This window comes from Meles meles, chromosome 6 (genome assembly GCF_922984935.1).
Source record: "Meles meles chromosome 6, mMelMel3.1 paternal haplotype, whole genome shotgun sequence".
In the NCBI taxonomy this organism is placed as follows: Eukaryota; Metazoa; Chordata; class Mammalia; order Carnivora; family Mustelidae; genus Meles; species Meles meles.
In genome coordinates this window covers 845,757-914,087 of record NC_060071.1, presented here as the reverse complement: position 1 = coordinate 914,087, position 68,331 = coordinate 845,757, and the positions used below count along the sequence as shown (strand labels likewise).

The window sequence follows — 68,331 nt, the reverse complement described above, 5'->3', positions numbered from 1 at the left end:
TGTAGGTGGATTATACGATTTTTGCAGAAACTGAGCAAAATGTTTGTCCTGTAGCTAACCTCATAAAAGACAAGAAAGAGGCCAAGATTTTGCGGGAGCTGGAGAGGTTTTCCGCGTCCTCACGCTGGCCACATGAGGGTCCGGCCCGTCTCTGACCTCAGCCACAGGCAGGTGTGGCGGACTGGGAAGAACGCAGAGGGCGCTGGGATCCTTCGGACGGGGCTGGGGTCCTGGCAGTGTCCCCATCTTCGCAGTCTGTGACCTGGGGTAAGCCGCGGGTCTGTCTCCTCACTGGGGAAATGAGGGCGATCGTGCCCGCGCTGCTGGGCCGGCGCGAAGCTCCGCGTGGAGGGGCCGGCCACGGGCAAGACGCGGTGCCTTCCCTCCAGCTGGAGAGCCAGGTCTCCTGCGAGGACCAGCCCAAAGCCAACCCCCGATCCTCCTGACGGCATGTTCATGCAAACTGCACAAAGATACGGAGGCCTCCTAGGGCCGACCAAGTGCCTCGAGGGCCTCCCCTTGGCAGTCCACAGCCCTGGGAGGGTCAGAGGATCGGGAGGAGTGTGTGCTGGTGTTCTGGGGCCCTGTCCTCATGGCCCGTGTGGCCCTCCCAGGGCTGTGGGCTTGCCGACCCCAGGCCCAGAGACACCTCACTGGATGGCAGTCCGGCCTCTTTTCCCGTGCTCAGCTCCGGGCCCCGCTCTGGGAGGCAAACAGGACTTCGGGGAGGGTCCGGACGCGGGAGGGACGGCTGCGGAGGCTGCTGGGCTGGACGCCGCGACTCTGAGAACTGCGAGGCGCCCCGCGTCAGCACCCCTGCAAACCCAGCAGCCTTCGGGGTGGACTCTGATGCCGCCCTGGCCCGGTCTCAGAGGATCCAAACCTGTTTTTTTTTAAAGATTTTATTTATTTATTTGACAGACAGAGAGGCAGGCGGAGAGAGAGGGGGAAGCAGGCTCCCTGCGGAGCAGAGAGCCCGATGCTGGGCTCGATCCCAGGACCCTGAGGTCATGACCTGAGCCGAAGGCAGAGGCTTAACCCACTGAGCCACCCAGGCGCCCCTAAACCTGCTTATTTTTAATGACTTTTTCCTAAATGTACTTTATATAAATGCTCATGCAAAAAGAGAGAGAGAGAGAGAGAGACAGAAAAGCAGAGTAAGAAAATAAAAATTACCCAGAATTTCATCATCCAGAAATGGTGGCTGTTGGCATTTTTGTGCACGCTTTCCAGATGTGTCTAGTGCCCAGATAGGTCTTGTCGGTGAGTGTTTTTGGCAGTGGGCACCCGAAACTGGCTCCGGCCAGCTCTGTGAGCCTGGGCTTACTTGGCTGATGCCCTGGGAAAACCCCAGAACTAGGATAGCTCTTCCTGACAGGCGTGGGGCGTGGGGACCCCTCGACCTCACGCAGCTACCCAGACTTGGAGGCGGAAGGCGGCTCTGCCGCACAGCACATGGCTTCCCGGGTCACCTGCCCACACGCAGCCACGGGCAGGGGAGATGGTGCAGGAGGGCTCCCAGGGCCTGGCGTCCGAACCCTCCCCTCACTTTCTGTTAACTGCATTCAGACCCGGGACCACCTACCTGAGGGCAGTGGGAGGACCTGCAGAACCGGCAGGAGGCCGGACACCAGCTTTATGGGCTGCGCCCCTCCAGGTGCTCTGGGGGCCGTGACGCCAGAAGCAAGAAACAGGCCAAGCTCCTGGTAGCCCGGCCGGCCCCCTACGGCTGCCTGGAGTCCTTCCTCTGCCTGGGTCAGTCTCGTGGGACCTGGTCTTAGAAAGGAGCATCTAGAGGCCAAGTCCAGGTCGTGCCCTCATCCCTGGCCCCCAGGAGGGGAGGCGGGCTCTGCCGGGGTCACTCAGCCCCTCCCCAGGGAGAGACTGCTCTCTGGAGGGCTCCTGGCACAGAAGACCGGCGGTGGGCAGTCGCATAACCATGTTCGGTAGGACACACTTTACCGTGCTGGGCCACCGGGCGGGGCCGCTCCTTGGGTCTCTCCCCACTGGCCCAGAGCCCACAGCCCCCCCACGGCTGCCACGGCAGCGGAGGGAAGTCAGAGCCGATCTGGTCCACGGAACTGCCCGGGAGCCTCACGAGGTGGCGCAACGCAGGCCGCGTCTCCCCACGGTTTTGTATTTGGGCCCCAAATACACAAGGTCAGCTTCCCAGTCCTCCCATTGCCAGCCCAGGAGGCTGCAAGAGGGTTTGGGAAAGGAGGACGGCAGGTGTCCATTTCCCTGCCCAGCCCCCGTTGTGGAGCTGAGCTGTCTTTGGGGGACCCCCCATGACATCTGGTCCTGGACACCCCCAGCTGGCATTCGACAGCGGGGAACAGATGCCCAGCAGGCTGGGTTCTCAGGGAAGCCGACGGAAGCCTTCAACTAGGACGACAGTCACGGGAAGTGACAGTCGACCAGGCTGGAGACACCGGTGTTGGCACACTGGGGAGCCGCAGGGACTCGCACACGCTGCCGCGGGAGCGCACGGATGTGACGGCAGCGCGCGGGGGACGCGAACGTCATGGCCGCACGGGGGCCACAGATGGCACAGCCGTCCTGTGGGGCCAGAGCTCAGCATACAGAGAAGACTTTCTGGGGTGAAGGAAATGTCCTCTCTCTGGATCCGGGTGGAGGTCACGCGGGTATTCACTTCTTTACCCAGTCATCTGTCGGACGTCTGCTCCTCCACAGTTCGGCTCCTGCGGACGTTGCTGCTATAAACTTTGGGGTGCATGTGTCCCTTCGGATCACTACATTTGCATCTTTAGGGTAAATACTCAGTAGTGTGATTGCTGGGTCATACGGTAGCTCTATTTTCAACTTTTTTTTTTTAAATTATTAAAAAAAAATTTTTTTTAAAGGTATTTATTTGACAGACAGAAATCACAAGCAGGCAGAGAGGCAGAGAGAGAGGAGGAAGCAGACTCCCTGCGGAGCAGAGAGCCTGATAAAGGGCTCGATCCCAGGACCCTGAGATCATGACCCGAGCCAAAGGCAAAGGCTTTAGCCCACTGAGCCACCCAGGTGCCCCTATTTTCAACTTTTTGAGGAAATTCCATCCTGTTTTCCAGAGTGACTGCACCAGCTTGCATTCCCAAAATGGTACACCTATTTTATTTTTTAAAGATTTTATTCATTAATTTGAGAGAGAGCATGAGAGGAGAGAAGGTCAGAGAGAGAAGCAGACTCCCAGTGGAGCTGGGATCCTGAGGCGGGACTCGATCCCAGACTCCAGGATCATGACCTGAGCCAAAGGCAGTTGCCCAACCAACCGAGCTACCCAGGGGCCCAAAATGGTTCTTGAAACATGGGCAACACGTTGTAGTCAGTGCTACCTCAACAAAGCTGTTAAAAAACCGATAGCAAGTATATGATGAGATGCAAATATTTGCAACTTTTTTTTTTTTAAGATTTTATTTGACAGAGAGACTGCGAGAGAGAGAGAACACAAACATGGGAGAGGGAGAGAAAAAAGCAGACTCCCCGCTGAGCAGGGAGCCCGATGCAGGGGCTCCATCCCAGGACCCCGGGATCATGATCTGAGCTGAAGGCAGACACTTAACTGACTGAGCCGCCCAGGCGTCCCCATTTGCAACGTGTTAACAGTAACTGTTATTTACCTTATGTGAGCCCACTGCAGTGTTCCAACACGGTGCATAGAAAATTCACGATTCGTTTCTGAATCTAAGCATTGAGAATTTGGCGAAGTGTCTGCAGATCAAAGCGGCAGGGGCTCCAGAAACGTTCTGGACTGAGCAAAAATAGAAGACGCGTGCAGAAGGCCTATTTATAACGAGAGCGATTTTCCTGAGATCACGCAGAAATACAAGTATGGACTAGAAACGTGTAGCAGCTCTGGGAAGCCTGGTAGACCCGCGCCCACCCGGAGCCCCGCAGGCTGCAGGTGCCAGTGGGAGGTGCCGTGGCCCCACTCCGGACAGCGCAGCCCATCCGGCCTCACTGCGCGACAGACCCGACACCCGAGCGTGAGGCTCTCCCTGCTGCCCTCGCGCTACACTGTGGCCGACCAGCTGCGCCACAGCCTTAAGCGCAAAGGATACAATGTACATACTCCAAAAAGGCTTTGTCGCTAAAAGAATCACGAACCATCTTCTGATGCTGGAGGAAGGACTTGCCTGGGGCGGAGGGCTGCTGACTGACCTGGGTGGTGGCTGCGGATGGCGGGGGTTGGGGCAAGTTCTTTCTCAAGATTGAATTTATTTCTTTGAGGGGGAGGGGCTGAGGGAGAGGGAGAGAATCTCAAGTCTACTCCCCGCTGACCGCAGAGCCCGATGTGGGGCTGGATTGGGCTCGATCTCACGACCCTGAGCCAAAACCGAGAGTCAGATGCTTAACTGGCTGCACCAACCAGAGGGCCACTGACAGCTTCTTAAAGACGATGATGTCGGACGCATGGAGCGACTCTTCCTTTCATGAAGGATTTCTCTGTAGGGGGTGATGCTGCCTAAACTTCTCTCAAGATGAATCAGGACTCTGAAATCCTTCTGCCTCCCCAACTTAGCTTATGGAATATTCTAGATCCTTCGTGTCCTCCCAACAGTCTTCACAGCATCTCCCCCAGGAGGAGATTCCACCTTCGAGTGAGCAGCAGCCCAAGCCCCTGCACGAGTCCACCTGGCCCTTCGAAGCCGTGAAGCCGGGTGCTGACTCCCCCTCCATCTGCGGGGCGAGCCTGCGGCATCTTCGGTGGAGGGCTGTCTCGGCGGCGCTGACAAGCAGTGCCGCTCAGAGAACCACCTTCCCGAATGATCGCAGTGGGATCTGCTGGGGAACACGCGCACCTTCCCCGGGCACTTCTGCATTCCGGAGGCGGTGTCCCCCTCACACCTCACGGACCATCTCTGCCAGCTCCAGCCCGCCTCCTGCAGCTTCGACCCCTGCCCCCATGGACCTGAAGCGTGCAAGGGCCTGGCTCCGGGCTGGGCTCCGGTGGAAGCGGGTGCTGTGGCTGTCGGACCTTCTGTCCAGACCGCGCGGACTTTCTCTGCATCAGCGATAAGTCGCTTTCCCTTTGTCGTTCCCGCCTTCACAGGCATGGTCCTTTAATTCCCTTTGAGAACTTTTCCCTGAACCCTCCCCCACCTTGGCTAACGAGCGCGAAAGGGCAGTTTTTGACCCATTTTGGCTTTTGATGTATCTTCCTAAGCTTAATCTTTTCAAGATTTGATTTAAAGTGAGACACGGGAGGCGCCTGGGTGGCTCAGTGGGTTAAGCCTCTGCCTTCAGCTCAGGTCATGATCTCGGGGTCCTGGAATCGAGCCCCGCATCGGGCTCTCTGCTCAGCGGGGAGCCTGCTTCCCTCTCTCTCTCTCTCTCTGCCTGCCTCTCTGCCTCCTTGTGATCTCTGTCAAATAAATAAAAAAAACTTAAAAAAAAAAAGAACTAAATAATATGTAAAGTGAGACATGGGTGACTCTTCCCTTTCGTGTGGACACTTCGAGGCCCCTGTCAGGGTATTAAGCATCCTAATTTCGATACTGGTGTGTCTTGGGGCGGGGGAGGACGGGGCAGCGGGCGGTGGGCGGTGGGGGCCAGTAGGAACATACCCAGCTTTTCTCATCAAGTTCACCGTCTCCCACAGGTGCTGTTCCTGGGGCCCCTAGACAGCGACAGTAGTAACATCACAGGTCACTAATCTCCATAACAAATAGGAGGAAACTGCTGGAAATATAGGGAGAATTATCGGACTGTGGCACAGACACACAGAGCAGGGAGTGCTGTTGGAGCAGTGCAGCCTGGAGACGAGCACAACCCGGACGCCGCGGACCTTCCCTTTATAAGAAATGCAGTTGGGGGAGGACGGGGTCTGCCTCTGCTTTTCCTTCCTGGCTCTCTTCACATCGCACAGTTAGAGGTTCACTCCCTTGCTGGCCCCGGGAGCTCCCTGCAGGCAGGGGACCAGCACGCACAGTCTGTTCCCCGTGGGCCCACAGCCTTCCTGGCGGGAAGACCTCAGAACGCAGTGTGTGAAGTACCAGTGTGCACCAGGGAGGCCCCTCCCTCCCTTCCCGAGTCCTTTCTCCTGAAACACCCCCCACCCAATTCTGGGGGCTGCCGCTCTGGGGAGGAAGTGGGCTCTTGGAGACAGTCGCCCACAGAAACAGCATCAGAACCGGGTTGTTGTTTTTTTTTTTAAGATTTTATTTATTTACTTGACAGAGAGAGATCACAAGTAAGCAGAGAGGCAGGCAGAGAGAGAGGAGGAAGCAGGCTCCCTGCGGAGCAGAGAGCCCGATGTGGGACTTGATCCCAGGACCCTGAGATCATGACCTGAGCCGAAGGCAGCAGCGTAATCCACTGAGCCACCCAGGCGCCCCAGAACCGGGGGTTTTGCTGTTCAGGCAACGCGGCGATGCTGACTGTAGTGAGTCCTGGGGACTGGCATGCAGGCCACATGGGCTGCGCGGGGGGGCTACCCAGAGTGGTTAGATTCAGGGGCTCTGGCACGGCCGGTCCACGGGCTCAAGGGCAGGCCGCTGCCCAGGACGGAGCCCGGGAGCTGGCAGGACCCACCGCCCGTTGACGAAAGCCACAAATTCCATCTTGGGGGGCGGGGCCGTATTAAGCCCCTGAAGCAGAGTCTCCACTCATCTTTTTATAACCCCGAGAGGTTGGTGTTCTCGCCCATGTTGTACAGAAGGGGAAACAGGCTCACAGAGAGGCCATCTGCCCAATGTTGCACACATCCACAGAGAGGCGGGAAGCATAAGTCCCTTGAGATATTGACAAAGGCCTGGAGGACAAGCGCTATTTTGGGAGCCAACGAATTAGCATCCTCTCCCTCGAGAACCCCTGTGGCTGCCCAGAGCCCGGGCTCTGTTCTCTCTGACCTTTGCTGCCTGGGCGTCGGCCTGTCTCTCCTTCGCCACTCCGGCCTCCGTGGGTTCAGCTCCTCTCCACAGCCCGGCACCTGTCCTGGCCTCTCAAACAGCCGCTTCTCCTCCACTTTCTGAGGCAGGTTTCCCCACAGCTTCCCCTCGGAGCCCTCTTCCTCCCGCTGTACCCCCCCGGGCCAGCCCGTCAGCCCCCGGCCTCTGCAGTCGGCATGTCCGGCTCAGAGCCCTCCCAGCGGGTCCGGACCCACGGCTGCCGCCGGCTTGTGCCGGCTGTCCTTCCCGGAACGCAGCTCTTGCTCTAAGACGTTCAGTGGCTCCCACGGTCCATCAGGGAAGAAGCAGACTCTTCTCCAGAGTCCGGAGACAGTCACTTTTCTCACAGTTCAGAGCCTCCCTCCGCCCCGGCCCCGTGCTCTCCGCCTTGACGCTGCCGGCACTGTGCACAGCCCCCCTTCCCCTCGGCCAAGATGTGGCGCTTCTGGAGCAGGGCGCGAACCTTCCTCCGCAAGGTTCTTCCTGCCCTCCCCACCCGGTCCGTTCAGCAGAGGACGATGGGTTTGAATACCGCAGCTGAGAAGGGAGTCCGCTTCCAGGTGTCCAGAAGGAACTCGGTGCTCCCGAGAGAGGATGTGGGAGCAGGGGCTGGGGGCGGCTGGGGAGGGGCAGGCCCTGGCAAGGAGCCGGTGTAGACCAGGCACGCCAGCTGGGTCAGCTGGCTGGCGCTGACGGTGGGTTCCACCCTCTCACAGACGCTGGAGATGGAGGCCCGGGCTTCAGGTGTTGGGCGGAACAGACGGTAACAAGTCGTGGCAGCCGTGAGTTACTCACGCGGGCACTTCCGGGGGTGGGGGGGTCATCTCAGGGATGCGGCCATGAGCTGCTGGAAATCACGTCAGTGTCTGTTTCAGCCTTTAGAGACCGAGGCTGGGCCTAGTTAAGAAGAGCCTGGGTGGATTTCACAAAGGAGAGATCTCCGCCAGCTGCTTTAGCTTAGATGAAAGCAGAAAGACAAGAAGTACACCTGCGTCTGGAGCCGGCCAGGGCCTTCTCACAGCCAGGAAGCAGACACTACTATTATCCCCACGAAAATCCCAGGAATTTAAGGCTCAGAAAGGCTGGTCACCTTCCCAAGGTCACACAGCCAGCAGTGACCCTGAGGGGATGTGAACCCACATCTCATGGTTTCCAAGTTCATTGCCCTATTCTGCACCCGGAGGCTGTGGCCACCCTGGACGGCTGTCGTCCTGGTGTCCCTGATCTGGAGCACTGAAGCTGGTGGGCATGGGCGGAGGGCAGCGGCTCTCAGCCCTGGCTGTTCCTGGAATTACCGGAGCAGCTTTGCAAACACTGACGCTTTGGCGACACCCCAGAAGTTCTGAGGGCATGGGTGTGCAGTGCAGCCCAGACCCAGGGACCCCTAGAAGCATCGGGTAGGAGACCCACGGTGCTGCAAGCCTGTGCTTTCACATCTCATCCGATCTCTGAGAGAAGCCGGAGAGGTGAGTGGCAGGTGGCTGTGACCGGGTCCTGCGGACGAGCTCAGGCGAAAGCTCGGCGGCTTCTGATGGCGGCTACGGAAACTTGCTTCCTGACCTGCAGCTAGACCTAGAGCTCTGTTCCAGTGCAGCCTGATGGACAGGGAGAACAGCGTCTCCCCAACCAGAAGAACTTTGCTTGAATTTTGCTTGGATGTTCAAAGTCACTTCACTGTCCCGCAGACCTGGAAGAGGGCATGGAGCCTGCCTCAGCCACGGGACCCCAAACACGACCAGGGATCCTAGAAGAGAGCGGTGGCTTCCCCTCCCTGACGGTATCCAAGGCCGGGCTGGAGCGGGGAGCCTGCAGTTCACTGATAAGACTCCTTCTAGGCCGGTTTCTGCAGTGGGGCAGGGCAGGCGACAGCCAGGTGGGCGGGGACTGTGACAGCCGCGACCCCGCAGCGCCCAGCCTCAGTGCCAACCCCCACCCTCAGCGTGCACGTGGCTGGGCCCCCCAGCCGGGCCCCCCAGCCGGCCGGACTCCGTGGTTCCGAAGGTTTCCCCCTGCACGACAGGAGGGGCCGCTGCCCACTCTTGGGAGACCTGGACACGTGGGCACTCACCCCTGAAGCGTGTCACTGCCCACACGCGCCCCCTCACTGCTGACCTGTGGGGCACTGGGGGGAACCCCAGGGGTGCGCAGCGGGGAGGCCCTGGTCCCCAGGGAACCAGGGTCCCGCCACGGCCGCGGACCCCCGCCCACCCTCAGCCCCTCAAGGGCGCAGCCACGCGCGGCAGGCGTCGGCCGTGACCGCACAGAGGGCGGCCACACCCCGGGGCGCGGAGCGCAGGACGCAGCTCGCCCAGTCCAGTCCTCGGGGCAGGGTTTCCGCCCCCGCGACCCCTGGAGCGGCCGGTCCTCGGGCCAGGAGGACGCGGGGACCCACGGAAGGGCAAGGCGGCGGCCCCTGGACAGCGCACGGTCGTCGGAGGGCGGCACCCGCGCCGCAGCCCCCTTCCCCGCCCCCAGACATGGCCCGGGGCGGCGGCCAGAGCTGGAGTTCCGGGGAGTCTGACGGGCAGCCGGACGAGCGCGCGGCCGGGGAGACCCGGTGAGCCGCGGGGTCGCGTCAGGCCCCGCGTCAGGGGCGGGGGCGGGGACAGAGGGCGAGTCGGCCTCGGGGTCCGGGTCGGGGTCCGGGGTCGCGGGTCGGGGGTTCCGGTGCCCGCCGCGCCCCCGCCGCGCCGCCCGCACCTCCGCGAAGGTTCTGGGCCTTTGTGGCGTCACCGTCTCGTCGCGGAACCTTCCGCCGGCGCCGAATAAAACCCGCGGCGGAGGAGCCGGAGGCCGAGTGCGGCGGCCCCGGGCGGCGGGCGGCGGGAGCCCAGGGCGGCGGGCGCCGGAGCCGGAGCCGGAGCGGACGCGCGGGCGGGCGGCGGGAGGTCCGGGGGCGCTGACCCGCCTCGCCCCGCCCGCCCGCAGGGACAAGATGGTGAAGGAGACCCAGTACTATGACATCCTGGGGGTGAAGCCCAGCGCGTCCCCGGAGGAGATCAAGAAGGCCTACCGCAAGCTGGCGCTCCGGTTCCACCCGGACAAGAACCCGGATGAGGGCGAGAAGGTGCGGGGCGGCGGGGGTCGGGGCCGGGGGTCGGGGGCCTGGCGGCGGGGCTGGGGTCGCGGGGTTGGGGGCAGGCTGTGGGGCTTGGGAGACTCTGGCCCGGCAGTGGAGGGGCAGGGGTGGGGGAAGGGGGTGGGGGCACGGGTGGCCGGGCTGGGGTTGAGGAACTGGGGTGGGGGCAGGCGGCGGGGGTTGGGAGACTAAGGTCCCGCCTGCTGGGAGGGGGCTGGGGTCTGGGGACTGGGGTCGAGGGGCTGGGGTCCTGGGCTGGCCGCAGGGCTGTGGTTGGGGGACTGGGGCTGGACTCAGGTTCAGGACAGGCGGTGGGGGCCAGGGGGCTGGGGTGGGGGCAGGTGACAGGGTCGTGGATGTTGTGGGCGTTGGGGTGAGAGGGCAGATGGGGGGGTGGGGGTTGGGGCTGCAGCAAGCACTGGGAGCCCGAGCCCCCCACTCATCCGGTGCCACGGGGAGCCCACAGGCCACCCAGTGTGTCCAGCCCCCCGGGGGAGTGTGGTTGGCACAGCCTGGGAGAGCAGCCCTGTAGGAGGGGCGCCGGCAACCCCGGGGCACGGAGGCAGCGACACCAGAAGCTGTGCACTTGCCGGAGCCAGTGGCTGGAATGGTTTGTGTTTCTTCCCCGTCGGTGCACCAGCACCGGGAACCCATGGATCTGGCCTGTGTGCCTGTCTCCCACCTGGTCAAGGTCACGAGACGCTGAATAATCACATTTATTAAGCAGGGACAGGAAGATCTTTGCCCTAACACATCATTTTACAGGAATAGTCCAGGTTTTTTGTGACAAATGACCCAGAGTCGATCCTAGGGACCCACAACAGGCTGGAATGCTGTGCATAGTGGCGACCTGAATGAAATTCCCTGTTGGGGAACAGCCGCCTGCCCTGTCCCAGGAGGCCCGTTACCCACTGAGCAGGTGACTGGCAGGGCCGCCTGCTGGTTCTTGGGAAGGCTGCTTAGCTGTCCCCGTCCCTCCTTCCACGGTTTGCCGCTTTCTGAGAAAACTCTGAGTCTCAGATGGCGAGGGGGAGGCGGGTCTCCTGCGGTAGGGACAGCAGTGACCCCCAGGCGGCCGGTGAAGCGCTGATCAGGCGTCTAGAGGTTGGAGCCCCGGGTCGCCGCCCGTGTGTGCCGGCTCCCGTGCCGGCGGCTGGCGACGGTGCCGGGAGGTTATATTTAGCCTCATGTGCCGACTGCGGCTGTCACAAGTTTACCGTGCTTTCCGCAAGACCGTTTGCTGCTCGCTCGCATTCTCTCGTCTATATTTAGAGGTCACTGTGGCTGTTTGAGGGTCTGGCTTCGTCCGTGGTGTTGGGGAGTCACAGACGTCCCCGTGGCCTCACTGGAGCCTGTCAGGGAGAACCTCCCCTCGGGGAGCGGGCGGGGGGCAGCGGATCCAGGCTTCTTGGTGGACAGTTCGGAGGCTGGCTTCGGTCAGGGCTCGGAGCAGCGTCCAGGAGTGTGCTCAAGGCTGTGTGCCTGCCCTTGGAGCGAGTTTGCTCGAAAACTTTCACTTGACCTCCACGACGGTCCTGGGGCTGCTCCCTGTGCGTCCCTGTCTCAGTAGCCCGTCGTTTGCTCCACACTGGTACTCACTCAGAGCCGGGCACCAACCGGTATCCTGTGTGAGGCTTCTGCCGGCGGGCCTGGGGCGTGGAGGTCCTGTCCCTACCGCTCGGGAACCTTCAGTTCTGTGGTCCCAGCAGGCTTAGTCCTGCCCTGAGCCCCTGGCCCCGTCCTCCTCCTGCCCTGGTGATAACCCTTGTCTGATTCCTGCACCCCAGCCCTCCGCCGGCCCCCACACTCGCTCCCCGGCCTGCTGTCCCGTGCAGGGGCTGGAAGGCGGTCGGCCGGTGGAGGGAGTCAGCACACCCCGTGCAGACGCGGTCTGGGCCGGCAGTTGCCCTGGAAGCGGGGTTGGAGGTCAGAGGGGGTGAGGTGACAATTCATGGAAACTCTGCGACGTCAGGGTCCCTGGGGGGAGCTTCCTCACTCATTGACCAGATCCCTGTTTTTGTCCTGCTGTGTGCTGGGCCCTGCGGTGTAGACGTTGTCTTTCTCATGCAAGTCTGTGTGCGGGTCCCGTCCACCTTCTCTGTGTGCGAAGAACGGTAGAACCTTTGTTGTTCCTCCTGAGTTTGTCACTGTATTATTCATGTCTCTTCAAAAATAGATTAAGCTGGTCCTTTCACCCGGTGGGGAGGCAGTGAGCCAGCCGGGGGGGTGGAGGGGGTGGCCTTTGTTTTGTGTCCTGTTGTCCTGTGTTGCTAAGCACCGGGCAGCCGGGGCAGCCGCGCGCTGGCCACTGGCCCCTCCTGGGGTGTGTGTGGCCCGCTGTGGCGGCTTGACCGTGGGGCGCTCGGCCGGCGGCCAGGGGGCCCCCCCGGCGCAGGTCAGGGCTCTCACCTTCCACAGCTGGAGAGGAATTCGGGCTTTGGGCCAATTTCACTGTAGCTTTTCATTGGAATAATAGATTTTCAAGTTAAAAAATCACACAAGAGGGGCACCTGGGTGGCTCAGTGGGTTAAAGCTTCTGCCTTCAGCTCTGGTCATGGTCCCAGGATCCTGGGATCGAGCTCCGCATCGGACTCTGCTCAGCGGGGAGCCTGCTTCCCTCTCTCTCTGCCTGCGTCTCTGCCTGCTTGTGGTCTCTCTCCCTCTCTCTGTCAGATAAGTAGATAAATAAGTGAAATATTAAAAAGAAAATCAGAGCGTAGCCCCACGAGAAGCACGAGCACGTAGAGGAGAACCCACCACACACGGCCCCTGCCGCCGTTCCCGAGCCGCTGCGCACGCGGCCTCCCGCGGGGTGATGGTGGTTCGCTCGCCAGCTCACGTGCCAAACACGCCTCCGACTTGTGACGTCATCCGAGGTCCCGTTTTCCTAGCCGCGCGGTGATCTTGGTCCCGCGACATGGCCAGAGCCGGAGAGGTGAGCTGGTGAGAGCCCTGAGCTCCAGCTGAGGGGGTGGGACGACCGGAACGGGGGGCTGGAGCCACAGGGGTGTGGCGCGCCTGCTCGGGGTTGCCGGTGCCCACGCCTGCCGGAGACGCGGCCCGTTGTTAACTGCCCAAGGAACAGGGCATTGCTTCCGCTTCTTAGGTTGGTCCTTGGGTGACTCTCAGGTGTCGGGAGGACTTGGGGAGTGGTCCCTGTGGAAATTCTTGGGCAGCGTATTCCTCTGGTCCCTGACGTGTGGCCGGGCCAGAAGTTCGGGGCTCCTGCGCCCCACGCTGCAGTCTTCCTGCCGTGGAGGGGGTGGGGGCGAGGGAGGCCTGCTGCTTCGCAGAAACAGAAACAACGGAGCACAAGACGTGGCCGCCTTGAGCGCGAGCCTGACGTCCTCCAGGACTGGGTCTGTTAACTCAGCTGGTTAATTGTTAGCTCGTGCTTACTGTGGGTTAATTAGAGTGGGTCTCGCTCGGCGATCTGAGGAAACCCAGCTTCTCTGGTCACTTCCATGTTCCGTTGCTTCACGTTCTCTTGTCTGGCTATGGAGCCAGCCGTGCTGTAGGCTGCTGACAGGGACCCCGTCCGACAGACTGGAGACTCTGGAGGGCACCTACGTCCCGTACTCATTTCTGAACTCCTGATCTCAAGCCATTCATCAAACACGCAGACGTGCCTCTGGGTCCCGGGTCTGGCCGCGGACGTGGCTGAGCGTGTCCTGTGCTCTTGCGCTGGGGCGGGGGCTGTAGGCAGCGGCTGGCCGGGGGCCCTGGAGCGAGGCCTGGCTTGGACTCCAGGGCCACAGGCCGCCTCGAAGAGCTGGCGCGGCGGGCTGGGTGCCGGCTGGCTCTGGGTGCCGTGGGCTACGCCACGGCCGGCACGCGGGGGACAGCTGCAGGCCACTGAGGAGCTCCGGCGTGGCCCCGGTCGCAAGTGGTGGCCTCTGCGGCGTGGGCGTGCGCTGTGCTGAGGACAGCGCGGATATTTCATATGTTCTAATTTTATTTAAAAACATCCATGTCCCCCCCCCAACCCCTTTGATTAAAAACAAACAAACCCAGGTACCCAGAGAAGAGGAGCGCGGGGCAGTGAGCGCCGGCCCCTCCCGCCCCCCACGAACGAGCAGCGGCACCTCCCGGCCCTGATGCTCCACGCGGCTCCGGACGCACGGCCTGGGCGCGCAGGCCTCGCTGGAGAACTCGGGCCCTGAGGAAAGACGCGCCTTTCTGCAGTGGCTCGGGGGCCTCTTGTAGTCACAACCCCCACCCCCCCGCCCCGATCTGCGGTCACACGTGGCACTTGGTTCCCGGGTCTGTCTCACTGAATGTCTTCCAGTCTGGGTTTTCTGATACTCTGTTTACAGCCCGGTCCCTGTGACGCACTGGCGTCAGGAGGGCGGTGTCTTCGGGACTGGAGCCGAGGCTTTGCTGTCAGACGAGGGGTGGTGGGGGCACGGTTTTGGAGCCGGCCGTGCCTGAGATGGGGGGCTGGGCCGGGCCCGGAGGACGGGTTCACACGGTGTCTGTAGCACACGCCGTCAGGTGCCCCCGACGCGTCTGCCACTGAGTCCTTGTGCGGATGAACTAGCGCACAGGGGGCTGGGGAGGCCGGCGGCCGCAGCCGGGAGCCAGGCCCTTGCTGGGCGCCAGGTTACGCCCCGGCCTGACCTCACTGTCTTTGGCTTCAAGCCGGGTGCAGGCGAGGCCGGGAGGAGCGTCTGGTCCCCGCAGGCCCCGTGACTCCCCGCTCCTGAGCAGCCGGTTCCGGGGCGAGTGTGGCCTGCTGGGGAGCGTGACTGTGTGCAGAACACTCCGTCAGCACCTCAGCATAGAGCATGACCGTGTGCAGAACACTCCGTCAGCGCCTCAGCGTTGTGGTCTGCCTAATGACTCATACCTCCTCTCTGTCTCTCTCTGCTTTAAAGTTCAAGCTCATATCCCAGGCTTATGAAGTGCTTTCAGACCCAAAGAAGAGAGACATCTATGACCAGGGCGGCGAGCAGGCCATCAAGGAAGGAGGCTCGGGCAGCCCCAGCTTCTCTTCGCCCATGGACATCTTCGACATGTTCTTCGGGGGCGGGGGACGGATGGCTCGAGAGAGGAGAGGTGAGTGCCTTTTAAAGACATAACAGTTTCACAGTTTTTAGATGCTACCGGTCATGGGAATCAGGGCACATCATGCTCTAAAAGGCATCATTAGCCGTCAATAGCTCCCCCTACCCCCCAGCGTTCAGACTACCCCGAGCCTCTTGGCACCTGGACACATGCCTGACACCTGCGGACCCTGCCCGACAGGGAGTCCACGGGTGTGAGTGGGGAGGGGAAGGACGTTCCTTTTGCTGTCTGCGTCTCGCTCATGGGGGTCAGGCCGTGGGGTGTCCTACAGGACATCACAGCACCGCCTGTCCCTGCCCCCCAATCCGGTCCGTGAGCTCTATTTCCGGCCGATGCTTTGTGGGCTGTCTCATTTTCTCAGGCTGCTCGGACCACCCCATCCCTGCAGGTGCGCAGGGGTGAACGGGTCGGTAAGAGCCTGCCCGCCTCGCGCTCTGCTGTGCGTCGTGGTTCACGGCTTCATCCCCAGGAGAACGAGGGCCCCTGGCTGCTGCGCTGTGGGCTGTGCTTTTCTACCTCTTCCCTCCTGCCAGGCCACGCGCTGCCACCGCTGGCTGTTAGCCATGGTCCCCAGCTGTCCCTTTCCCTGTCCAGTGGATTGTGGATACTCTGCTTTGAGTCCCGACAGCCTAGCTTACTGAGATCCTGGGTAAAACGAGGAATAAGCTCTGCCCGGGGTTTACGAAGGGCTGTTTGCCGCAGCAAGAGGCCTGGAGGATAAGGCGGTATCTGTTTCACGTTACAGTCGACTTTGAGCTTGAGAAGCTTGGCCACCCGCTCTTGAACACAGGGTGCTGAGAGTCCCCAGTCTGTTGGGAAGAGCCCTGGCGCCATGTCGGGGCTGCTGGTTCGTGTACTTGATGCTGGACACGATGGAAAGTGCGGGCCCCTACTGCCCGGGGCTCTCCCTGTCTCGTGAATAGCTCCTGTGTCCGTGTTGCCGGCCAGCGAACAGGGACAGTGCGTCTCCACGACCGAGGGAGCTCCGAGGGAGCCCCTGGGAGCCGTGGGCCGTCCGACCCTGGCCTGGCCGTGGGCGGAGAGACTCCCACCCTAAAGACGCGGGGCGCACGGATAAGAGTTCAGCAGAGGAGAGTTCCCATTTGGCCACAGATCACAGAAGGGCTCAAAAAGGAAAGAGCAGACGGCTCGGGGAGGAGTTTCAGTTAAAGGGGTGCAGACCGCCCTCCTTGGGGAGGGGAGGAAGGGCTCCTTCCGTGGGGCACTGGCCTCAGGTTTGCTTTTAGAAAATAAAGATGGAAGGTCTTTTGGTCGATGTCTATAAACGATTGAGGGATTGGCTCTTAGCTACAAAGGGTGTTCGTTCTTGTGGCTGGCCCGGGTGGGGGTGGGGCGTGTGGCCGATGCACCCTGTCCCGCGGGAGGGGAGTGAGCGCCCCGCCCGGCTCCAAAGCGGGGGCTCGTGGCGGCTGCATCTCATGCCGCGTTACTCATTGCTCTGTTCCCGCTCTCCCCCTAAGGCAAGAACGTTGTCCATCAGCTGTCTGTAAGTCTCGAAGATTTGTATAATGGAGTCACAAAGAAGCTGGCCCTCCAGAAAAACGTAATTTGTGAGAAATGTGAAGGTAAACGGGAATGTTTGAATGAGTCCCGTGGTTGTGATCCCTTAGATCTGGAGACAGTTCTGATTGTTCCATAATTTGGAGAAAAATCGGGTTTTTTTGGCTTTTCAAAGATAAGGGTCCAACAGACTGCAAATGGGGGGCCTGAGAGCCGGGTCTGTTTCACTGTGCTGTGTATGTTCTTTATGCGGACTGACATGTGTTTAACACGCAGATCAGTATTTTAAACCTGTAAAAGTGCACAGGGCTCACCCCACCTTGGGGTCAGCAAACCAGACCTGTCCTGTGACAGGGCTGGGCAGGAAGTGCTTCAGGTCCCCGGCAGCGTGGGCAGAAACGGGTAGAGCAGCCTGTGACCCAGGGACGCTGGCTGTGGTTTACAGCCTCTTGACTCTCATGTAAATTTAACGAACACGTTTTTTAAAAACTAGGATTTAAAAAAAAATTTATTTATCAGACAGACAGAGATCACAAGTAGGCAGAGAGGCAGAGAGAGAGACAGGGAGGCAGGCTCTCCGCTGAGCAGAGAGCCCGATGCGGGACTTGATCCCAGGACCCTGAGATCATGACCTGAGCCGAAGGCAGCGGCTTAATCCACTGAGCCACCCAGGCGCCCCCAAAACTAGGATTTTTAAAGAAAAATCGTATTGGGGACCTCAGATGCACATGGTCTTGAGTTGGCCGAGTGGGGCTGCTGCCCTCGTCTCTCAGCCCAGCCCCCTTGGCCGCCTGGAGGCCCAGCTGGTGAAGCTCACGTAACGAATGTGGCCGGCATGGCCGAAGCCGCGGATACTCAGTCACGTGTTAACGTCTGGATGTTCCTTGCTGGGTTAGAATCCTCCAGACTGTAGACTGCCAACCCAGACTGCAGACAGAGTTCCAACCCCAGTGTCCCGTGGAGGGGCTGCTGACCGCCCTTGCTGGTGGGGGGACGGGCTGCGTGTGGAGGAGCCCGGCTCTCAGTCCCGCGTCCCCCGCAGGCGTCGGCGGGAAGAAGGGATCTGTGGAGAAGTGCCCCCTGTGCAAGGGCCGCGGCATGCAGATCCACATCCAGCAGATCGGGCCGGGCATGGTGCAGCAGATCCAGACCGTGTGCATCGAATGCAAGGGCCAGGGCGAGCGCATCAGCCCCAAGGACCGCTGCGACAACTGCAGCGGCTCCAAGGTGATCCGCGAGAAGAAGATTATCGAGGTGCACGTGGAGAGAGGTGAGGCCGCACAGCTAGGTGCTCCCCCCGCTCGGTGTGCTGCTGGCGGCTGACCGTGGGGCACACGGGTCAGGCGTCTGGGACCTGGAGCGCAGCGCCGCAGACGCTGGTCCCCCTGCCCCGCCCTCCCGGCTTCGCTGCCGTGCCGGTCACCAGCCGCGGTCTGTATGCTGCAGTTGGCTTCCTCCAGGTCAAAACCAACCCCTTTTGAAGGTTTTCCAGTGCTCTGGAAGGTGCTTGACCTTGAGTTTGATTAACTACCCTCCCCCTTCTCAAACCATTCCCTTGGAATCATTCTTGACCGCCTTGGCCGCTTGCCGGCCAGAGGGCTCCTTCCTGCACCTGGTCGCCTCACTGCCCAGATGCTCCCAGGTACGCCCCCCCCCCCCCCCCCGCCCGCCATCTCCGTGCTGCCTGACACCGTCATTGTAAGGCCTTTCTCATGGTTAGCTATTCTCCAGGTATTTCTACATTATTCTGTAAGTTCCTAAATCCGATGAATATGAACTAATGAGAGACGAGACCAAACTGTACAAATTAAGACCAGGAGGGCGTTTTTCCAGGACCTCGGCTGAAGCATGTGACTGTGCGTGCCCCCAGAGCCAGGCCCCGGGGTGCAGCAGGAAGTGGATGGTGACCCGGGTGCGCAGTGGTGGGTGTGTGGGGGGAGGCGTGGCGATCCCAGCCACTGCTGTGGTGCTCGTGCCCAGGAGCTCAGGAGGTCTGATGAGTCAAAGTCCCCAAAGGGCCGTTTGCCATCTTCAGAGCTTTGTAGGGCGTACGGTTTTTAAGAGAAATGCTAATCAGAAAGGATGATGTCTCACAGGTATGAAAGATGGGCAAAAGATTCTGTTTCATGGAGAAGGAGACCAGGAGCCTGAGCTGGAGCCTGGCGATGTCATAATTGTGCTTGATCAGAAGGATCATAGTGTCTTTCAGAGGCGCGGCCACGACTTGATCATGAAAATGAAAATTCAGCTTTCTGAAGCCCTCTGTGGCTTCAAGAAGACACTAAAAACGCTGGATGATCGCATCCTCATGATCACGTCCAAGTCGGGTAAGGTTTCAGAGGCGCGTCTCTGGGTGCTGGGCCGGGTGGATGCGCCTGGGACACTGCCGGCCGTAGCCCCGCTTCATCCCTGACCTTAGCACCACGTCCTTTGCTCTCAAGTTCAGGGTCACTGCTAATAACTGGAGAATTTTATGAGCTCTTTAAATATGCTCCTAGAAAGTATTCCAAGTCAGGGGGAGGGCCCCCAGCAGGAATCTTGGGGCCAAGCCCCATACCTCAAGCTTTATAAACTTAGTGCGGGAAGCAGATGGCGGCGGTGTGTCCTGCGCGCGCCCCTCCAGCTTCTGTGCTGTGGGCACATGGGAGACACCGTCAGGTTCAGTTTTCCTGAGAAGACCTTGCCCGTCAGCTTGGCCTCGGCTGCTCACACGCACAGGCCAGGGGGCAGCATCGAGGACTGCCAGTGTCCTCCAGGGCCCGTGCGCCCAGCACACACGAAGCTGCCTCTGGCACCATGGAGGCTGCTCGTCTGTGTCAGAGTGCATCTGGGCAGGGGCGGGTGCTGGCTGACACTGGCCATGAGTGATGCTGCTCTGGTCCCCTCACCACGCCCACGTCCTCCCCGCCAGGGTCAAGGAGTAGCTTGCAGCGGGCCTCTGTTAGGTGGGTCGTGACCTGCCTGTCGCTGGGCGGCGGTGGCCGGTACAGGGTGGGTAGACCCTAGAGGGGCCCGGCCTCCGTGTGCTTCCTTCCTTCCCATGGCCTCGTTCTGTTTTTCTGCTGCTTCTCATGGCACTGTTTTCTCCTTTTCTGGACGTAAAAGGATATGAATTCTACACCCAAGCCTCGATCAGAGTTTTTTCTTTTTTAAAAAAGCTTTTTATTTGGAAACGTCAAACTCACAGAAAGCTGTAGAAATAAACACTACCAAGGTCATCCCCTCCTGTCGACACTTAAGCCCATTTGGGCACCATGCTGTAAAGCAATGCCCATGTGAAGCTGCAAGCGCGACCCCTCCCAGGTCCCTAGTTCCTTCCTGCTTGAGGGGAGAAGGTCGCAAGCAGGTGTGGGTTCAGGGTCTGCTCGCGTGGCCCCAGGCCTGACTGGCACCGAGGGCGCGAGCAGGCCAGCGTTCGTAGGGAGTCGTGGGAAGCCTCGTGGTCACGGGGCTCCCGGTGTCCCACTGCGCATGGGCAGTACCCTACTGGTGACCTGGGGCACAGGGGAGACCCTATTCCTAGCGTGGTGACAGGAGGGGCTGGGGCTCAGGAGAACCTTCTGCAGGAGACTTCTCGTCTGTCTTGCTCACTGACGCTGCTCCGTGTCCTGTCCGCCCGCACCATCTTGTAGCTGGGCCTTATTTCTCGTCCCTTAGCTGCTGCTGTCTCCTCTTTCTGCTGGCAAGGCACAGAGACTCCGGATGGGTGGGGAAGGAGCCTTCCGCTGGTGGCTTCTTGGCCCCGTCAGTCAGAGGCAGGAGCGTGAGGGGTAGGAACGGAGACAGAACTTTCCAGCACACAGGACTGCCGAAGGCCCTATGGCTAAAGGCCCCGTGCCCCTGCACGCCCCCAGAGAGGGTCCTCGGTGCCTTCCCCTTGCCAAGTCCACGGGCAGGCTGCCCGGCATCAGTGTTTGGCAGCCCCTCCCCCCTCCTCTGCAGGTTCACTCCCTTCTCTCTGTCGTCACTGCCGGGCTGAACAGCTTATCTCTAGGGAGGCTCTTGGGCCCTTTCTTTCTCTGCCAGTGTCCTCCAGGGCCCGTGCACCCAGCACACGCGAAGCTGCCTCTGGCACCATGGAGGCTGCTCGTCTATGTCAGAGTGCATCTGGGCAGGGGCGGGTGCTGGCGATGGGAGATGGGATTTTTAGATGTGCAGCTCTGCAGTTCTGGGGCCAAACCCTGTGACGCCTTTTGAAAGCTGTCGCGGCAGACCCCAGTGTGGGCTGGACCGCCTCCAGCCCCGACCCCCAGGTTCTGGTTCCTGGTTCGCTTTTCACTCTCGTTCACCTGGCGCTGGAGGGGCCGGGCGCCACCGCCGTGTGTCCCCACCCCCAGCCCGGGCAGGGTCTTTCCGCTCCACGACTGCGCCTTCTCTGCGGCAGGCGAGGTGATCCGGCACGGGGACCTGAGGTGTGTGCGCAACGAAGGGATGCCCGTCTACAAAGCAGCCCTGGAGAAGGGGACTCTGATCATCCAGTTCCTCGTAAGTTCCTGAGTGTGGCCGCCGCGGGCGGGGTCTGGGCGTGCCTCCCCGCCGGCCCGCCGCCACCACCGCTCGCTCCTCGCTCCCGCAGGTCGTCTTTCCCGAGAAACACTGGCTGCCTCAGGACAAGCTCCCGCAGCTGGAGGCCCTGCTGCCCCCGCGGCAGAAGGTGAGGGTCACGGACGACATGGACCAGGTGGAGCTGAAGGAGTTCAGCCCGGGCGAGCAGAACTGGCGGCAGCAGCGGGAGGCCTACGAGGAGGACGACGACGGGCCGCGGGCCGGGGTGCAGTGCCAGACGGCGTGAGCGGCCGCGCGGCGGGGCGAGCGCCCGAGTGTAACGTTGGCACAATGAAAATGGCATCGCCTAACGGCCTCGTGTCTGGGGTGTCCTGTGTATGTGTTCAGATATGTTCAGCCTTCTCGGGTGCTGAGTGTCTTCTTGGTTTTTCTTTTGTTTTTCCTTTGGTTGTCACTTAAGTTATAGCTTACTTTATATTTAAATGTTTCAAGTGTGAATCACTTCCGGTCTGCACATGGAATCTGTCTGTTTACGTTTCCAGGACACTTCTGAGGTGCCAGTGACGGTACTCACACTTGGTCCTGGGGGCTCTGCCGTGTCCTGTCCTGTCTGCCAGGGCACCCCCCTGCAGGGCCCTGGGCAGCGCCCCAGGCGCCGCTTCCCTGCCCTGCCTCCAGGGCTGTGGAGTCTAGATTCTAGACGATCCTTCTCCAGAACAGAAACATGTCTGTGCCCTGCACTTGGCACTGGGGCCTGGTTCACAGGGCCAGGGCTGCAGTGGGAGTGCGATCATCTCTCTCAGAAATGTCTGGAAGCTTCCTGGTCTTGTGAGGACACACCAGGCTGACATAACTGTTTGCTGGGGCCCTGCACCTTGTTTGTGGTCGCGACAACTTCCTACCGGCAGCCTTTGCAACGCGCCCCCACCCCAGTGCTTACCGAGAAGAGAAGGACGGATGCCCCCACACACCCTGCGGCCTCGGCAGTGGCCACGGGAGCAGCAGCCCGGGCTGGGAAGGCAAAGACGTCCGTCGGCACCCCCTCCCAGAGGTCGTTCCTCTGGCTGCGCGGCCGCGGGACATGGCTTCCTGCGCGGGCCGGGCCCGGCTGTGCATGGTGGCGCGGGCCGCCTGCCTCGATACACAGTCCTCTCTGCCTCACTCCCGGCAGGCGGCCTCAGCTCATGCGGAGTTGCGGCAGCCCCAGCCATCACCGGTCCCTTCCCTCCCGTGGCCGTTGGGGGCAGAAAATGCTTTAGATGTGGCTGGGTGAGGGCGGAAGCCGCTCGCTCACCAGACCGCCTGCCCTTGGTTCTGGAGAAGCAGCATCTGATGCCCGGGGCCGCCGCAGGGGGCTGGAGGGGTCTACCCGGCCCACGTAGTTGGGCTGAGCTGGCTCGTGTCGGGGGGACCAGGCTGCAGCGGGACCAGGCGGTGGGCGCCACTTGCTCAGAACGGTCCCTGCTCCGACCATCGATCAGGACAGACCTAAAAGCTACTCTTCCAACAATCTCGTGTGAAAACCCATCCACAAATGACCGCAACTCCCTGGTCTTCCCCACTGCACGACGGCTGGGGGGTGGAACTCCCGATCCCTGGTCGTGGGGACGGGATCTGGAGCGTGTTGCCTAAAACTCACTCCCCCTGTACACCATCTCTGCAAAATTAAACCTGAGCTGGGATGAGAGACAAGCGGCTCTGGCTGTTCACGTTTCTGGGAGCTCCCCCACGGGTGTACGGGCCAGCCTGCCTCACCCCAGCGGACGGGAGCTCGGACCCGAGGTGGGGCGAGTGCCGAGGCTGGGCGGGGGAAGCGTCCATGGCTGTGCTTACAGGAGGGCTGCCAGGGCCAAGGGGCAGGAGAGGAGCATGGGCTTCATCCTGAGGGTGATGGGCCTGGGGGACAAGCACGTGATCTCACAGGCATATAAAGTCATTAATAAAAAGCAATTATCTTCAGAGTGAGCCATTTTCACACAGGCCCTGCTGAAGGGGCACCGGCCTCTGGGGTGCCGGCGGCGGGGGCTGGAGCCCGGGGACACCATGGAGGCAGCAGGGCCCACCACAGCCACAACCCTCTGTGCGGCCATCAGGTGCACAGTGTGGCAGGAGACGTCTTCAGGCTACCAAGTAATGCCCAGACAGGCAGGACTCCAGAACATCCTCAGCGGGGCAAACCCCCCGTTCCCTTTAGGACCCCACTCCGAGACCGGCAGTGTGTGGGGCTCAACCCTCTGGAGAGCAAGCCGGGGCTTCTCGGCCGAGAGGGCGGTGGGCACTGGGTCCCACGGTCTCTGGGGCAGACACCCCTCCCGCTCTCCCACCCACACCAGGCAGCTGAAAATGCGCGTTCACGAACACGGTGTTTGTGTCAGGAACACTTTATGTTCGAGCTGAACAGCATTTCTAATAGAACGTGAACAGGCTGATCTCTGTCTACAAAATTGAAGTTTCTGCTCCAGTAAAGGCTAGAAAGGGAAGGAATGTCGTGATGTACACACCGGTCTGAGAGGCGTTTATACAGGGCAATCGTAGACATGGATTTCCTGATCATCGCCCACGGACACAATTTTTGAGCCATTTCCGTTGTATTTTACTCCCCAGACCTGTAAATCAAAAATAAAAGTTCTAATGCCTGTATCCTTTTTAAAAAAAAATTAAAAAAAAATTTTTATTTATTTGACAGAAATCACAAGCAAGCAGAGAGGCAGGCAGAGAAGGGGGGGAAGCAGGCTCTCTGCTGGGCAGAGAACCCGACGCAGGGGCTCAATCCCAGGACCCTGGGATCATGACCTGAGCCGAAGGCAGAGGCTTAACCCACTGCGCCACTCAGGCGCCCCTCGAATGCCTTTATTCTTTACGAACAAACACCCTTGTGTACTCACTCTACTGAATTGAGACAGACAGACGGGGCTGTTCTGGTGCAGAGCCGGCGGGAATGGGGCCTTTCCCCCAACCCGGTACCTTGCGTTGCTACTGTTTATCACTCCCTCACCTCCCACACTCCATAAACTTTCAGAGTTTCAGATTCTGGGGAGTCGTGACCTCATGCCATGGAGCGGGCATCTGCAAGGACCAGCATGGGCTCTCATTCACGTCTCCAGAAAGAAGGCGGCCCATAACTACCCCGGGGCGTCCCCTCAGTCCTGTGCCCTGCCCCCAGCTGGGGATGCTCTCTAAGGCCCTCGGAGCCGAGCCAGCAACCAGCACGGGGCACTGGTTTGACAACAGTGATGTGGCTGGAGCTGGACCGGGTCAGCCTGTCACTCTGACCCCAAGTGGGGGTTCCAGCCCTGAGTCCAGTGTTGTCCCTGGGTGGGCCAATGACCTCCCTTCTACTCCAACAGCCCTTTTGAGATGACCGCACACTCTGAGCCTCCCGTGCAGGGAAACAAGCCCGCAGGGAGGCTTTACCCTCATGGTGAAATATCAAGACGAACCCCCCAACTTCATCAGCAATGATTTTGGATCAGACGTGAGCGCGTAGGAACAGCAACGTCAGCGTTAAGCTACGTTCCAAAGAGCCCATCAGGGTGCCCGTCTGGCTCAGTCGGCAGAACGTGTGACTCTTGATCTTGGGGTTGTGAGTTCAAGCCCGTTACTTTAAAAAAAAAAAGACAAAATGAAAAATAAAAACCCCAGGATCTTCATTAAAAATATTAAAAGCCAACTTTTTACTGCTATAGGGATTTTCTTCCGTAAAGTGACCAGTTTCCTAAGACTTGCTACTTGGGACCAGCAACACGGGCCTCACTTGGAGCTGCTTAGAAATGTAGGAGCCCAGGCGCCATGCGCACTCCTGCCTCTCCCTGGAGCCCTAGTTCCTTTCACATGCACGCTGGCGAAGACAAAAAGGTTGCGGGAGCCCAGAGCCCCTTCCTCCTCATTTAAAGACTGAAGCAAAAGTTACCAATATTGCTTAAAGCGAAACAACCTATAAGAATTTATGGCTTTGGGTATGTTATAAAAAAGAAAACATCACACCACTTCTGTAGACACCTCTAAAAATAACAAGTTCTGTGTGTTTGAGCAACGGGCACTTTAAAAAAAAATTATTTGAGAGAGAGGGCACGCGCATGAGCAGAGGGAGAGGGACAAACAGATCCCCCGCTGAGCAGGGAGCCCGATGCAGGACTCCATCCCAGGATGCTGGGATCATGACCTAAGCCGAAGGCAAACTCCTCACCGACTGAGCCACCAGGCACCCCAGAGCAACGGGCACTTCTGAGGAAGGCCCTTCCCGAGCCAGCCATGGCAGGCGGCACCAGGAAGAGTGCTCCTGGCATGCTCCAGGCACCAGCACCAGACGGCCATGCGGCTAGCCATGTGTGTTCTGGCCCCCGAAAGGACATCACACCTCACGGCTCTCCAGGCCAACGGCGCGGACAGTGCACGCAGGCCGCTGGCTGTCGGACCACCCACGCAGGAGAGCTGGGAACGGGGATGGGTGTCGGCAGCGGCACTCAGACACGCGAACGTGAACTCTGCCGTACCTGATCCTGGTGGTCGAAGAAGGTGTGCACACACGTTCGCGTTCCAACGTCCCAAACTTTCACACTTTTGTCCGATGAACTATGTGCAGAAGGGAACATTAGTATCAAAACAGCTTGTATTCTGGTTTTAAGCTGGAAGGAATCTGACCAGAAACTCCACCCTCCTTCGCTCACCTACACTCTGCCCACCTGTGTGCCCCTGGCCAGCAGGGCCCCAGGGAGCGCTGGGTGCTGGCCTCTCTGGTGGCTTCTCCTCCGCACGGAGCGGCCACGTCCCTCAAGTTCTCATCTGCCCAGTCTTCATCCCTGGGTTCCCATCAGGAGTCTCAGACACGTGTGCCTGTTTCCAGGTCGGTGGGGGCGGGGCTGGGAAAGCCCTCACTGAAGGCTACTTCTAAAGGAAGAGGCTTCTGTAGCTGTGCGATGCTAGAAGCTGGCCGTCCTTGGCCTGAGCGACACGGGCTCCAGAGGCACGACTTCTGCACACAGAGGTATGCAGTGTATGTGACTACTGGACCGCAGAGATCCCTAAAGTCCCTACATGTGGAAGCCTAGATTTATAAGGAAACACTCAAAGTTGAACTGTTCCAAAGAATCCATCTCTGTTCTGGAGAAGAGAATTAACTACCTGCATAACTTAAAAAAAAACCCCAACCACCGACAAAACCAACGCAGAAAACAAAGTCTACCTGAATGACAAAGGGTCAGACCATCTTCAAATCTTAAGGCAATACATAAAAGATGACCTTCACCTTCTTAGCATGTAAGAAGCTGCTGAGAATCACACGTACCTGGAAACGAAGTGCGTGTCATCGGGACAAAAGGCAACGTTCAGCACCCACGACGCGTGGCCGCTCAGCGTGCCGGCCAGATTGGCGTGTTGTCTGCAACGGGAGAGCGTCAGACAACATGGAGAGGACATTAGTCTTACCGGAACATTAGCACAGAATGTGTGAGCAGCCCCACGGCAGAGAGTAGGGCGCAAGGCAAGACAACTGCCGAGACGGGGAAAGCGAAGCAGCAGGGCAAGCCCGCCACACTGCCGGCTCCCTCTCCCGGCAGGGCCAGTGCTCCTGTCCCTGGAGCCGTCCGCACTCACTCCTTAGAACATATGGGGCTCAGAGAGGCCATTTCTAATCGAATCGAGAACAAGGCAGGTCTAACGACAAAAGGCATTTTTACTTCCATGTAAGTGCAAGCCCGATAGCGGGGACAGGAGGACAACCCTGTGGCCCTACTGAGGTGCAGGCCCTCGGGCAGCACAGAGCTCACTACAGGGGTCAGAGGGGAGGTGGCCTCAGAGGAACCCGCCTCAGGCTGGGCTCGTCCTCTGAACTTCGGGGACGCTCGTCCCCCTTGGTCGGGAGGCCGGAACTATAGTCATGATGGTCTTGTGCGCAAAGTCGGGCACTGAAGCGTCGGCCACAGCGGCCTGGGGCTCTGGGACCCAAGAGCCGGCACAGTTGGGCAGGGGCACCCCTCCCGAGCCCCAGCACCCAGCCAGCTCTTGCTCGCTGCCCTGCTGACCACCTCCTGTCCTCTGTGTCCCTGCTCCCCGCGCAGACCCCAGGAAAGCCCTCACAGGCCCACAGGAGGGTGTGACGTGGACAGTCAGGGCTGGCGCAATCCCGGTGCCCACTCCCCGTGGGGGCGCGGACAAGCGGGCCGTGTGTACCCAGGATACCACATTCGGGAGGACTGAACCGGAAGCATGCCTGGTACTGAGTCGAATGATCAAGGACACAGTCAATCACCTTCCAGGGGAGGTCTGAGCAGGGAAGCCAGGAGGAAGGGCCTCACACAGGCTCACAACCAAAGATGGCTACGACCTGAAGAGAATGACCCCTTGCTCCTCCACCTGCGGCCAAAACCACCCACAGAGCGCCTCCTCCATCTAGACCTGCAGCAGGGTGGTGCGTGAACTGCCAGCCGCCTGGGCAGGGCAGAGGACAGTCTGCGGGAGGGCCACGTTTTTGCCATCACCCTGGGCCAGCGACCACGTGTGGTTCCACCTCCTCATCCGCACACGGCTGACTGCCCCAAGGGAACTCAAAATCCATGAGGCCTACAAGAGATGGAGTGGCTGAAAACAGGCAGGAAGTACTGATCCCAGCGGGCAGCCCGTGACATTCCAAGTTCAAGGACAGGGATGCGGAAGGGGGAGCAATGCCTGGACCCTGCACACAAGTCCCTGCCAGACCCAGGACTGCTCCAAGCAGTGGGAGACAGGAAGGGCACTGGTCCTGGGTGAGAAGCCCGAGTCTGCGTGGTAACTTACACGTCATAGATCTTGATGTAGCCGTCATCTGAAGCAGTGACCAGGAGCTGGGAGTCCGGGGAGAAGGTCAAGGAGCGGATGGGCATAGCGTGGCCTGAAATTCACAGAGCCCTTGTTAATCTGGCAAATCGCGGGCTCCCCACTGACAGTGTCCTTAGTAATGACCACAGTCACTGAGCTGACTGCCCAGGTGCCTCTGTCCTCGGCGCAGGGAATGACTGCATGGACCCCTCCTCCCAGTGTCCTAGAAATATCCTCACAACCTGGGCCCCTCCTCCAGGAGCCATTTCTCCTCGGTTTCCTTCCCTCACGAGCTGGACCTTAGCACACACGGCTTGGGAAAAGCTCCTCTGCTACAGACGCGGACAAACAAGGAAACACACACTCTGATCTGCACGGTGCACAACAGGATGCTGTTTCCCACCAAGTCCTGTGCTGTCGGGTAAGCGCTGAACTGAGGAGGCAAGGTATTCACTGGGTCAGAATTCATACCAGCAGGAGAGCGCAGAGTGGGAGACACTCTCTTACCCATGCCCCGAGGCCGGGCCGTGGCCCCTGGGGTGGGCCTGGCTGTCATCCACCTTGGACTTCTTGACAAAAAGTCATTTCCTAATCACAGAGTTCTGTAGCACCCAACAGGACAGAGAGGAAGCACTCCTCCTCGTCTCCTCTGGCTACGCCACATTAACACATGGAAAGATAAGTTCCTTCACAGGAACTGGCCCTTCGCACTGTCCCAGGACCACCTGCCCAGGTTGTCACAAGACGACAAAACTCAGGCTTGGAGGCATTTCAGATTTCTGACTGAGATCACTGGTTTGCAGATCTAAAGCTCATTTGTCACTTAGCAGCATTTTACTAAAAGGCTGACTCGTCCTTTGTGACCTGAGAGCCCAGTCTGCACAAAATGAAACGAGCCATACCTTCCAGCGTGTGCAAGAGCTTTCCAGTTGCAATATCAAAAATGTTGATGATCCCATCTATGGCTCCACTGGCCAGGTACTTCCCATCCGGGCTCTGTGCAGAGAACACGTGGAGGACACCTGAGACCCCGTGCGGTCACGCCTCCCCCCCCCACCCCCAGCACAAGGCAGCTGCCTGCTCAGAGCACCGCCCACTGACAGCACACACGGCAGTCAGGAGAGGAAAGACCACTGTGTTTCCTTACATATGCAATGCTAAGAATGAATTTTCCTCTTGTGTCCAAAGAATATTCCTTTTTCCCACTTTCCACACCAAAAATGTTCACTTTCCCCACATGAGTTCCTGTGGCCAGATACTGGGAATCAGGAGAAAAGGCCAAAGTCCAGGCATCCACTAAACAGAAAAGAAAGGGAAAAAAATGCAGTGAGAAAAGGTGCGACCTTAAAGACTAAGTTTTATCAAAAGATGATTTTTTAAAAATTAGAAACAACGTCCTGACTCAAAAACCTATGTGTAAAGATGCTAATCCTTTACCAATTTAGTTTAAGGACTTATTTAAGGACATATTTTTAAATTTTCAATAAAAATATGACAATACCAAGTGTTAACAAGGATATGGAAAAACCCAAATCCTCACATATGGGTGGGAACATAAAACAGTGCAGCCGCTCCGAAAAATGGGTAAACAGTTTTCCTCTCTTTTAAAACTTTTAAACACCTGGCACTCAGCAGGACACACGCCCTCACCCCCCCATGGCCTCCCTGGGGACAAGCAGTGTGTTCTCTGGAGCTGAGAAACTTGTTTCTTGGTTTGCCTGTTTTCCCCCTTTGCTTGTTTGCTTTGTTTCTTAAATTCCACACATCGTGAGACCATGTGAAAACTGACTCCGACTGACTTAGTTCACGCAGCATCGTGTTCTCCAGCTCCACCCATGCTGTTGTAATGTAAGTGTTCATCCTTTCTGATGGCTGAGTTAATACTCCATTGTATATACACACGCCACACCTCTTTATCCATTTGTCTGTCCACGGACGTCTGGGCTCTTTCCAGCTTGGCTGTTGTGGACATCGCTGCTGTAAACACTGGGGTGCGCGTATCCCTTCGAATTACTATTTTTGTATCCTTTGGGGTAAATACCCAGTAATGCGATTGCTGGGTCCTAGGGTAGTTCTATTTTCAACTTTTTGAGGAACCTCCATGCTGTTTTCCAGAGTGGTTGCACCAGCTTGCATTCCCACCAACAGTGTAGGAGGGTTCCCTTCTCCGCATCCTCGCCAGCATCTGTCATTTCCTGACTTGTTAATTTTAGCCATTCTGACTGGTGTGAGGTGATATCTCATTGTGGTTTTGATTTGTATTTCCCTGATGCTGAGTGACGTGGGGCACTTTTTCATGCGTCTGTTGGCCATCTGGATGTCTTCTTTGCAGAAATGTCTGTTCATGTCTTCTGTCCATTTCTTGATTGGATTGTTTGTTCTTTGGGTGTTGAGTTTGCTAAGTTCTTTATAGATTTTGGACACTAGCCCTTTATCTGATATGTCGTTTGCAAATATCTTCTCCCATTCTCTCAGTTGTCTTTTGGTTTTATTGACTGTTTCCTTTGCTGTGCAAAAGCTTTTGATCTTGATGAAGTCCCAATAGTTCATTTTTGCCCTTGCTTCCCTTGCCTTTGGCGATGTTCCTAGGAAGAAGTTGCTGCGGCTGAGGTCGAAGAGGTTGCTGCCTGCGTTCTCCTCAAGGATTTTGATGGATTCCTTTCTCACATTGAGGTCCTTCATCCATTTGGAGTCTGTTTTCGTGTGTGGTGTAAGGAAGTGGTCCAATTTCATTTTTCTGCATGTGGCTGTCCAATTTTCCCAGCACCATTTGTTGAAGAGGCTGTCTTTTTTCCATTGGACATTCTTTCCCGCTTTGTCGAAGATTTGTTGACCATAGAGTTGAGGGTCTATTTCTGGGCTCTCTGATCTGTTCCATTGATCTGTGTCTGTTCTGTGCCAGTACCGTGCTGTCTTGATGATGACAGCTTTGTCATAGAGCTGCAAGTCTGGAACTGTGATGCTAACACCTTTGGTTTTCTTTTTCAACATTTCTTCGGTGATTTCTGGTTCCACACAAATTTTAGGATGATTTGTTCCAGCTCTGTGAGGAACGCTGATGGTATTTTGATAGGGATTGCACTGAATGTGTAGATTGCTCTGGGCAGGATAGACACTTTAACAATTTTGTTCTTCCAATCCACGCGCATGGAACGTTTTTCCATTTCTTTGTGCCTTCCTCAGTTTCTTTCATCAGCGTTTTATAGTTTCCACAGTGCAGAGCCTCTACCTGTTCGGTTAGGTTGCTGCAGAGGTATCTTACTGGTTAGGGTGCGACTGTAAATGGGATTGTTGTCTTAACAGTCCGACAGTTCCTTAAGTGAAAACAAACTTAAGAAACACCTTGCAAGTCCATCCCTGGGTGGATACCCAGCAAAAATGAAAGTGCGCGTCCACGCAGACTTGTGCACAGGCGTTCACAGCATGCGGCGTCTACACAGTAGGAACCACGTGGTTAGTAGCAGAAACTTGCTAGGGACAAGGAGAAAGAACGCGCGTGTGCAAGGGGTGGGTGGCAGAAGCACACAGGCAGGAGGAAGCGCTCACAGCGGCAGTGTGGACAGAAAGGACGTACACAATCCCGCCGGCACTACCTACGCGGATGGAGAGCAGATCGGGGGCTGCCTGAGCCGAGGGCAGAGCGCGGCCACACTTTCCTCGGACAAGGGGGCTTCCTGAGGCCAGCAACTACGGTGGTGCCCACACTACCCGCGACCGACCAAAACTCACTGCGCACGTCAAACGGGCACACCTCACAGAGCACAGAAGCGAGAGCTCACCTCGCTGGGGCTGGAAATAGATGGAGACGTACTACCCAGACGCTCGCCCAGTGAACTCTAATATGACCAAGTATGGACCACAGATTAACAGGGACTGGAAAGAGGCACTACTGTTTTTGGAAAAACCGCCTGTTTCTCAGACCCACGGCAAAACCCGCTCCACTCATGTCATCTGGATCGGGCCGAGCAGCTCTGCAACCTCCCGGTGCTGCTTGGCCCGGTGGAGGGGTCTTCAGACTCCTGCGCCGCCAGGGCAAGCCATGTGCTCTAGAGTTCTATCTGGGAACACGCCACTGTTTCCTGGGCTGCTCAGAACCTCTTCGGAGGCCAATTCCAAAGAACTCTGGGGGCCTCTGGGATCAGGGTCCAGAGGCCACGGAGTCATCCGGTTGCCCACTGCCTGCCTGTCCCGTAAGCCATAAGCACTCTTGTAGGGGAACATGCCCCAAGTCTTGCCACCCTGCCCCGACAGGACAGTGCTTGCCAGATCAAAGGGGAAACAGAGAAAGGCTCCCGTCGGAGACACCATCCTCATTCCTGGGAAGGGCTTGCAGAGGACAGGCCTCTCCCAGCCTGTGGGACTGGAGAGAGGCCGCTGCCACCGACACGCGGCAGACAGGAGGTCCCAGCACGTCCCAGCACAGGCGGGTCAGCACCGTCTCCCAAGGTGTCTTCAACAACAGTCTCTTGCAAATTCCAACACATGTATTCAAAGGAGTAATAAATAATTTTAGCTCTATCACTTTTCTCATGAAATGTGTGTTTTAAAAGGGAGACTGACTTCAAGAATGCTCAATTAACTGAGAAGATCTGAAAAAGCTTTTATGACCAATCTCTCAAACAGCTGCTTTTTAACCTCTCCTTACTAATGGCTAACATTTTCTCTAACACGATTGTGCTTCTTATTCCTACGACGACTGTTTACGGGAATAATGGTTATTAGAAAAGCTGCTTTGAATTCCTTGCAGTTTAATAAAATAACATTCCTAAATTATTCTGCTATTTCCCCACTAGCTGGTTTACAATGGAGAACTTTTTGCGTCACACCCCCTGATGCTCGGAATTCAGGGCGTTTTTGTCCCACACCCTAAGACTCCTGCTACTTGCACGACGGAAACTTGATGCAGTCCCCAAGGGGCACCTCACCGCCGGGTCAGCTCTCCGCTCGTGGGCGTGCTGCCCGTCTGGCAGTGTGGACGCCCTTCCCGAGTGCCGGGGGGCTTGGCTGCTGTGCCCACGAGGCCCTCCCCTGCATCTCCACGGCCTTCCACTGCGTCCTCGCTTTCTTCTTCGGGATCGGGGGTGCTCGCTTTCCCTTCTCCCTGTTGCTCGTGGTGACCCACATCCCCCGTGCACTCTGACGATGCCGGTGTCTGCGCTCAGGACCCGAGCAGTGCGACCTTCGGGAGGCTCAGCCGCTCTTCCGCTGTCACCAGCAGCGCCTGCTCTCGCTACCCCAGTCCCTGCTCTGAAATGACCAGATTCTTGTCCAAAGAGAAAGGACATCCGACCCCTTGTTGACTCTCTACCTGTTCCTTTCCACAAGCACTTGCCAACACGGAACCGATACCGGATGTTGAAGGCACTGTGTCGGGGACAGCAAGCGGGTGCAGACCGGTCCTCTTCGCTGGAAGCACTCCAGTGCTCCTCTCAGCTGCAGCGTGTCCAGGGCCGCAGAGCCCCGCAGTGACCTCGGCGACACGGGTCTGGGGAAGGCTTAGGTGCCCAAGGTAAAAAGGCAGCAGGAGATCTGCCTTTTCCTCCTCTCCCCGGCTCTGTGTCTTTGTCGACTCTGGGGGCCGGTCTGGGGTCCCAAGTCCTCGGAGAGTGATGTCAGCAGGCGGGGATACAGGTGAAGTCAATCGTCTGGGGACTCAGTGTCTGGGTAGCTTTTTCCAGACTTATCCCACCCCACACGCCTTGAAAACAGTGCCTCCATGGATGCAAAACAGGGCCTAGGCATGCATATTCTTTACAAACCTCCAGCAGTAAGACTCATAGACGGGAAGCACTGCTTCCAAGGGGCAACACTGTTTCCTGACGGCCTCGCTATGCTCGCTTCGGCAGCCCATATACTAAAATTGACGGCCTCGCTTCCCTGTGAGCCACGGGGCTATTACCCTTTCCGATGTCGTGGCTACGGAGCCTCACCGGTGGGAGGCCAAGCCACCGGGGGCTCCGATCAGGGCCACGTTGAGGAGACCCCTCAGTGCCTTCTGTGTCACCCATCCGCGCAGGGGCACCAGAGAGGCAGGCGGCTCTCCAGGGCTCGTTGCCCATCCCAGCAGGACAGCCTCTGGCAGAGAACGCGATGCAGCCATTCGCAGGGGGATCAAAGACTCCCAGGAAGCCTGAGACGTCGTGTGGCTCGTGCCACATTAACGCAGCCCACCGAAATCATTAACTCCTATTACCCCAGACATGCGCCCAGGCTCAGAGACAAGATTCTGCTGTCCTGCAGCAGGTGAAAAAAGGCTACTCTACAAGTGTCCTAGCTATCAAACGCTGGGAATCAGGCCCTGTGACCATGATGAGCAGAGAGGACCACGATACGGTTCTAGAAGGACACTGCACCTTACATTCGAGACGTCTATCAATCCCTGCACGTAACAAATCAGAATATGGCAAACCACAGTTCTGGGCCATCTGAATTCAGGTCCACAAGCCCAAACTGGCAATTCTAAAATTGAAAGCCTCCGAAAACCGTTGAGTTTTTCAACAGGTTTAGCACCAGAAGTTACCTGGCAGTGAAACCTGACCCTCACAGACATACAAAGCCCCCGCTTAGCCACTGAGACCTGCTGCTTGGAAGATGGCCGCCACACTGCCGAAGGCGGTACCTAACACACGGTCCACGCACCACGGTACCCCCGCAAGCATACACTCCTGACCTGTCGAACTTCTATCTCTAGAGGTCTGGAAAGGGACAGTGAGAGTTTACCTTCCCCAAGAATCTTACCAGGTCCTGCATCTATAGACTTTATCTGTTTGCCGTTCTCCAAGTCCCAGAGGCGGATATGAGCATCGAGTGAACTGGATGCGGCAATGGGCAGCGTGTGGCTGATGTCCACGGACACCACGCCCAGCTGGTGTCCCTCCAGACTCCACTGCAGGTCCAGCCTCTCGTCAGACCTTCGGTGGGGGACAGAGAGATGGGTTTCTTCACATGCAACGCGCTGCACCAGCATCTGAAATTCTGGGCCCCCGTGACCCTCCCCTGCTCCCATCACCCGCATCTGTGAAATGCAGAATCAGAACCCACGAGCACAGAACACCGAAGTCAGCCAGGTTTTAACTGTGGGACTTTCTTTCTTTCTCTTAAACTATAGGCCTTTATACTGCATAGAGGAAAACAAAAGAGACAATACTGGCTGCCTTGGTAGACCACCGTACTGGTACTGCTTCCTTACCTGGAGTACACGTAACACTTTCCTGATTGCAGCTCGGGAGTCCAGAAGAAAAACCCTAAACCCCAGTCTTCGAGGCTGTTGGGGAGAGGGTGCTCACCATTTCCAGACCTTCACCAGGTCATCCAGGGATCCCGTGACCACTGTCTCAGAGTTTTCTTTCTTGTTTGTCCCCCAGGCGACTGACCAAATGGCATCATCATGGGCTAGAACGGAAAGCACCTCCCGTAAAAACCTTCACGCAATGTCTACACTTCATGGGCTCCAATGAAGCTGAAATGCCGCTCCAACAGCTCCAAGTTCACACCGCTGGTAAGCCGCCCACCTGGCTTACTGTCTGGCCCAGTGCTTTCCCTCCTGCTTTTCTCTCAACCGCAGAGGCAGGCGCACGCGCGCACACACACACACTTGCCCCAGATCTCAGGTGTCCCAGGGAGGGAGGGAGTTTCGGAATAATCCGAGTCTTTCCCACTTTAGCAGGCTGCCTGTGTGCCTCAGTCTGGAATGCCATCACCTGGTTAAAACTAGGCAAACCAGCAGGATCTCCCCTGCCTCCCTTCCCCAACAAAGACCTAAATTTGCTAAGACTCATCTCTTAGGGATGCTTAGCAACCAGCAGGCAGTTCAAAAGCAAGTAGCACAGGTCTGAAAATAAATACCTCCACACTTGATCTGTCTTTTGTTACAAATGTCTACTACGCTTGATGAGTCCGTTACTACATTTTTTAAATAAATATCATCTCAATTAATCACAACAACCCTACAAAGTAGGTACTGTTAACATCCTCATTTTACAGACAAGGCATCAGAGGCTTAGAGAAGCCAAGTAACTCACCTAAAGTCAAAAGCTAAAGAGCAGAACTGGGGTTCAAAGCCAAGCTCTTTATGAACTAAAGTCCACCGTAAATGCGAAGGCCTCACCGTGGGGTCTGCAGACCTGGCGCAGGTCCACACACGTGGCAAGTGCACGCGGAGGCTCTATTCACGCTGCATAGCGACAGTCGAGGACCAGCTTTCCAAGCTGTGACTACTGGGCACTGAGCAGTTGTGACTCACACGCAGCACCATGGCTTCAAGGACGATGCCCACCTGAGCCACGTCTGCCAGCATGCCACGGGGATGGCATGAGCTGCTGGCCAGGAAGCCGACTGGCATGCCCGACTAGCCAGTTACCCATCTGAGCTAACCTGGAAGAAAGCTTCTGGCTTAACCTTCAGACTACCTAAATGGCGGCTGCTCAGACTGCAAGGGCTTTTAGGCGGTGTTCCCACTGACTCCCCCAGGCTCTGCCCAGCTCTTCCAGGTGTGAGGAAATGAGGCTCACGTGACGCCCTGTGCCCCTGGCAAGCTGCACCCCGAGACGGGACAGCCCCCAGCCCTCCCCACACTGCCGCGTCCCCTACTTTCAGTAAGGTCATGGTCGCTGCGGGAGCCCCTGCCCTTGTCTGAGCGGGGGAGCTGTTGTGAAGACCCCAGGCAAGCGCTGAGGCTCTAATGTTTCCCTCCTCCACCCTGGTAGCTGGGAAGCTCGAGCGGCATCTTTCTCAGGCGGGAAAGCTCCCCTCTGCCCGGAGTGTCTCTCATGTGACTCTTGCTTTTTCTTTCCAGTTAGTTGTTTGGGGCTTCTGCTGCCGTTTGCTTGTAAGTATCCGTTTTCAGCCGCGTCTGCTGACTCTTCTGCAAAGTGAGTCACTTGGGGACAGCCTGTCAGGTCAGCACGCCCGAAACACCACGATGAGAGTTCTCACAGGTGAATCTGCCGGCAGGCCGCTTACCTTGCTCTTGCTTGAAGAGAATACTGTACTAAAAAAGAGCAGACGCTTCATCAAGCCCGTGGTCAGATTCGGAGGTGTCCCCTCCCCTCCCTAAAACACCCCCAGTGCGTTAGCGACTCCCCCGTCCTCACCCTGCCCGCCCTGCAAGCTCCCTGATTCCTTCTCACCCAGCACCAGAAGAAAATCAGCTCTCACAGAAACTGCTCTCTCTCCCCCTCATCCTGAGGGGACAGATGAATTCTGTGCGTTCCCTGGCTGGATCACAGGAGGCTCTGCATCCAGCTTCGAGCCCAAGTTTTGTAGTCGTATAAAACGAACAGCCTGCCTAATCTGTTCCCATTGTCCCTAATCTTACTGCAAAGATCTCTCCCCTTCTGATTTTTGTTTTCTTGTTTTTGAATATAAGCTTTTTTTTTTTTTTTTAAATGAAGTAAGCTCTATGCCTAATGTGGGGCTTGAACTCACGCCTTGAAATCAAGAGTCATGCACTCTAGTGACCGAGGCAGCCAGGCACCCCTGAGAACAAATTCTTTTCCTCAATCCCTCTGTCAACCTGGAGAAGACTTAGATAGCCTCCTCCTGTGCATGCTGCGCAGTGCCTAACCCTCTGGAGAATAGGTACCCAAGGTCCCCCAGCACTCCCGAGCAGAGCAAGAATGAGATGATAGTCTCCTGAGGACACACCCAGACCTCGTACTGGCCTCCAACCTGCCAGGAAGACCAGCTGCTGTTCTGTGCCTCACCACAGGCCTTACCTGGTTAGTCATTTCCTTAACTGCGGACGAAGGCTACAGGCCAGACGGTTCTGTGGAAACATCAGGACTTCAGTGAGCGGAGTCATCAGGACGCAGAGGGAGACAGGAGGTCCCCTTATCCAGAAAACAAGGCAACCCTCTGCCGGAGCAGCCCTACAGGGCAGCAAGGTCTCCATTCTCTCATGGAGCCCAGGGACTCAACCTACACCTACCCCATGCCACGTGCTCCTTTCCCCAAATCTGACCATCGGGACGCACCAGTCTGCACCCCTCGCTGCTCTTCAAAGAGACAAAAGCACAGGTCCTTTGAACTGCAGATATCATCTAGTCAAAACTCAAGAAGCAAGCGTGGGAGCAAAGTGGTTATAGTCTCTGAAGGGATCTCGGCCAAATGTGCCCACGAGAGCCAACAGGCATGTCAATGAGACACACATCTCCCAGGGTCTTCAAGGACTGGGCTCAGCTAAACACAAACTTCCTTTAAGAGCAGACGTATTTGGGCGCCTGAGTGGCTCAGCGGGTTAAAGCCTTCAGCTCAGGTCATGATCCCAGGGTCCTGGGATCGAGCCCCGCATCAGGCTCTCTGCTCAGCGGGGAGCCTGCTTCCCCCGACCCTCTACCTGGCTCTCTGCCTCCTTGTGATCTCCGTCTGTCAAATAAATAAAATCTTAAAAAAAAAAAAAAAGAACAGACGTATCTTCTCAGGCTGTAAGGGTTCTTCGTATTTCGTGTGTGTGCCCTAGACCCTCCAGCAGCCTTGTCAAGCCTGTAAACCCCTTCTCAGGATCTCGTAAATGCACAGGACTAGAAAGGGAACCAATGCTTGTTACTCGAGGCTCTCTTTGTTGGTGAAATCACCAGGAACACCAAACTAGCGCATACGGACCCCACTGCTCCAGGGGAAATACTGGGGCAGGGTCCTGACCAACACAGCACTTCTAAGCCGAACCGAAGCTTACTGCTCACACGCACTCCCCGCAGGCCCCTCACAGGAGGTGCACTGAGAACACAAACTTCCGCACCGCGTTTGGGGGCTATTTTAACGGTGATGCTGCAAACAAAAAGCGCAAAAATGCAAAACTCATGACACTAAATAGAGCGGAAAAAGGACGCTTGTTTACATGAGAGCGGTGACACAAGAAGGCAGAGCGTCCCCTTGTTCCGCTGCAGCTGACAATGTGTCAGGGGACCCAAGTTTTCGGCACCGTGCACAGATCCGTGCGAGACCACGGAAGCGCTGCCCGTGTTGATTTGGGGCCACAGCTACATCTTAGCGTGTAGGCAAACCTGCGAATACAGAGCCTGAGACTAAGAAAGACCAACCGCACACCTAAGTAAGACGCCACCAAAACATGAGTTAACCTTGAGAAGCTGCGTTTTGATACCTACAGAACAGGCCCGGCAGCAAGCCTCAGCGCTACCCTGCTTTCAGCGTGGTGCCGCGCTCACGCCGTTTCCTGAGACGCGGGCATAGCTGTGACTTCAGTACCGGGTCTGCTGCCTGCACGGTGACTGGAGGAAATGCCGAATTTCCGCTGGAGATTAGAGAACCTAAAAGTGCAGTTCTTCTTCTCACCCGCGTTCAGGCCCCCCCATTCCACCCAGGCAGAGAAGAGACCACACAACGAAGGCATCCAGGTTCAGGTGACTTGCTTTAAATCTGCAAACCCCAAAAGCCCACCACGAAGATTTTCCAAGGATAACGGGGAAAACAACTTCCGAATAACTCGTCTGTGAAGACCTCGATCCAGGTGGTAGGGTTGGCTCATCTGCGACCCAAGAACAGGGCAGGGGGGGCAGGGAGGAGCTCGCGCCAGGCTCGCCGCCCTGGTTCCAGTCGGGTCGTACTTAGCAGCAGAGGGAGCCCGCGGAGAGCAGGAAGGCCGGCAGCAAGCGGGCTCCTCAAGCCGCGGCTTGGGTCCACGCGAGCTCGCGCACCAGCTCTCGGAACCGCCCCCCCCGCAGGCGCCCCGCGAGCGCCTCCACCCTCCGCACCACCGCACAGCTCAAGGCGGCCTCCCGGGATCGCTGTGACGGCGCACGGTGCACACACGCCAGAGCACAGGTGACCAGGCGACGTTACCCTCCGTGACGAGTGATCTCAGAGCTGAAGGGCCCCCGAGCCCTCCTCCTCCACGCCCTCTGTACGGAAGTCTCCCCCGCTTTCCCCCGCCGAAGTCATTGCTCGCTCCTCGCGGCTTCCGAAGAGCCCCCCACGCGCCCCACTACCCAGGCGGGTCAGGAACCCCCAGGACGGCCAGTCAAGAGAACCCGGCCCGCGCCTGCCCCTGTCGGGCGACGGGAAGCTCGCTACCGAGGAAGGCAGCGCGGCCGACCACCGGACACTTCCACTTACGGTCAGAGGCCTCTCCCACGGAGACGCCGGCCCCCGCCCCGCCGCTGCCCAGGGCCTCCTCAGGCCAGACGCGACCCCTCCTCCTCCTCTCGGGCCCCGCGCCCCCAAAAGGACGCCGGGGCGAGGGGACGCCCAGGAGCCCCCGCCCGGCCCGCGGCCCGGAGCATCCCTGAGCACACCGGCTTGGAGGCCGCCTCCGGCGCACCCTCGCTCACCCGCCCTCCGGCCGGTCCGCCGGGGCCCCACAGACCGCCATCCCCAACGTCCACGCGCGTCAACTCACCGCCGCCCTGCCGGCCGCACGGTCGCCGCACTTGTGACGCGCGGCTCGCAGCGACGGCGTCGCGCAGCGATGAGCTACGGCGGAGGGGCGGGGCATCTCGCAGCCCCGGCCCCGCCCCGGGGCGCAGGCGCGCGCCGCAGCGCCCCCTACCGTCGCGGCGCCACGCGGCCCCGAGCGCCGCCGCGGGTGTCCCGGCCGCACCTGCAGGCTCTGGGCTTCTGCTCCCTTGGGTGCGTCCTCCCCGGGCTGACCCTGAACGGCCAGCTCGGTCTGCAGGTCGCCGTCTCTCCTGACTGACACTGGCTACAGCCGAGAAGACGCCCAGTCCTCTCCCGCTGGGCGTGAGGCTTCAGGGCTCCCGTGGGCAGGTCTCCGGCCCTTTCGGGACGGCTTATCCACCCGCGATGTAAAGCTCACCCCTGGGGGCCCGTGGAGGAGCAGCGTGCTCCGAAGCTGGCCGGACACACGCAAGTCTCCCAGGACCCTTTGTGTGGCCCTCGGTAATTCCCCGGGGACTCCCGGCCTGCCGAAACCTCACCCAGCCCCGGGGGTCCCCCGCAGGTCACTGGTGCAGGAAGTTTGGGTTGACCTGAGCAGGCTTCAAGACGTCCTTAACTGCCCAAGTTCTTATGTGGTGCCTCCCAAAACTCAAGCTGCCCGTTTAACCATTCTGGCTATATTTGACCACAGGACATTTGCTCCCAAGGCCAAGAAAGAATGTACAAATTATACCTTCAAACTAGGGGCCGTTCCGGGACATCGACCTACATGCTGAGTGGACCGTGTTCAGGCTCAAACCACAGAAAACGGAACTCGCAGCCCTGAAGGAACTGAGGTTCCTAACGAGCAGAAAGGCCTTTACGTGGGTCCGCAGAGCACTGGCTGTTAGCAGAGAAATTGTGAGTAATCTGCTGCCTTTCTGTACCGCCCGTCCCTCAGTTTTGCCCCTTTGTGTTTGCTGGCAAAATTTGTGGGTTTCTCTGGGTTTTGAAAATAGACTGATTTGACCAACTGAATGATGTGACCACTCCCAAACCAGGATAACTGGGCCAACTTTACTTTGACTTTTAGCTTTTGAATATGAAGAAGCATTTTCGAAGACTCTCACTTTAAGAATGATAAAACTGTGGCTATCAAAAGTGCCTCCAGGGCGCCTGGGTGGCTCAGTGGGTTGAGCCTCTGCGTTCGGCTCAGGTCATGATCTCAGGGTCCTGGCATTGAGCCCCGCATCGGGCTCTCTGCTCAGCAGGGAACCTGCTTCCTCCTCTCTCTCTGCCTGCCTCTCTGCCGAGTTGTGATTTCTCTCTGTCAAATAAATAAAATATTTTAAAAAAATCTTTAAAAAAAAAGTGCCCCCAGCTGTATAAGTAAGGTGAACTTTAATTTGTATGATTCGGGCCTATGTGGGTATTTTTTCTTTTTCTGCACATTAACTGTAAATCCCCCACCTATAGATTATTCTAAAAGCACACTGATCACTTTTTTCGCATCTCATCAAGTCCGAGAATCCTGTCTCAATATAATGTCTAGAAGTGCATAAAATGAAATGCATGGGTTTACAAAAGAAACCACTTATATCAAAAACATTATCAAAGTATCTGTGGAGCGGTGATAAATGGGGTGCTCTCTCCGTGCCGCACGTCTAAGCACGTCTGTAACTTCACCTGGTAGTGATGAGCATAAACAGGACTTCAGGCGATTGGCAACAGCTGTGCTATGATAGGAACCTCTGGCGGTTTGTATTGGCAACAAAGTGACGGGTTTTGCTAATACTTCTGCAGTTTCTTGCTTGCATTCGTAATGACAGGAAGTATTAAATTCTGATTAGAAGATAAGGAAAATAAAGATGTACTTATCATCCCCCAGTAAGAACTGTTCTCACGGATCCCCTGAGTGCCCACTGCAGAGCGGATCTGAAGAGACCTGCCGGTGTAACTGGCATTTAAATGTTTGCAATGAGTTGTGGTATGGCAGGTCAGGAGGGAAAGAATGGAAACAAGTGAAAATCCAAGCTAATTGTGAAATAACTAGCTCCCGTGCAAATCCTTCGGAGGCCAAGGTTGAGCGGCAGGTCCTAGCACAGGTGGGACAGAGCTGTTCCCAGAGAGGGGCCAGCTGCCTTTCTAAGCAGGCTGGCCCCAGGGGGAGGCTGTAGCAGGCACCGTCTCCCGCACCTTCCCTGCAACAGCTCTCCTCGCCACTCAGAGTCACACGTCTGAGCATTCCAGAAGGGAAGGAGTCTTCCAGATCTATCCCACATCATTTTCCTCTCCACAACCCCATTATTAGGTCATCTGGCCTCTGGTTGCACACCTCCAAAGACAGGGAGCTCAGCACCGCATCAGGAGGAACAGCAGCCTTCGCTCCCGTTCCAGGAAGCCTTAGCTGACTTCCAAGAAAACACAGGGATCCGTGGGTGTGGCGTGGGGCACAGGGGAAGGTCCTACTTTCTGCTCAGAACAGGCAGAGGGCAGGGGAACTCCATGAGCTGCGTATCTGTCCTGTGTGGGGCTCTCCGTGGCCCTCCCCAGAACCCCGTCTGGCAGACCTAATGTCAGGAACCTCACCCACTTTCCCATGTTCTTTCCCGCGTTCTTCCCAGGAGCCCCTGGCACCAGGCTGATCTCACCCTGCCCCCACACCCCTCCCCAAGCTGCAGGATCTCACTGGTGCCCCTCCCTCTCGGGCCTCCACCCTTCCCTCCGCCCCAAGACTCCCACTCTTGGAGGGACCTGCACATCCTTCTGTGTTCCCTGCCCCCACGGACAGGCTCCCGGCCCTTCCGGTTTTGGGCTGGGCACCCAGGGCTCGATGCGGGCTCTAGTCCAGGGCTCCTGGGCCCAGTCTAGGCTGTTGCATGCCGCAGCTAACCTAGGCCTTGTTTCCTCATCCCGAAAATGGGGGTAATGTGACGATAGTACCTTCCTTTTAGGGCTGATAGGAGGAAATCAATGTTGTTTCCCTGGAAAGTCCGAAACACACAACCTACCGTTGGGGAAGGCCGCAAAAGCCCAGGGTCTCCTTCCTTCACTGTTCCCTGAACACCTAAGGGCACGTGCCTCTGAAGCCGACGGCCAGGACGACTCCTAGGCTTCACCCAGAAATGACCTGCTCTGAGCACTTTTTCACAAGAAAACTTCTAGAAAGTGATCGGGATTCTCTCCTTCAAAGCTGTGACTCCACATACCTCTCACTAGAATTTCTTACCGTACACCTCGACAAGTCTACACTGTTTATTAACTATGTGTATGTATGGGGCGCCTGGGTGGCTCAGTGGGTTAAAGCCTCTGCCTTCCGCTCAGGTCATGATTTCAGGATCCTGGGATCGAGCCCCACGTCGGGCTCTCTGCTCAGCAGGGACCCTGCTTCCTCCTTTCTCTCTGCCTGCCTTTCTGCCTACTTGTGATCTCTGTCAAGTAAATAAATTAAAAAATAATAATAATAATAATTCCCTCCTTAAAAAAAAACTATGTGTATGTACTATTCTGCTAATACGCATATTCTAAGACAAATACAAAAATAGCATTAAAAAAGGACGAAATAAAAGTAAGTATAATCTGAAGGTCTAATATTTTCTTCCTGTACCCCAGTGCACGGTTTGCTCACCATTGAGGCATACAAATCCCACATTGGAGACCCCAAAGTCTCCACATTTTTGTTTTCACTTTAAACCCTCGGAGAGCTACGGTGGCCGGAGAAGCTCATGTGTGCAGAGTGCCCGTGATGTTCAACCCTCAGCCTTACTCCATAGGGTTTGTCCCCTCTCGGGACTGACGGGAAGGATCCGGACCCTGAGGGAAGCAGTGACTTCTCCAGGGTCATTCGGCCAGCAGGTGCACTGTGGGGTAAATCTAGGCTGCTGGGGGATGGCCCTGTCCTGCTCCCCCCCAGTCGCACGGTGTCGGAGAGGGGAAGGTGGGAAGCAGGAGATCCCAGGAAGGAAAAGCGTGGCCAGGCTAGGACAGGAGTGCTGTGGGGCCAACGGTGGGGTCCTGTGGCTCCTTATCCAGTGGGTCTGGGGAGGCTGAACCAGGAGGCCCCCTGCAGCCCATCTGGGCAGGTCCCGGGCTGGGGAACAGGGGCCCAGGCAGCCGAGCCAGCGGCCCGCGTCTTTCCTACTGCTGACCAGAGGGCGGCAGTCACCGCTTTCTCTCAGCCGCTCCGCAGGCTCCCGTCCTCCTCAGCTCCTGCAGACCCCAGAGGTAGGGACTGCTGACCGCTGAGTCATTAGGAGATCCCAGGCAAGGGCCTCTCAGGCCTCAGTCCTTTCACCTAGCAAACGGGGCTCAAAACACCTGCACCCTAACTGCTGTTTCAATGCGGTTCTGGCACCACCGGGGAACTTGCTCAAAATGACAGATTCTCGGGCTCCGCCCCTTGATTGTAATTGGGGCTATGGGCGCGCTGTGGGTGAGACGTGAGACGGAGAAGGAGAAGGTGAACCAGCACCAGCGAGGGCAGGAGCGCCCACCAAGCCAGGAGCGCAGAGGGATTGCCCACTGTGAGCTCCACAGGTGCTAGCCGGGACACCCCCAAGGGAGCTGGGGCAGCAACGGTAGAGCCCCTGCCCTCCCCTGACACCTGACCAAAGGGCGGTGGCCTCTAGTGTGGCTTGGGCCGCACTCTCCCGCACCTAACACTGATTGGGGGTGGGGGGTCGGCCAGGGTCTCGTTGGATTTGATTCCCAGCTGCTGGCAAGGGCATGGCTGTCCCCTCCCGCCACCAGCGTCCACTGGCCTGGTCTGTATGGACCCTGCTGGAGGACTCCCGTAGGGAGCTCTCAGTGACTCTTGTGAGGCCTCTGGACCCTCCTCCCCAGGGGTCAGCCTTCCAGCCAGAGACGCCCCCTGACTCCCCGAACTTCAGAAGCCGGGCCATTCTCTGACCCCATGTTGTGGAAACGTCAGGGAATGCAGAGCCCCTCCGGAAGCTATGGAGGCGTCGGGCCTGGAGCCCCTGGTTCCCTTGCAGGCTGCCTCTTGGCCCCAGAGGGCTGGAGTGCCCCCTCCACTGGCCTGCAGGGCCTACACCCCTTGAAGACGGACAGGACGCAGGAGTGGGCTCCCCGCGCTGCAGACTGAGTCATGGGTCTGGGGAGACACAGTGCCCCTGGGGGGCCGGCCCTGTTCTGCAGAAGTATAGAAAGTTCTCCCATAGCCGGCCTGCACTATGACCTTCTGGACGTCGTTGCCACTTACCCAGGGTCTATGAAACAGCCACGGAAGAAATCCTCCATGGGAGGGTGAGAACCAGGGCGCCCCTGTGCTGTGCCTGCCGGGGGTGGGGGAGGAGGCTGGGCCCAAAGGGGCAGAACTGGGCGGGGAGGCAGTGAGCCAGCGGCACAGGGTGGGGGGCCTGGGGAGCGGGCGGAGGGGTCCACCCGGATGACCTGAGGCTCAGAGGAGGAGAGGTTCCCCTCCCTGTGCTGGGAAGGTTCAACAGCAGGCTCTCAAGGGAAAAAGCCCAACCTGGGTGACAGCACTCACTGATTTCCGAGGTGTTGACACGGCTCCTGGGGGCAGCTTGACGTCGCAGCCGCACTTCAGCATGACACGCGGGACCTAGTGCAGTTGGTGGGTGGCTGGTGTGCTCCAGCATCCCCAGTGGGCCCGGCACGTTCTGGGACCGTCGGCCTCAGTCCACAGCATGCCCGGGGTGAGCCCCCTGCAGTGTCCCTCCTGGAGGCTTCCTGGAAGAGGTGTCCTCTGGAGCGTGCAGAAGGTGTCAGCAGGTGGCGGGGAAGGGACCCTGAAAGCAGGGCCTCTCGTTCATAGAGTTGGGGGAGTCGGAGGATTGAGAGCAGGTGAGGACAGATCCGCGAACCTGCCCCCCGGCAAGCAGAACCCTCCGAGGCAGGCCCCCTTCCCAGCGATCAGGGCACAGCAGACGGTGGTCCCACCCCTCTGGCCTCTGGGCTCTCCCTGCACCCAGGCCTGGCTCCCTGACCACTGCCTGCAAGTCCGCTCGTGTCACTGTGTGCCTGGGGGGCCACGTAGGAGCCCTGAGGCCCGCCACCATTACCTACTCCTTTTGCCCCTTCCCGGCAGGTCCTGCACATAGGTCTAGATGTGGCCAGTGGTGAACCAAGCAGGGCGCCTGTCCCCAGTGCTCGGAGAGTCTGTGACGTCCAGGCTGACAGTGGGCTGCGGCTGATGGTGACTGTTGTGGGCAGGGACAGGAGAGGGCTTCAGGGAGGCCTGTAGGCGGGGGTCTGGGCAGCTGCCGCTGGGGAAGCACACTGCCCCTTGGCACCGTGCACTCTGCAGGGCCTGGGCCTGGTGGCGGGTGGGCCTGCTCACTCCAGAGCCCCCCAACCTGCCATCCTGGCCAGAACCCGGCCTCAGGACGTCTGTCCCCACTCGTTCCCTGCGCCCCCCCAACCCCGTGCCTGAGCCAGAGCCGGGCCCAGAGGAAACCTGAGGCAGGACGTGCACTTTGTGTCCGGTGGGTCCTAACCGGGCTCAGCCCCTTCTGCAAACCATCCCTGTTCTCAACCGCAAGAGGGACGCGGCTCCCTGGGTGTTATCAAGATGAAAGGAATAAGGTGCGTGGGCCACAGTGTGCCCTGTGCGCGGCCCCGGAAGCCTCCGGGAGTGGAACGGCTGGTGGGATCACCGGCTCTTGTCTCCAGCTTTCATTTTGCTGAGAGGGAAACCAAGGTCGAAAGAGAGGACAGGCGGACAGAGACAGAGGCGGGTTTGCACCTGCCCCTGCCCCGTGTGCAGCCTGCTGGCCGCCCCCATGCAGGTCCTGGGGCCTTTGGGCAGTGGCCAGCTCTGACCAGCTCCCCACGGTCCACAGTCACTCTGTCCCTGCCTCCATGGCCATGCCAAGGGAGGGTTCCGGGCCCTGGGCTGGCTGGCTGGGGGGCACGGCATCTCTGTCCCCAGGACTCTGTGTCCTTGGTCCCATGTCCGTGGACTCTCTGCGGCGACCCACAAGGGTCAGAGCCTGGGCAGGCAGGAGGAGCTCCGGCCACTCCTTGAGCCAGACCTCTGGGGAGGGAGTTGCTTCTTGGCAGCGACTGCCTCCATACACCCCTTGTCAATTAATTTGGCAGTTCTGTGTCCGGGGCAAGTGGTCTTTGAGCGGAGCAATACATCTGCGTCAGAAATGAGTTATGGGGTCTCCGTGGGGCTGCGGCCATTCCTCCCCCAACCCCCAGGCCCTCCCCCGAGGCTGGCTTTATCATTAGCCCCCGTGTTTGCGTTCGCTGGCCCCCCAGGCCATGGGTGGCCGCAGGGGACTCATCAGAGGCCCATTACCGGCCCACTTGTGAGGGGCGCTGTGGGGGTGGGGCAGGCCCATCTGCACATCAGGCCCTTTGTCTCGGCATGGTCGGCAAGATGCGTGAGGCCTGTCTCAGCTGTGCTGCCTGAGGGACATCAGGGGCTGGAGATGGACCTCGGGGATCCGGGGACTGACCTCCAGCTCGGTGTCCGGTCGAAGGCGGCCTGTGCTTACCTCCGTGGACAGAACCAGATCAAACGGGTTTGAGCAGAGACAGCTGGGGCTGCTGCGTCGCGACCAGGAACCCCAGCACTGCTGTACCAGTCAGGTGGGGCTCTGCTTGGCTCTGGCAGGGCGTCCCCCCTCCACTGAGGAAGCCTGTGCAGCCAGGGGTTCCCTCTGCCTGCAGCCCAGGTGGGCCAAGGTCTCAGACCAGCTGACGCAGATGCCTCCCTCTGGTGGGGAAACTGAGGCATGCCCAAGTTCGCTTTGGGAATCAGCAGCGCGGCCAGGACGGGCGCCGACGTGATGAACTCACAGGCACCTGCACCCTGCTGGGGGTGGCGTCAAGACAGCTCTGGGAGCAGGACACGGCAGAATGGGGCTCCGGTCCATCCTGTGGCTGAGGGTGGGCTGGCCTGTGCGAGCACCGGGCCGTCTTGTTTCAGGGGTTTCGGCCGAGCCGGCCGAGCCAGCCGCACCACAGCAAGGGGCATGGCCGGGGAGCTGCTGCAACGGGACTGGAGACCTCACTGGGAAGCTGCCAACCTTCCCTGCTTCCCCATGGACGCAGGGCACCATCCTGACCCCTTGCCTGGCACCTGCAGCCCGCTGTGGCCCACCTCCCACAGCTACCAAGCCGCTGGCGACTTTTGCAGGGGCTGCGGACTCACGGCACAGTGCTCCAGCGCTGACCCCTGGGGACTCACTGCCCAGATCCTGGAAGCCCTCCTTCCACGTCTCTCCTCCCGCTGGATCACACACCCGGGTCCCCAGTCCTCAGGCAGGAGGAGGTGTCCAGTGAACGGAGGGAGGGAGGGAGGGAGGGAGCCACAAAGCGGCCAACACCGCAGAAGAGCATTTCAGGCACACTTGCCAAGGGCCTTCCCCGGTCGTCCCCCTGACACAGCAATCCCGTCCTGGGACAGTGTCCTCAGGAAATAATCCGAAACAGAGAAGGAAAAGCCTGCGGAGACGCACGGGTGCCTCCCATGCCCCTCATAGGGTTGAAGGTGGGTCAGTCCTCGGCGCCCAGGAGGAGGGCCGCAGTGTTAGGTAAACACACGTGGCCGTGGGGATGCAGCCATCCACACGGGCGATGGAAGCCGGATAAGATGGGTGCCCTGTTCCCGAGCGGCCCGTGCTCGGCGAGCGCCCTGGGTTTGGGGGGCCAGGTCTTCCCCGGCCGCCGCCCCTGCTGGTTTACTCGTCTGCGGGTTCCCCTGGCTCCAAGATACCACAGCTGCACTTTACGTGGAGGGACGCGCTCCTCCTCCTCCCGTTTCGGTGTCCTGGCGCTTACCCCGCGTGCTTACTCCTCTGTGTGAATTTTAGAGCCAACCGACCAGATATGGAACGTCTCCTGTCCGTGTTCAGGCTGGGCTTGAACTGAATTTACAGAGTTTGCTGAGAGACAATTGGTAGCTCTGTGATTCTCAGCCATCCCCGCACCGGTGTTGGAAATTAAGGATAAAGCAGCGTGAGCACGACCAGCAGCGTGGGAACTGGGGATGTCTGACCTCACCAAAGCCAGTCGGGGCCTGGACAGGGATGCTAACGATGCAAACTGTGGGCCTAGTTTCTGCTCTCCATTTGCTATTTCTGTAAAATATTTTAATTTTTAAAATACACAGTCTGGGGTGCCTGGGTGGCTCAGTCGGTTGAACGTCTGCCTTCAGCTCCAGTCATACTCCTGGGGTCCTGGGATCGAGTCCCGCATCGGGCTCCCTGCTCTGCGGGGAGCCTGCTTCTCCCTCTCCCTCTGCTGCTCCCCCTGCTCTTGCTCGCTCTCCCTCTGTCAAATAAACAAATAAAATCTTTAAAAAACAATATGTTGTTGGGGGCATCTGGGTGACTCAGTGGGTGAAGCCCTCTGCCTTCGGCTCAGGTCATGATCTCGGGGTCCTGGGATTGAGCCCCGTGTTGGGCTCTCTGCTCAGCAGGGAGCCTGCGTCCCCCTCTCTCTCTCTCTGCCTGCTTCTCTGCCTACGTGTGATCCCTCTCTGTCAAATAAATAAATAATCTTTAAATAAATAAAAATTAAAGAAATTTTAAAAATATGTAGATCTATTTTTAAGGAGCAGGACATTGACAAAGCATAAGGGGGACCAGGCTGCGGAAGGAACCTGGCCGTGTCCCACTGGGAGAGGCTGGCGGCTGGGGACCGGGGCCTTGGGGAGGGGGTGAGGCCCAGGCCGCCACACTGCACAGGGGAAGGCGCATGAAAGGGGGCTTCTCATGGGCGGTGTCCCGGCCCTCAGCAGCTCGGGCTCTGGGGGCGCCCCTGGGATGCAGGTCTGGTGCAGCCTGGGACTCTGGGACTCTGAGGCTGCTTCTCAGAGCTGAGAAATCCTTCTGGGCCCTGGGGGGGACATGCCTGTGGGAGGGTCTCTGGTAAGCACTGCTAGGCCTGCGGGGACCAGGCGAGCAAACCCCAGACAACTGGGGCATATGCAATGGCTAACGGGCTCCTGACGGCGTCCAACCCCGAAATCACGCTCGGGACTTGCGCCCTGGGAGGTGAGCCTCCAGGTCAGGCTGGTCCCTCTCCAAGGGGCCCCGTGGGGACCTGCAGGGCGGAGGCTGTTTCCAGCTTAACAGCCCTGCTGTTGCATTCCCTGCCCCTCCCAACCTTGCAAACACCGATCAAGGGAGGGGCCGGTCCCCACACCATCTGGAGGGGAGGCTCAGGCTGCCTGAGAGGGTGAGTGGCCTGCCCAAAGCCACGCGGAAGGAGTGCCACGCAGCCCACATCCCCCCAGGTGCCCCCGGGCTCCGGCCGTGACCCCACAGCCTCCTGCGGTTTCCCAAGAAGACTTCATTCTCCCTTCCCAACCCCCACCCCCACGGAGGGTGAAGCCATGTGTCCGCCGTTGGGGTGATGCACACGTCAGGGAGGGACAAGACGGATGGGCCATCGGTGATGAGCCAGCCTGAGTCCCCCCACGGGATGGGGTGGGCGGCTCTAATGACCCTGACGACCGGCCACCCACCCCCCATCCTTCATCTGTGACCCTCAGAGTGACTGGCCGGGACCCCCGCCCACTGCGCACGGTCCGCTCTCCCATCTCCAGGCCACCGTGGCAGGGAGCAGACACACCAGAGCCTTGTCAGGGCAGAGGCGATGACGGGGGCCTTTCGAGGAGGGGTTGGACCCGGGGAAGGGCCTCCTCAGGCAGCCCAGGGAGCCTGCAGTTTGAGGGGAGGCAGGAACCACATCCTGGGTGCCTGGGATCCTGGAGAAGCCGGGCGTGGCCCCCCAGAGCCTCCTGCCCTCCCGCTGTTGCTTCTTCCCCCTGCCCGCGGGGAAGGTAGGACACGTGGGCTGATCCGAAGCCTCAGACAAAGGCCACTGACCCCCCGGCCACCTGCTGCACCCCGCAAGGAGCTTGCCCAGATGCCTGCCCCCGACCTCAGGTTCCCCGGCCGCTGCCTAGATCCAAGGGCCGCAGACCCTGCACCTCTCCCTTCTCCTCTGTGCCCTTCTAGCCCCTCATCAGGGCCCCTGGCTCCCAGGCCTGAGGAACTGGGCAGACAAAGGCCTGGGGATAGAGGGACGATGCGACCCCCCAGAACAGCTGTGGCCGATGCCAGCACGCGCGCGCCACCAGCCTGAGAACCGCCTCAGAACCCTCCTGCCGACAGGCTAGGGCCCATGGGGCACTGGGGAGGCCTGCTCTGGGCACACCCTGGGCCAGGGAGGATGGCGGGCGCGTAAATAGGACGAGGGCTCTGAGAGTGGACAGACAGGGGCGGCAGGAGCCAGAGGCTAGGGTGGGGAAGCTTCCAGATCCGGGGGCACGAGACCGGGGTTTACATTGCAAGGGAGGTTTGGCAGGCAGAAGGGTGAGAGGCACAGAGCGTGCGGGGAAGTCACACGCCTTCGGGGGGAGTGAAACAAGGGGGGACGCAGGGGCCCAGATCACGAGGGCCCTGGGGCCAGGTCCAGGGCCGATTCTGAGGCTGGGGCACTTCTGAAGAGTGTTAGCTGTGGGGGGGGGGGGCATGCTTGTGGAGAATGAGGACGAGGCCCAGCAGGGCAGCAGCTGTGGGACACGGGGACCAGTCCTGTGAGGCAGGGAAGGCCTGTCCACTCCCCTGAGCCAGGTCCTGGTGCTGGACGTGCCCCGCATAGTCAGCCTGCCTGGGCTCTGGTTGGTGCAGGGGCACCCAGAGGGCCATGCAGACCTCCAAGACAGAGGCTGTGCCCAGACAGCCAGCGCCCCTGCTGTCCACGGGGCAGCCAGCAGCCTTGGCTGCAGCACCCAGTGAGCCCACCATGGCCGGCGGGGACATACCCCTGTGTGGTCCCCATCGTGATGACGCCCAGGCCAACCAGGGACGGGGCTGAGAGAATGGGACGGTTCCCTCCACACTCTGCTGCAGTCAGTGTTCTCTTCGGCTGGTCCTGCTCCCTCCTGGGGCATCAGGCTCCCCGCCCACCGAGCCCTGACCACCTCCCCCCCCCCCCCCCCCCCCCCCGATCCTCAGCGGTGCCGGAAGCTTCATGGTCGCCCCGCACCCTCCAAACCCTGGGAGGTGTTCTGGTACGCACAAGACAGGTGCAGACGCCGATGAGGCCTGATGACCCGCGCCCAGTCAGCAAGCCCCCGACGGAGCCTGGAAAAGCACCCTGGCCCCTGCTCCCTCGTCAGACTCCTCAGAACACGGCTATCTGCCTCAGTCACACTGGTGGGGAGGCGCCGGCGATTGTCCTGTTTTCTTGTGCGTGTTTGTTTCCCAATGGGGGTGGGGGTGCAGTTGTGCCTCCCCTTGGGGTCCCACCCTGCTCTGGGGATCAACTGTCCTAGTGGCCTGTGCCCCTGGGGGAGCGCTCCAGGGGGGCCACTCCACAAAGGCCCATCAGCCAACGGCTGGTCCCAACAATGAGGCCTGTGATTTCCACCCGGGGCTCCGTGGAAGGGAAGGCGGACGGTGTCCGGGCCCAGCACCCGTGGGATGAGGCCGTGTCCCACATGGGCTCCTGGCGGGGGCAGCCCTGGGAGGGGGCTCGGCCCCTGCTGGCAGGCGGAGGGGGGCTGGGAATGCTCAGCTGAGGTAACAATACGGCCCATGAATCATATTTACAAACACTCCAGTGAGCAGGAGAGGGACGTTAATTAAATATTCACATCCTGCGGGGGCCCAGGGGAGCCCCACAGCGAAGCTTGCTGGCAGGAAGTATGGTGCTGCAGGAATGCGGGCCGCCCTGGGGCTCCTCCAGCAGCCTGGCAGGGCTCATTATGGTGATTAATTTCGTATTATCAGCACTAATGCAATCACCATCATCGGCCAGGGAAGCCCCTCATCACTCGCTGCCCAGGCCCAGGCCCGGGCGACCACCGAGGAAGGGGGGCACTGACCTTGTCACGGAGGGTGGGGGCGGGTGAGGTCACAGGGCCAGGCTCTCGAGGTCGGAGGCCTTCCTGGGAGGGGCCGGATGGTCTGAGGACCCAGCCGGGTGCGGTCCTCAAGTGGGGCTCCCAGGGCTCCCCTGCTGCCTCATTGATTGGGAACAGAACAGCAGCTCCCGGACATCTGGGAAGGCTGGGCAGCTGGAGGGGCCCGGGGGACTCTGGAGACCCGCAGCCCCACATCCGTCAATCTCGATTAAGGAGGCCCCACGGCATTGTCCTGGAGACGGCGGCTGGGTTGGGGCAGAAGGGGGTGGGCGCTGCTCGGGTCTGTGAGACCGCGACTGCAGGATGGTGATCGAGCACCCGTGACGGGCGGGCATTGTGCTGTGCCCACACGTGCCGCAGGCGGGGGGCGGGGGTGACTGATCAGGGATGAATGGGCGTCTCTGCCTTTATGGACTTTCAAAGGCACCATTTGGCATCCTGAGCAGGGGATCGATGAGCGGCCGCTGACCCCCCCATCCCGGGGGCCACCTCCGGGCAGCAGGTGGATGGGCCACGTGGGGGACGGCCCGAGGGCCTCTCCAGCGCCCGCCCGGCACCGCGAGCCAGGCGGGGGGCCCTCCCCGGAGCAGGGCTGTTGGCCATCAATTTCCCCCTCCTGGTGCACTGAGAGGGAGCTGGAAGCCTTGCCGTGTTTCCTGATGAATTACAACGCGGTCCCCCAGCCTCCAGCCCAGGGCGTCCCAGTGCCTGTATAAATCAGACTAATGAAAGCCGAGCCTGTCACTGGTGAGAGCAGGCATTCACTTGGCAAACCTTCACCGAGTGCCCGCTTGGTGCCCGGGCCTCTGCTGACCGGAGGGCAGACGGAACGAGGTCCTGGCCGGCATGAGACCCCTGGGCCGGCAGGACCGGCAGACACACACACACCAGCACCCACGAAAGGCAGGGCTGCCTGCTGGACGGAGTCTGGACTCAGCAACCCCAGTTCCTGTGTGGCTTTGGGCCAGAGCCTCAGCCCCTCTGAGTTTTGGTTCCTTTACCCGAACAAGAGCCTGGAAGACACCTGCCTCGCAGGACGGGTGTAGGGATTAAATGACCAGCTAGTGCAGGGCCCAGCCCTGAACCTGGCACCTGGGGGGAGGCGATAGATGGTGAGTTCTGGCTTTGTCCTCTGCTCTCACAGCCTGTGCTGGGTCGGCGGGGCTGTGGGAGGCAGAGGACGGACGCTGGATTGCACCAGGGGTGGACAGGGAAGGATGTGTAGGCAGGCAATGAGGGGTCCGACTTGGAGAATGGGGGCTGGGCAAGAGTGGGGGTTTGTAAGAGCAGGGAATGTGGGGAGACACGGGGCAATGGGGGAGGAAGGGGACAGAGGACAGGCTCGCAGCCGATGCCGGGTGCTGAGGGAAGAGCTGGGAACTCGCCATGTAGAGAGCTCAGAGCAAGGGCCCGTCTGCTCGGCCTGCACAGGGAACACTCGGGGCTGGAGCCTGGCCTGGGAGGCCCCTGGTGTGTCGACTGCAGGCTCTGGGGATGGAGAGAAGGCAGCTGAGCATAGGAGGGGCGGGTCCGGCAACAGGCCCACGGCAGGGACAGGCACGACCGGACAGGCCACCGGGAAGGGCCCAGTGTCCATTCTTCCCCTACAGAATCGGGCTCAGGGGCAGGGGAGTCAGGAACACACAGAGAGACAGCCACACGGACAACACCCCCGACACACAGGTGCGAACACACAGCGGACACGTGCAGTCTGCGGACAGACGGACAGGCAGCAAGCCCGCGTAGAAAGCTCCCTCGTGGGGCGTGACCATCCAGACACCGAGACGACATTGGACGCAGGGTGACCCCACAGAGCAGAGAGACACGCTCGCACCCGCGCACACCCGGACACACGCACCCACCACGAACGATGGAACGCCTGAACGTAGCCCTTGAAACAGCGGCCAGGAGAACTCCGGGAGGAACGAAAGTGGCCACGGGGCCTGCAGGCCCCTGGGATGCGGTGGCTGCTCTGAGGCGCGGGTGGGCTTCGGGGGCTGGGGGGCGAGTGGACGTGGCCGGCCCCGTGGGCACGTCCGCCCCGGGAGGGCAGCTTCTCCAGACCGGCTCCGCAGCTGACCCGAGGGTGGGTCCTTCCGCACGCCGCACCCCCCAACGCTGATGGCGCCGCCACCCACTGGGGCGCGGGGGGCCCGGCGAGCAGCCGCGTGCAGGGCCAGGCACGCCGGACTTGGGAGCAGTTCTGACCGGGACCCACAGTCCCTCTCCCCGAATTCTGAGCCCCAGACATGCCGACGACAGAGCGTCTGTTTCTCACTAAGAGGCGCAACCGGACGGGAACGGATGTGAGGCTGTTCGCTCCTCATCCAGTCTGTGGGCTCCTCGCGTCCCTCTCTGGTGACAGGAAGGCGCTGGGCTGAGGGGCACCGGCTGGTCTTGGAGGTCTGCGAAGTGCAGAATCAGAGACACACCCAGGGATTCGGAGAAGGACGCCCGGACCGCATGCGCACGTCCACACTCAGTGCAGGGTGCGACGTCCTGAGGGCAGGCCTGCCCCCGGGCCTCACTCTGCCCGGGACACACGGCACGGGCAGTGGCCGGACGCAGGCACGGCCCTTCACCGCGTACAGGCCTCCACGCCATGTCACGTGACCCTGCGGACCCGCCTGAGCTCAGCCAGCTTCCCTGCGGCCTCCAGGTCTCAGACACGGAAGCCAGGCTCAGAGAGGGTGAGCGCCGGCCCAAGGTCACACAGCGAGGGTGTCTGGCCTGGGTCCGAGGCCCCCAGACCCCATGTTCTTTCCTGGATGCGTCCTCACTTCCTACGCTCTCAGCCACTTCCTGAGGAACAGCAACGGGTAGTGACGTAAGTCAGCGGAAGGGCCGACCTTGGAGCCCCGGAAGCTCTGGCTACAATGGCGTCGACCGGCGGCTGCCTGGCCGCCTCAGCCACGGGAGCCTGTGACCCGTGACCTGGGGGTTGGGAGCTCGAGCCCCGCGTTGGCTGTGGAGACGGCTCAAGCATCAACTCTTAGAAGAAAGAAGAGGAGTCGGACACACCTTGGCGCTCACCACAGGGACGCCGAGTCAGCCACTGCTCCCGGGCCGTGGCCCCGTCCATGACTTGGAGCAGGAGAACTCTGCAGCGGGAGCCCCAACAGCCGCCCGAGATCCCTGCAAGTCAGGACAGTCGCGTCACCTCGTCGGTCTTCAGGCAGCGTTTCCGAGCCCCTCCTAGGCCTCAAATGCCCCAGGCCAAGGACCAGAGCTCTTCTCAGCTCACCCAGCAGGGCTCTGGTCTGCCTTCACCAGTCAGGGCCATCTGCAGGGGCCCAGCCCCACGCGGCCCAGGTCGTTCTGCGGCTCTGTCTGGACCCCTCCTCCCCTGGCTCTAGTTTGGTATTTTCTGTACACGTTGTTCAACCGAAAAGGGAGTTGGTGTAAATGCCTACGGGAGCCCAGCGGTTCCCAAATCTGGCTGCACATTACCAGGGCCTGTGAAGCTTTTAAAACCTGATGCCCAAGCCACATCCGGGGACAATTACGTTGGCCACTCAGGGGACAGTGCCCTGCAGCAGCATCGCCCTGCCGTCCTCAGGTCCCAGCGTGCGGCCCACCTCAGGAACGGGGCCTCTCTCCCCCTAGCGGGATGCAGATGCCTGGGCCTCTTGTTGGAATGCAGACTCTGACTCATCGGGTTGGGCTCTGGTCTGGGAGTGTGCACTTCCAGCAAGCTCCTAGGGGACTCTGCTACAGCTGGTCCCCGGACCGCAGGGCCCGGTCAGTCGGGGGCGGGGGGGTCCCTTCTAGCTCAGCCCCTTTCAGAGCTCGGCCCTCCAGGGTCGGACAGGACAGGGCGCCCACCGCCAGCCAGGCCCGCGGGGTCCTTCCAGCCTCCTGCAGCACCTCCGTGGGCCGCGCTGTGCAGGAGCCTCCAGAGCTCCTGCATCCCGGGGCAGGGAGGGGGCAGACACGCAGGCCAAGGGACAGAGGCCCTCCTCGGCCAGCATTCACCCCGGGGCTGGCGGGACAGAGCCTCACCCCTGGGGGACTCCGACGACACAGGCGCCCCAACTCACAGCTCTGGAGGCCAGCGCTCCAAAACCAGAGGTTGCAGGCCTGGCTCCTGCTGGGGGCTGGAAGGGAAGGTTCTTCCCGGGCTTCTCTCTGCGGCGTCTTGTCTCCACGGTGTGTGGATGGCCGTCTCCTTCCCGCATGTCTTCCTGCCATCGTGCACCTGCGTGGGTGTCCACGTTTCCCTCTTTAAAGAACGTCAGTCACTGGCGCGCAGGTTCCACACTAACGACCTCCTGCTGGACTTCAGCACACGAGTCAGGGACCCAGTGCAACCCATAAAACGGTGTCATACGGGGAGTCAGCCCCAAGTCATCCATCATTTGGGTTTCCACGAGGAGCCAGGAATCTGGGTTTTCCACACTCAGCATTGTCTTTCATCGCACAGAATCCATGTGTCGCCCTCACACCACACCCCTGCCTGCCCTGCCTGACCTTGGGCCACCCACCCTCCTGTCCCGCGCGGTCCCCAGCTCCCCCCGACGCCCCAGGCTGGCTCCCAGCTTCAGATCCCTGCTCTCCAGGGGCTCACCCGACGGGATGGCTCTCGGTCACGGTCACGGGGCCTGCTTCCCGCGGTCAGGGCTGGTTTGCCGCGCAGTCCGACACCCCCCCCACCCCGGCTCTGTGGCACTGTGGAATTTGGGAGCCAGCCTCGCTCATCAGCTCCTAGGAGACCCCGACCCTGCACTGAGACAATCATGGGTTCAAATCCTGGTCTGTGACCTCAGCATGTCCCCTAACCTGTCACCCTCACTTTCCAATCTATAAAACGGGTACAATAACAGCCCCACAGGGTCAGTCTGAGAAGTGCAGGCCCTCATAGGTAGTACGTCTGTCACCAACGTTTGATGAACGAGGGCAGCAGTCACTGCAGGGAGAAGCCGGAGCTCCCACGTGGGCAGGGGGATGGGCCAGGAGTGAGCAGAGGGCAGGCCCTCACATGGACCGCCATGCAGCCCTCGGTGGTCCCGAGTACGAAACCCTCTTAGAACGGGCCCGGCGGTGCCCTCCTCTGCTGTGCTGGTAGAGAGATGGCCCCCAGCCCAGGAGGAGGCTGAGGTTCACGGTGCTTGTGACGTGCCCCATGGTGCCCAGCCCCTTGGGGCTCGTGTCCCCACCCTGCTCCACGGCTTGGTCCAGGGCCACAACCCCCTCAGGGCCTCGAGTCCCCATTTCCCAGGTGAGCCAGCAATGTGGGTGGTAAGGGCCAGCATCTGGGGCCAGCCGCCCAGGGCTCCCTCCCGGGCTCCCTCCTGGCTCCCTCCCAGGCCTGTCGCTGTGCGCCGAGTGAACGTGCACACCTCATCCTCTGTGTGTCGGCGTCCTCATCTGGGACCGAGTGCCGCTCCCAGGACAGTGGTAAAGAAGGAAAGCGTGAAGGCAGGAAGGAAGCACTCACTCCCGTGTCTGCTTCTTAGCAAAAGCTCGGGAAACGCACCTGTGCTCATTGTACTGTGTGACTCCGTGGTCCCCAGGACCCCTTCAACCCTGGTGATGCCGACCCCTGACTCCCAGTCCGGTGCTCCTTCCACACCACGAACCTAGAAGAAACTCACCCAGCAGGACCCGTGGGGCCCCAGCCCAGTCGTCCCAAGGCATCAACTCGTCTTTGTCCTGTTCCACTGACTCCTGGATTGTCCCAGGGTGGGCAGGGGGGCCCCAGCCCCCACCACGGAGAGCCGTCCTCGAGACCCCCACTGGGACCCTCTCCAGAGCCCCAGCTTCCAGGCGCTGAATTCTTCCAGCAAGAATTTGGCCTGCCTCGGGGCATGGGGCCAGGCCTGGGGCCCCTGGAAGCTGAGGCTCTGGCAAGCCTCCAGGCCAGAGCAGCAAAGCTCAGCAGAAACGCCCGCACAGGGACGCTGGTCCGTGGCCTGGGAGGCACTGGAACGTGGGGTCTGCAAAGGCAGGAGCGGCCAGCCCGAGAACAAAGGGATCTGGGAGAGAGGGCCCAGGCCCCAGCCCCTGCTTCTAAGAAACCTGCATCGGGGAGGAAACACCAGGGACAGGCCAGCACCCCCGCACCCACAGCCCCCAATCGCAGCGGCTGATGCCAACCCGTGGGGCCTGGACTCTGGGATCCCTGCAGGTGCCACCTCCACGGAGGGCCCCCCATGGATTTGCCCCACTGGAGCCCAGAGGCCCTTCCCCCCAGTCCGCCGTGGAAACCCCACTCACCCTTCAGGGCCCTGCTTAGTGTAATAGCTCCTTCTCCGGGAGCTTCCGCCGTCTCCTCCCCGGGGCCCCGGCAGTGCCTCCCTCCCCCTGCAACGCCCCGACGGCCTGGTCCCATCCCCGCCAGCCGTGCATCCCAGGGCCATGTCTGCCCGCCTCTGGACTTCATGCCCGATGCGCAGCGTCTCTGCGGGGACACGGGGCGAGTGACGGGGTCTTCTCTCCATGAGTCTCTGCTGCAGAGATTCAGAGACCGGGCTTCTGGCCAAAACAGAGAGGGGGTCCTGGCTGTGCGCACACGTGTGTGAGCGTACCACAGGCACATGGGGTGTCCTGGGAACGCTCTGGAGCCCACAGCCATGGCAGGGACACGTGCAGATGTGATCAGCTGGGAAGTCGCCCCCGCCCGCCGGCGGAGCCTCCGTGGGCCTGGCCATGAGGGTCTGGGGCTGGGCACTCGCGCAGGGCACTGCCAGCCGCGGAGACCCTGTGAAAGCAGAATTCCGTTTGGCTCCCCAAGCCCCTGCGTCGGCCTCCTGCCTCCCACCAGAACCCCACTCTGAGGCCAGAGGTGCCCCTGAATCCAAACCTTGTGGCCCACGTTCCCCCACAGCTTCGTCCTGGGACAGACTGTCTCTCTGCCCCGAGGGCCTCGACCTCGGCCTGCTGGCTTCCTCATCCAGGGGTCTTCCAGAATGCTGTCTCCTGTTGTTGCCCTGGATTGCACAGTCTGTTCTGTCCGTCCGTCCGTCCCTCTGAACCTCAGAGCTGCCGTATCCAAGGCGGACCTCAGCTCCCTTCCCTGAAACAGCCGGCGCCGTCTGGGCCTCGGCCTCCGTGCTGCCTCTTGCAAGAACCCCAGCAGCAGAGTCCCCTTCTCCTCCAGCCCCCCCCCCCCCCCCCCCCCCCCCCCCCCCGTGCCCCGGCCCGGAGGCTCCCCAGGTCCTGGAGAGGCCACGCCCCCCTCTGCCTCAGCCTCCCTCCTCCTCCCAACTCCCTGCGTGACTTCATCTCTGCCTGCTCCCTGCTGCCCAGAACACGCGCTCTCCCATCTCACGGTGGGGGGGGGCAAGCCCCACAACCCATCCTGGCTGTCCCGCCGGCACCTGTCCTCCGTGTCCCCCCGCAGGGTCACACGTCCGCCAGCGTGTCCTCCCACCCCCACACTGCGTGCTGGGGTCCCTGAGCTGTGGTGGAGACCACGTTCCCCCTCCGAGCTGGGGCGCCCGGGGCCCCGCGCTGCCCTACTCACTGCCCCTGTTCCCAGAAGGGACCTCTGCGGAGGCCCATCCCCTGGTGGCCAGGAAAGGACCCGACTCAGATAGGAGCCCCGAGCTTCTGGCTCCCCTGTCCTCCCCCCGCCCCCGCTTGGGGCCTGCGTTCCCGGTCCCAGCCTCTCCCCTCCGCCAGCTGCACTCATTTCCCACTTCTGCACCTGCCTTCAGAGGCAGTAAACACCGAACCTCTTCCCCCCAAATGCCACCAGATGAAATGCTAGCTCGTCCTCCAGATGTCGAGTCTGCCCCTAACTTCCACTCTCTCCCCTCCCCGGCACCGCCAGGCTTTTTGAAAGAAGAACCCACTTTCTCGCTTCCGTTCCGAATGGACCCGTGTAGCCGGCTGCCAGACCCCGCCACCTGCAGAACCAGCTCTGGCTGCATGTCCAGGATGGTCTTGCTGCCCCTCTAGGGGACATCGGGTGGCCCTTGCCTCCGTTGATTCTGTTGGCCGGCCGTCCCTCCGTTTGTGAAACGGGACCCCCAGCGGCTAGGAGGGCGTCACACCCTACCTTCTCTCCTGCGTCCTTTGGCTCCCCTGCTCCGTCTGCCCCTCAACGCGGACAGTCCCTCCCCTCCCCCCACCGGCCTTCGGCTTTTTCCTCGGGTGGTGTCCTGTGCCCCGGCATCCTTGTGCGCACCCATATCTTCACCTGCCCCGCACACCATGACTCCCGTGCCCGTCTCCGCTCACACCTCTCCTCCGACTCCGGGATCACACTGCTCACGGGGTCCCGGGTGCCCCAGATGCCACAGACGCGGCACATCCCAGATGGACCTTGCGTCCTTCCCCCATGCTTCCCATAGCAGCGAAGGCGACAGCGCACAGCCCAGACCACGGGAGTCACCCCGGGCTCTCACCCCACCACCCTCCCCCGCCTGGTGCAGCACCCACATGAGACCGTCGGGCCAACCTGGCTGTCCCTGGACAGTCCCCTGGGGAGCTCGCCAAACACAGCTTCCCGGGCCCCACCGCTCACTACAGAGTCCAAATCTCCAGGGCGCGGGCCTGGGAATCTGAGTTTCTAGAAGGCTCTCCCCACCCTCATGTCACTGCAATGGCTGGCCTTCCGCAGCCCAGGTTCTTCCTGCGTTGGCTGCCCACGCGGGGCATCAGCTTCCTCCCTGCACCTCTGGCCTCATCCCTGTCAGACTGCCCCCAGCCACGGGGACAGACTTGTGGGCCCTGCGTACACGCACGGCTTGGCAGCTCCTGTCTTTCCACACGGGTTCCTCCTGATCCCAGCCCCGGATGGGCTCCCGGTGTCAGCCAGGCTGGGCGGATGGCCTGCGTCTCGGGCACGGTCAGCCCACGCAGTGACCACGGATGCGGTGGGGTCCCCCCCAGTCAAACGTAGGCTCTCGAGACAGGACCCGGATCTTCAGCTGTCGCTCCCCCTGCGCTGAGCGCGGTTCCCAGCTCAGAGAGGTGGTGGGCAGGAGACCAAAACAGGAGAAGGAAGGAGGGATGGCAGGGGGCCCGGAGGTTGGCGGTGACTCCGCCAGCCTGTTTGGAGGCCGGGCCACGAGCCGTCTCTGCACAGCAGGGCCCTTGCTGTGTATCCTGAGTCTAGGTCCACAGAAGCGCCTCGGTGCTGTTCTTACTGCCGTCCTCACGTGGGGCTCCCCCCTTAAGAAGCCAGGCCAGTGGCAGGAGCTTGCCCTCCCTCCATGCTCCCAGGTGAGGTCTGGGCATTTAAGAAGTCCTGGCCACCTCCAGACTCCACGAGTGGACACGGCTGGCAAGGACCCCAGGACCACCTCACATGCCGACGGGGACCCGGCCGTGCTCTCCCCACTCGTGGACCTGCTCCCAGACTTGGTGTGTGCCCGGACAATGCCCGCTGTCTTCCTGTCAGGGCAGCCCCAGCTGGACGGCAGACCCCGTCCCCTGCCCCTCTTGCCCCACCCTCTGGTTCTTTTACCATCATGCCCCCCCATCTCCCCCCCTTGCCCACCGACCGTCCCTGCTGCAAGAGCTGTGAGTCACGTGGACGAGGCCTTATCCACAGCCCTGTGATTATCCTCACGGGCTGTCCCCGTGGTCCTGACTCCCCCACCCCTGACTGCCAGCCCCTCCGCAGCCCCGGGGAGCAGCGTTGGCTGGGGTGAGGGGAGGCTCGCATTAGCCAGGTGGCGCCCCTGTTTTGCCCCTTCGCTGGAGAGACGCCAGACCCTCAAGGAAGTGAGTTCGATTCTGTAGCAGGCCTCCCCTCTGCCTCCCTCAGTCAGGGTCAACTACGTAAATTGTGGGTCCTGCTGCAAACTGAAAATGCAGGACATATTGTTGGAAAATGACTAAGGATTTCAAGAGGGAAGAGCAGAGCACGGAAACAACCCCCAGGCCCCTCTGCGCACACGGGCCTGTGGGACTGCTCGAGGCTCATACCGATAAGGCTGGCCCTGCCCACATCTCCTTCCAGCTGGAGACAGTCTCCCCCCACTCTCTTATCCTCAGCTGCTTTCTAAGACAGATCCTCAGGGCCCCAGGGCAGGAGCCCAGCCCCAGCCCCCTGCAGATGCTGAGTCCGGAGCAGCATGGCCTACGGCAGCCGGCCCCCCCCCCCCCCCCCGCCCGTGGGTGTCTCCCCCCACATGTCCTCCAGCCGCAGAACGCTGGCTCTTGCTGTCTCAAATCAGGGCTTATTTACGGAGCCCCCTGGCTGTGTGAGCAGGAGAGGACACGCTGACGAATACCCAGTCTTTGCCCTGTAGGAGCTCACTTTATAGCAGGATGAACACTTGAGCCGGAGCAAAACCAAACACAGACCCAGCGGGTTCAGAGGAAAAGAATCACATTTGATTAGGAAACCGAGTATCACAAAAGACAGTGTAAGGATGGACTGTGATGAACCGGCAAGAGCTCAGGAACCCCAAGAGGAAAGGGGCATCCCAGGAAGCGGGCACAGCATGGGCAGAGGCTGCAGGGGGCCGGGGCAGGGAAGATGCGTGGCTGATTCTAGAATCTGAGCTGTGCACTTCGGCTAAGGCAGGGGAGGATGGCACAGTGACAGGGTCTGGAAGGAAAACTTGGGGTCAGTCATGGAAGCTCACAGGGCCTCGGTGAAGTGTGTGTGCCCTCCCACTGGAGAAGGGGGCTTTAAGCACCGTGCATACTTAGGAGCAGTGGGAGAAGGAAGGAGAGCCTTGCAGACTGCCGAGCCAGGCTTCTCCTTAGAACCTGCTGCTCCTACCCCAGGTTCCAGCCGTCCTCACCGCAGTTCCAAGGGGCTAAGGCCTGAGCGGCCTTCAGCCCGGTGCACGCCAAAGGCCCCCATCCAGCACGCCCCTGGGTTTGCGGCAGGGCCCAGGTGGGGGTGGGGGTGGGGGCTGGAGCTTTCCCGCTGCTCGCTCGCATTGGCCCTGAGCCAGCGTGTGTTGGGGTGGGGTGGGTGCGGAATAGGGTCCCGCACTGGGCTGGGGGTACACCGGCTGCGCGCGCCCAGAACGCACCACCAGAGTCGGGACAGGGCGGCTCCCAACGTTGACCGCCCCACCACCCACCGTATTTTAACTTTCTGTTACAGTTCTTCCCGAACACGCCCCAAAGTCGAGAGAACGGCGCAGTGCTTCCCCACGGCCCCACCGCCCGGCTGTCACCGATTGTCCCCTCCGGACCAGGGCCCGATCGCCGGACCCTCCTCCAGTGCCCACGCCGGGTTGTGGTAGAGCGGACACTGCGCGCGGCACCGAGGCCCGGGTGCGGACCGCGGCGGGGGGCACGCGGGCGGGGAGCGGGGCTCGGGGGCAGGGCCGCGGGGGGCGGGGCGGGGCGGGGGCGGGGCGCGGGGCGGGGCGGGGGGCGCCCTCCCAGGGACTCCGGGCGCGCGGGCTGGGCGCCGCGCTCAGTCTCCGCCCTGCAGCCCCGAGCGAGCCCGCCGCGCCGCCGCTGTCAGCGCCCGTCCGCCCGCCCGCAGCCCGCCGCAGCCCGCCGCCTCGCCATGCCCAACTTCGCCGGCACCTGGAAGATGCGGAGCAGCGAGAATTTCGACGAGCTCCTCAAGGCGCTGGGTGAGCTGGCGCGGTCGGTGGGCGGCTGAGAGGGGGAGCGGCCCCTAGGTGCTCGCCGGGCCGGCGGGGTGGGCTCCGGGACCCCGGGGCGAGGGCGAGGGGAGCGACCCAAGGCCACCCCGGCAGGAGCGGCGAGTGGAGCCCGGGAGCCGCGCGCCCCGCGGACGTTTGCTGGAGGCTTGGCGCCTTCCCCGACGGTTCGGCCTCGACTCGTGCTGGACCGCGGGAGGGGAGATCTCGCTGCAGTGCGAGGAGAATCGGGGACTTTAAATCTGGAGAGTCGGTGTGAGGCCAGGCCCCGCCGCGAATCCGTCGGGCTGCGCGGGGAAAGCCGCTTACTGGGGCTCAGTTTCTCCTCCGGAAACTCCGGGCGAGGGTTCGGGGCAGCGGGTCTGTTTTGAGGTCTCCATCAGCAGCGGGTGTGGGCAGAGCCGGGCGGGCGCCGCGACCGAGCCGGTGGCGCAGCCCTCCTTCCGCGCGCAGGTGTGAACGCCATGCTGCGCAAAGTGGCGGTGGCGGCTGCGTCCAAGCCGCACGTGGAAATCCGCCAGGACGGGGATCAGTTCTACATCAAGACGTCCACCACCGTGCGCACCACCGAGATCAACTTCAAGGTCGGAGAGGGCTTCGAGGAGGAGACCGTGGATGGACGCAAGTGCAGGGTGAGGCCCCAGAGGCGGGCGGCGTCCGGGATCCCCTCTCGGAGCCCCGGACCGCGGCGGCCCGACGCGCCCCTGCCGGCCTTGGCAGCCGGTGGCGCGCTTTCCCTGGAAGGCCGTGCACGGGCGGTTTGCAGAGACAGTTCGCGCGAGCGGGGTGCCCCGGGCTCGGGAGAAGGTCCCCCCTGTTCGCCCCCACCGCACCCACGCCGCCGCCTCCGCGCTCACAGCTGCGCCTGGAGCGGCGGGGGACCCCGGGCGGTGGCGTCCCGCGTGGGTGCGGGTGCGGGAGGCGGCTGCGGGGCTCGGCTGCCGCCACGTCTCCTGTGGCAGGTGGAGCGGCAGCGCTCGCTTCCCCCGCCGCCCCTCCCCCACCGCCCCGGGGCCCCAGGGGATGCCCGGATCCAGTTTCAGCAGTCCTGTGGGCCCGCACCTCTCCCTCAGCCTGGTGTCTTGAAGGAAAGGCGGAGTCTTCCCAAAGCGAGGCCGATTCCGCTGGGGAAATGGACGAAGGGCTCTCTTGGTCCTCAAGGACAGGAGTTTCGTCTTTGTACCGAAATTGGTCCCTGGCATGAACCAGTGCACTGAAGCCAGCCGCTGTACAAGCCCGTTTTCCGTGGGCAAAAATCGCATTCTGCTGAGTAGAAGGAAGGGCGGGTAATGTGTTTTGCATGAAGAAGGAAAAATTGTGGCTGCTGCCCACTTACTTCAAAGGGGACAAAATGTCTCCTCCCTTTCCCTAGCGTTCAAAACAAAGAAATACTCATAACGTTCCAGAAAGTGAGAAATTGAGTCTCCCCTTTCCTGAGGGGTGTCTGCTCTGTTGAGTGCCCTGGGCACAGAGACTCGGCCCCAGGGTCAACCCCATGGCAGTGTTTGGCCCACAGAACTGACACGGCCAGAAAATGATGTCCTGGCTTGGAGCTGGCAGGGTCCGAGCCCGTGGTCACTGCACTGCTTGTGAAAACAAGAGTGGATCGGTGTAGTAGGAGTGACTGGGAGTCTCGGGGAGCAGGCCTGGCCATCGGCAGAGCTCAGGTGGGGACATCCAGCGGCGGCCACTACCAGAGACTGTGGCTCTGATTAAAAAAAAAAAAATCAAAGGTTCATGCGACAGCCTGGCAAGCGTAAGCGAGGCTGCGGGCTGGGTACCTGCCCCAGTCCGACGCCGAGCACTGTGCTCTGTGCTCTGGGCCACCTCCCACGGCCTGGAACCGGGGAGGGGGCAGTGTTTTTGTCCCCAGAGCCAGCCGATTCAGGTTCATCAGAGTAGTCTGTGCACACAGCAAGGAAGGGGTTATCCCCAGATCCGGGTGGAGGAGGGGGCTCCTGTCGCTGGCCGGTGTGGTTATAAAGACGGCATCTTAGCAGCTCTGTGTCGTCTCGTTATGATGGGAAGGTTCTTAATGTCCCAGTTGCTTGAAGGGATAGTTCATTTCGGCATAAATGAATCACCGCGTGCTCTGAATTTTATTCCCGGAAATGTGAAGTATGCCCAGAGCTCCGCTGGTTTGGAGAGAGAGAGAGCACACGCGCGCGTGTGTGTGTGTGTGTGTGTGTGCGCGCGCGCGTGTGTACGCGCGTGCGCGTTGGGGGGGGGGACACGAGGTCTATTTATTCCCCATAAACCCACGGCCGGCCCTCTGAATCTGGACTCCACAGGGCTTCGCAGAGCTTCTGTGCCCTGCTGACAGGGACCATGTGTTGCTTCTCTCAGCCGCCGTGAGGGTCCTGGGCGCGCTGTTGTCTCTGCTCCTGCCGCCAAGGCTGTAATTAATGTCCCTAACGGTTTTCCTGCCTGCAGAGTTTGGCCACTTGGGAGAATGAGAACAAGATCCACTGTACACAGACTCTGCTCGAGGGGGACGGCCCCAAAACCTACTGGACCCGCGAGCTGGCCAACGACGAGCTCATTCTGGTGAGGTCTGGGCCCATGGTCCCCGGATGATGCTGCCCTCCCTTGGGTGGAGGGCGGGACCCCGTGGGCCCTGCAGTGGAATGGGAGTGGAGAGCTGACGGCAAGAGCTGCGGTGGCAGGCAGGCGTTGGTCAACGGTCGGGGCAGAGCAGGGCTGAGCCGGGCGGCAGCGGCCCCACAATGCATCCCCGTGGCGACCCCGCGGCTCTCTCTGAGCCGCCTCCCTTCCCACTGCGCCAGAGTGCGCCGGCTCTGCGAGGCCCAGGGGTGCTCACTCTGCAGAGGGATTTTCTCCCCCTTCCCTTTCCCCATTTTGCCGCCAGGGCAAGATTTCCGGAGGTTTAGCCTGTCAGCCCAGGAGCCGCTGAGAGCCAACGTTTGCACCCCAGCCTTGCCAGCTGCGGTGGCCTTCAGGAGCCAGGCGAGGCCTGCGGCGGCCAAGAGGGCCTGTGTGCCCACGTGTGGGGCTGGGGCCCCGGGGACAGGGAAGGGCGGACTCTCCCTGCAAGGTCCCCAGAGGAAAGCATTTTCAACCATCCTGGCCACACAGACTGGACCTGCTGAGGCCAGTTGAGAGACCCCCACAGTTTAATCACAGCCGGCCTTGTCCTTTAGCTCAGGTATTGCGGGCCGAGGAAGGTGGGGAGGACAGGGAAGGCTCAGTCACTCTTCCTTTGTGTTTCGGAGTAGACCAGGCTTTCCCTGCCACAACCCCGCCTCCCCCCGCCCCCCGCCCACCAGACTCACACAGGCACACGTGTGCACACACACACACACACACGAGCAAGGGGAAAAGCTGTGTGGGTAACCTGGAAATAATATCCTTTGTTCTCCACGAGGCATATTGTTACCGTCTCCTCTCTAAGACCACCTGCCTGCCCCATCGTAGCTCACGTCCTCCTCCAGCGCCGGGGAAGGAGCCCGCAGGGTGGGACGTGGGCCAGCCACACTGTAGGGTCTGGGCATGGCCCTTCCCTTTCCAGGCTGTAGGATGAGGGCGGCCGCTGGAGTTGGATCCCCGGGCGCGGTGCTCTCACCCTAAAATTGCACGTTGATCCCGTGGGCAGACCCTGATCCCGGTGGTCTCTCTTACGCCAGCTGAGGCTGCTTCATCCCTCTCTCCCCTCTTGTCCTTCCCGGCCCGATTCCGAGTCCTGTCTGCTCTCACAGAGAAGGGACTGGCTTCCTC

General features: G+C 60.2%; 3 protein-coding genes across 4 annotated transcripts in view; 2 read left to right on the top strand and 1 right to left on the bottom strand.

Annotated features, from left to right (window-relative positions):
* The first annotated feature begins 9,203 nt into the window (after window positions 1-9,203).
* Window positions 9,204-22,755, top strand: DNAJA4 (DnaJ heat shock protein family (Hsp40) member A4). The gene is made up of 8 exons (XM_046008330.1): window positions 9,204-9,450; window positions 9,822-9,960; window positions 14,850-15,030; window positions 16,521-16,625; window positions 17,603-17,830; window positions 18,657-18,887; window positions 20,945-21,045; window positions 21,137-22,755. Exons 1-8 carry the CDS (start codon window positions 9,371-9,373, stop codon window positions 21,350-21,352), a joined length of 1,281 nt encoding a protein of 426 aa, XP_045864286.1. The 5' UTR covers window positions 9,204-9,370; the 3' UTR covers window positions 21,353-22,755.
* A 676-nt stretch (window positions 22,756-23,431) lies between these two features.
* Window positions 23,432-40,262, bottom strand: WDR61 (WD repeat domain 61). 2 transcript variants are annotated; one of them, XM_046008332.1, is made up of 11 exons: window positions 40,214-40,262; window positions 37,575-37,624; window positions 36,820-36,847; window positions 35,145-35,250; window positions 34,597-34,769; window positions 29,006-29,154; window positions 28,761-28,854; window positions 27,838-27,931; window positions 26,351-26,443; window positions 25,560-25,638; window positions 23,432-23,672 (listed from the first exon to the last, which is right to left on the bottom strand). In XM_046008332.1, exons 2-11 carry the CDS (start codon window positions 37,584-37,586, stop codon window positions 23,583-23,585), a joined length of 918 nt encoding a protein of 305 aa, XP_045864288.1. In that variant the 5' UTR covers window positions 37,587-37,624; window positions 40,214-40,262; the 3' UTR covers window positions 23,432-23,582. The 2 variants fall into 2 exon arrangements, with proteins under 2 accessions (XP_045864288.1, XP_045864287.1); XM_046008331.1 differs by having other exon boundaries at window positions 40,146-40,234.
* A 24,159-nt stretch (window positions 40,263-64,421) lies between these two features.
* CRABP1 (cellular retinoic acid binding protein 1) overlaps window positions 64,422-68,331 on the top strand; it is a 6,222-nt gene continuing 2,312 nt past the window's right edge. The window contains exons 1-3 of the mRNA XM_046009611.1: window positions 64,422-64,566; window positions 65,050-65,228; window positions 67,030-67,143. Coding sequence (XP_045865567.1) covers window positions 64,497-64,566; window positions 65,050-65,228; window positions 67,030-67,143 — 363 coding nt within the window. The 5' untranslated portion in view covers window positions 64,422-64,496. The remainder of the gene's footprint in view (window positions 64,567-65,049; window positions 65,229-67,029; window positions 67,144-68,331) is intronic.

Bases quoted from the DNA above. Each gene is read 5' to 3' on its own strand.
- WDR61 (XM_046008332.1), bottom strand. The intron at 35,251-36,819 runs GTAAGCGGCCTG...TTTCCGTTCTAG, and splicing joins TCTCTTCAAGCAAGAGCAAG to CCCATGATGATGCCATTTGG. The intron at 26,444-27,837 runs GTAAGTTACCAC...CTCCCGTTGCAG, and splicing joins TACATCAAGATCTATGACGT to ACAACACGCCAATCTGGCCG.
- DNAJA4 (XM_046008330.1), top strand. From the start codon at position 9,371: ATGGCCCGGGGCGGCGGCCAGAGCTGGAGTTCCGGGGAGTCTGACGGG. The intron at 9,451-9,821 runs GTGAGCCGCGGG...GCCCGCCCGCAG, and splicing joins CGCGCGGCCGGGGAGACCCG to GGACAAGATGGTGAAGGAGA. The intron at 15,031-16,520 runs GTGAGTGCCTTT...TCTCCCCCTAAG, and splicing joins GATGGCTCGAGAGAGGAGAG to GCAAGAACGTTGTCCATCAG.